Consider the following 72,089-nt stretch of genomic DNA (forward strand, 5'->3'; position numbering starts at 1 on the left):
GATGAGATTGCTATAATTACTGGCTTAAATTAGGAACTTATCTATATCTACTAATCAACTGAAACAGTAAAATTATTTAAACATGTTTTTTTATTTAGTAGATAGCACCTTAATTTGGTAGCCTTACATGCTGTTATTGCAAAAAGTGTATTGCCTCTGTAATTTCAAAAATATCATCAGCTGGAATGTAATAAAGGTCTAAGTGTTCTAAGTATGCGTTCATGAATATGACCTGTCTATGTGGCTTTATTTACCTTAACTACGTTTAATTGTTTTACCACATTATCCTGTTACATCCACACTACTTTTCAAGATCTTTAGTCAAGAACACACCAATGTCATATTTACTAGAGCGTCCTGTGACGCTAGTCAACATCACTGGAGTAGGAAGATGGAAACTTTATGTACGTCCCCAGATTACTCTTATGATTTAGTCACCCTGTGCCCATTTAGAGGTGCAGGGTGTGTAAAATGCAATGTTTGTTAAATGTTTTGCATTCTCTCCTGTCCTGCTGATGCTTCCAACCAACTAGGTGGATTTGGCTGTGGAGCCTGCACAGCACCATATGTTGGATGTGAGGGTCTTGAAACAGCTATATGCATTACCTGAATAGCAAGGCTTGTTATTTTGCAAAACTCGTTAATTGTGCATATTATTATTTCTGCAGGGTAAATATTTTGTTAGTTATTGTTTTCCCCACCCCTTTATGAATATGTTATTGTATTATTAGCAGTTCCTGTGTGTTTTCCAATATGCTTTTGTTGTTTGTATTAGACTGAGTTTATCGCAGAAAGTTTAATGTAATGTGCATATTGGGTAGTACTGAGTAAAAAATAAAGCTCAGTGAGTTTGTTCCTTTGGAACTGGGTTTCCTGGTTGTTTTATTTGGGGATCCCAGTAACATACTCTTCGGATCCCTGGATCCTGGGAAAAGTAAAACAGAGATAAGCCTGAGAGTCACAAGTGCCTTTGTAAAGGCAGTAGCTGGTCACGATGTAGGCAGAGGTGTGGCTGAAGAGGCAAAGGCAGAGTGAACAATATTTGCCAGCAAGGAGAGAGCTGCAGCCTGGTCCAGGGTGGAAGAAGTTCTCAATGACCCCAGTAAAGCTTCAGTGTCTGGGGCTGAAGCTTTCCAGGATTCCTGATTGCTGCAAGGGAGCGGCCTGGTCTGAGGTACTCAGTTGGAGTACAGGAGCTTTATCACATGTCCCTTCTACTATGCCACATTGGTTCTAATTTGCTTCGTTTGATTTATTTCTGCTTTTGTGCAGTTCATATGGTTTTGAGCTGGTCTCAAATTACACATGTTATGGATGACATTTTCTCAAGTGCTATTTTACTTGAATGTTTGAGAAAAACATTTTAGTTAATACCAGATGCAGACAAAACATTATTCTAATTGGTACTTTTACTAACTGAGAAGAAAAAGTAAGTTGATAGGTTAAAAGGCTGATTTATATCAGCTTAAATAGCAGTCCCTATATCCCAGTATAGGTAATTCAAATCTCCAATGAGTTCAGCTTTTTTTTGTCTACTATAGTAGCTTATCTTCCTCATAAGTATTGTTTCTCACTATCAAAGTATCGGTTCTCTAATTTCCCATGCAATTTTCAATGCTCAAGGGTCCACACTATCATCTACGTTTTACTATTTGTTTAATACGATCAATTCCTGTTTGACATAGAAACATACCTCTTTCACTTTACTATTTTTTTCTATACTTCCGAAACAATGTATATCAATCTATATTAATTTCTCAGTTGTGTTTAATTTTAACACCTTTTGTTGATATCAGTTATTTCACACTACCATACGCCAAAAACTGTAGCACAAGATTATTGTATTTGTAAGCAGATGTTTAAAGTCATTTTTAGACTATTTACCTATTTAAACCATCTGTTTTCCCCCTTTTTTTCTGGTAGTTTAAAGTTTCCTCCATCCGTCATCTTCTCTACCCAACCACAGCAAATGCCTTTCCACTGAGGTACAATCCAGCACAGCTACAAGAAGTGTACCCAACCATCAAATCAGCCTAAACGCCCGGAATCCAAATGTTCCATCCTAAATGTATTTCACTTCAAAACTTCAACCATGCATTACACTATATGATCTCTCACTGTCCTTGTATGGTAGCTCCATATTTGAAAAGTAGTACCGTGTAGGTACTTTTCTTAATCAATCCATCAATAAGTGCAGTGCCCAACCCAAAACAAGAGGGAAACTGCAAATTGCTGTATTGTTGCAATTAGGGCACCAGATGACTTGTCAAGGTCAGTGAGGTAATACTCTAATTTATATAGATTGACAGGAAGTCACTCTGGTGACATTTAACTATTGCTCTCTTAATTACCTCAAGCACAAAGAGGATGAAGGGGAAAAAAATTGAAATCTTTTTCAATAACAATATCTTATACCAGTTATCTTAAAATCTCAACCGCAAATCAAAAACAAGTTGAAAAAAAACCAACTATTCAAGATATCTTTCTTAACAATAGCAGATAAATATCCCAGTGAGCATGTGAGGACTTATTAAAACACTGCTCTACAAAAACACTTTGTTAAGCTGTATTGTTAAAGAGACATTTATGCTTGAATGAGTGCAAAGACATGCTTCATAAAAGCCTCAGGACACCTGGTGTGACTGCTCATTCAAAACCAGAGTATCTGTCTGGATTTCTGTGAGCTTGTTTCGAATACTTTTTCCGCCTAGTGAAGAGGCTTTTAGTTTTAAAGTTAGAAGTTTTAGTTTTTTGTAAGAAACTGTTATTTAAAACACTGCAGTTTTTTTTAACACCATAAGTCTTTGCGCCATTTCTCCTTTTAATTTCCATTAAAGACTGTAACGGATCGCCTGGCACCCCGACTTGGTACCTCCGTTAATGGATGCTCTTAGTGCTTCCTGAGGACTCCAAGCACTCTAGCAGACACCACAATCACCGAATCCGAGAAACCTTTTAAATTCTCCCAAGCATATGAATGCTGTAGACCTGTCAGGATCGGGACAGGGATCCAACACGCAGAGTACAAACAGTAGCCAGATACGTATACCGGACCTTAGAATGGCCGGACTAACGTAAGTAGTACAGTATAGAATGGTCAAAGACAAGCCGAGGTCGAGGGTAACAGAAGACAGGTAAGCGAGAGACAAGCCGAATCAAGGGTAACAGAGATAAGCAGAGTAAGGTAAACAAGCCGGGTCAAAACCAAAAGGGATAATAGAATACACAAGCACTGAGTGACTAGAACAAGCTAGAACCACGACAGGGCAATGAGCTAATGAAAGAAGCTCTGTTAAATACCCTGTTCAGAGCAGTAACCACGCCTCCGAGGCGTCCTGATTGGTCCTGCAGCAATTGACTGACAGGTCGTTCTGGGGGAGTGTCCTGATGACTACTTCCTGCCTAGATGCTGTAAAAGGCAGTCACTCCCTCGCGGCCGGCCTAGCATGACCGGATAGACCGCGGGGAAGGGAGCCATCAGACCGTCTGGATGGAGGAACAGCTAAGTCTCTACCTCTTTCGGAGGTAGAGACCACAGGTACCCTGACAGTACCACCCTCTCAGATACGCCCACCGGGCGGAATGAACCGGGACGAGATGGGAAGCGAGAGTGATACGCCCTGCGGAGACGGGGAGCATGAACATCCTCCTGAGGTACCCAAGTCCTCTCCTCAGGACCATATCCCTTCCAATCAACCAGATATTGTACTCTCCCCCTGGAGATTCGAGAATCAATAATAGAGTTAACCTCATACTCCTCCTGACCCTCCACCTGAACGGAGCGAGGAGGGGCTATTGTGGAGGAAAATCTGTTACATATGAGTGGTTTCAGCAATGAAACGTGAAACGAGTTCGGGATGCGTAAGGTATTAGGAAGAGCTAAACGATACGCAACTGGATTGATACGGGTCAGCACCCTGTAGGGTCCAATATAACGAGGAGCGAACTTCATGGAGGGCACTTTTAAACGGATGTTCCTCGTGCTCAGCCATACCCTATCACCTGGAACAAAGACCGGAGCCGCCCTTCTACGTTTATCAGCGTGTTTCTTGACCAACATAGAGTTGTGCACAAGGATTTGTCGAGTTTGATCCCACAACTTCCTCAAATTGGCACCATGAACATCAACCGACGGCACCCCCTGGGAAGGAGAATCCGAAGGAAGAATAGACGGATGAAAACCATAATTCATGAAGAAGGGGCTTGAATGAGTAGAATCACAAACGAGATTGTTGTGTGCAAACTCCGCCCAAGGAATCAAACCGACCCAATCATCCTGGTGTTCAGAAACAAAGCATCGTAAATATTGTTCAATTTTCTGGTTGGTACGTTCAGCAGCTCCGTTAGACTGAGGATGATAGGCATAAGAAAAGTTTAATTTAATACCAAGTTGAGAGCAGAAGGACCTCCAAAAGCGGGAAACAAATTGGGAGCCTCTGTCCGATACAATTTGAGAGGGTATCCCATGTAGGCGAAAAATCTCCTTAGCGAATATCTCTGCCAATTCGGGAGAAGACGGGAGTTTAGGCAGGGGAATGAAGTGTGCCATCTTAGTAAACCTGTCAACCACGGTGAGGATAACAGTCTGTCTTTTAGAGATAGGTAGATCGACAATAAAGTCCATGGCCAAACAGGACCATGGTTTTTCTGGAACCTCCAAGGGTTGCAGGAATCCACATGGAAGCGTATGGGGTTGTTTGGTTTTAGTACAAACTTCACATGCAGCGATGAACTCCTCAATATCCCTCCGTAAAGCAGGCCACCAGAAGTCCTTAGAGATCAACGCGTAAGTTTTGCGAATACCAGGATGTCCCGCCATCTTGCTATTATGTAAACACTGTAAAAGTTCCAGTTGAAGAGCAGGAGGAACGAAATGACGGCCCGCAGGAGTCTGTTTAGGTGCTAGATGTTGCAACTTAATGATCTCGGCCAGTAATGGAGAATGAATCCTGAGATTCGTATTAGCAATGATATTGCATTTCGGAACTATAGAAGAAAGAACTGGTTCAGGTACAGTAGAAGGTTCATATTGGCGAGATAATGCATCGGCTTTAGAGTTTTTAGAACCAGGTCTGTAAGTCAGTACATAATTGAAGTGAGTCAGGAATAAGGACCAACGAGCTTGTCTAGAGGATAAGCCCTTTGCCTCCCCAATATAGGACAAGTTTTTGTGGTCCGTCAAAATCGTAATAGGGTGTAGGGTCCCCTCCAACAAATGTCTCCACTCCTTTAAGGCTTTAATGACTGCTAACAGTTCCCTTTCCCCGATGTCATATCTGCTCTCAGGCCCAGAAAATTTCTTAGAGAAGAAACCACAAGGGTGTAACGGTTTATCCACCCCTAACCTTTGAGACAGAACAGCCCCAACTGCTGTCTCAGAGGCATCGACCTCGAGCAAAAAAGGCAGAGTCGTATCAGGATGGACTAGAATGGGAGCCGAGGCAAAAAGTTCCTTGAGAGTCTTGAAAGCACCAAGAGCTTCCTTAGACCAGAACTTAGTATCAGCCCCTTGTTTGGTCATATTGGTAATAGGCGCAATGATAGAGGAGTATCCTTTAATGAAGCGTCTATAGTAGTTGGAAAAACCAATAAACCTTTGGATAGCCTTGAGTCCTTTGGGCAAGGGCCAGTCTAAAATAGATTGGAGTTTTACAGGATCCATTTTAAAACACTCCCCAGAAATCACGTATCCAAGAAAGTCTACCTGAGACTGATCAAAACTGCACTTCTCCAATTTGCAATATAGACCATGTTGCAGCAGCTTGTGTAATACCTTTCTGACCTGTCTATGGTGAGTCGCAATCTCCTTAGAGTGTATTAGTATGTCGTCCAGGTAAACAATAACACAATCATGCTGAAACTCCCTAAGTACCTCATTAATCAAATCTTGAAATACTGCAGGAGCATTGCATAGTCCAAATGGCATAACAGTGTATTCGTAATGGCCATACCGGATATTGAATGCCGTCATCCACTCGTGACCTTGCTGGATTCTCACCAAATTGTAAGCCCCTATGAGATCTAACTTGGTGAAGATTTTGGAGCCCTTAAGACGATCAAATAACTCGGTAATCAGTGGGATAGGATAGGCATTTCTGACAGTTATTTTATTCAAGCCTCGGTAATCGATACAAGGTCTCAGCGTGCCATCCCTCTTCTTAATGAAAAAGAACCCAGCCCCGGCCGGAGAAGAAGACCTCCTGATGAATCCCTTTTCTAAATTCTCCCGAATATACTCCTCTAGAACCGAGTTTTCCTGAACAGACAAAGGATATACATGGCCCCTCGGAGGCATAGTGCCGGGTAGAAGCTTAATCTTACAGTCAAATGACCTGTGTGGAGGCAAAGAATCGGCATTCCTCTTGTCAAATACTGCCCTTAAGTCTAGGTAAAGGTCTGGTATTTGTCTTTCTGTGGACTGAGTAGGATTCTCCGGTATGTTAATATTAGCTAATGGAGAAACCTTGCACAAACACCGATCCTGGCAGCCCTGGCCCCACGAGAGTATCTCTCCTAACTCCCAATCGATAATAGGGTTATGTTTTTTCAACCATGGGTACCCCAGAACTATGGGAACGGAAGGAGACGAAATGAGCATAAGAGATAATTTCTCCACGTGTAGGATACCAACATTTAAATCAATGGGTATGGTCTCACGAAAGATAACAGGGTCTAGTAGTGGTCTACCATCTATGGCCTCAACGGCCAAAGGTGTCTCCCTTAGCTGGGATGGGAAATTGTTCTTACTAGCAAAGGCTTGGTCGATAAAATTCTCTGCAGCACCGGAATCTATCAATGCCATAGCCCTTACTACTTCCTTCCCCCAAGTTAAGGAAACTGGTAGCAGAAGCCTGTGATCTTTATAATCAGGAGTAGAGGACAAAATAGAAACACCCAAGGCCTGTCCTCTAGAGAGACTTAGGTGCGAGCGTTTCCCGGGCGGTTAGAACAGTTCGAGAGTAAATGACCCTTGGCTCCACAATACATACACAAACCCTCTCTTCTCCTGTGCTGTCTTTCCTCCTCAGAGAGGCGGGTATACCCTATCTGCATAGGTTCAGTAAGCAAAGATATCGTGGAGTCAGGACTTGGAACAGCGGGAGCTAACCTAAAAGAAGGTCTCTGGTTCCTCTCTCGAGTGTTCTGTCTCTCTCTTAGACGTTCATCTATACGAGAGATGAACGAAATTAAATCCTCTAAATTCTCAGGGAGTTCTCTGGTAGCAACCTCATCAAGGATTACATCAGATAGGCCATTCAAAAATACATCCATATACGCCTGCTCATTCCACTTGATTTCTGCCGCCAGAGACCTGAACTCTAGTGCATAATCCACCAGTGTTTGGTTCTCCTGTCTCAGGCGCAACAGTAATCTGGCTGCATTAACCTTTCTACCTGGAGGGTCAAATGTTCTTCTAAAAGCAGCTACAAATGCGTTATAGTTATAAACTAATGGGTTATCGTTCTCCCATAGTGGGTTGGCCCATCTCAGAGCTTTCTCAATGAGTAGGGTGATAATAAATCCTACTTTTGCCCTATCTGTAGGATAAGAGCGAGGTTGCAATTCAAAGTGGATACTAATTTGGTTTAAAAAACCACGACACTTCTCAGGAGCCCCACCATAGCGTACTGGGGGGGTAATGCGAGAAGAAGCACCCACTGTGGCTACCTCTAGACCTGAACCGACAGGAGAAACAGGGGTATTACGTATCTCCTCTGGTGGGTTATTGGCACAAGCTAATAGAGCCTGTAGCGCAAGCGCCATCTGATCCATTCTGTGATCCATGGCTTCAAACCTAGGATCAGGAGCAGCCAGCTGACTGTTTGTACTTGCAGGATCCATTGACCCTGTCGTAATGTCAGGATCGGGACAGGGATCCAACACGCAGAGTACAAACAGTAGCCAGATACGTATACCGGACCTTAGAATGGCCGGACTAACGTAAGTAGTACAGTATAGAATGGTCAAAGACAAGCCGAGGTCGAGGGTAACAGAAGACAGGTAAGCGAGAGACAAGCCGAATCAAGGGTAACAGAGATAAGCAGAGTAAGGTAAACAAGCCGGGTCAAAACCAAAAGGGATAATAGAATACACAAGCACTGAGTGACTAGAACAAGCTAGAACCACGACAGGGCAATGAGCTAATGAAAGAAGCTCTGTTAAATACCCTGTTCAGAGCAGTAACCACGCCTCCGAGGCGTCCTGATTGGTCCTGCAGCAATTGACTGACAGGTCGTTCCGGGGGAGTGTCCTGATGACTACTTCCTGCCTAGATGCTGTAAAAGGCAGTCACTCCCTCGCGGCCGGCCTAGCATGACCGGATAGACCGCGGGGAAGGGAGCCATCAGACCGTCTGGATGGAGGAACAGCTAAGTCTCTACCTCTTTCGGAGGTAGAGACCACAGGTACCCTGACAAGACCATTGAATAGGAACCATACGAATAGGCTTGTACTCCTAGCAGTCAACTGGAACAGCATGCAATAAATCCTTCCCCCCAATAATGAGACGACACATCACTTTGAGGGTAAAACAGGAACTCTGGACTGGCTCATCCAGCCTGGCTTTTATTTCCAACTCACACATACAGGCCACACCCAGGGGGAGGCATAAAAGAACCAATGACATAGATGTTACCTCCCACACATCCCCTCCCCTTAGTGTGACACATAATCCCATTATGCATACAGTGTAAAATATACTTTTACACAACTTTCATAACTTTAAAAACATACATCACATTCACATAAAAATACATATCCACAATCAATCCATTCAGGGGAACAACATATTAAAAAATGGCATGAATCCGACCAGGGGTTCAAAAGTTACTAAAAGTATCTTTTGTTCCTTTCTGGCTGGCAGAAAAACATCCCCACAATGCACCCTGGTTTCCTCCCTTCTGCCCTGGAGTTAATTGGAGAAGTAATCCAATTACCCAGGACTAAAGGCAGACTCCATTAACCACATGGTTGCAAAACAACATAAAACACTTTAAAATACATAAAGTCACATTTACACATAACACACAGACATTTCACCTATCCCCAGATAGCTGGGATCTGCACGCACAAAACTACCGAATAGCGCGCAGATCCTACTCACACAGTACAATTGCCATGGAGCTAAAGTCTTTCCCATAGTCTTTCATTATATGAATAGGCTCCATGGTATGGCTATCTGGGGTATCACATTCCCATAAAGTCTGGTCCATAGTCCAAAGGCAAGAGGCGGGCAATCAGCCCCCTCCAAGGACACGTGGCGAGGTCGGTTTCGCCACAAAGACCTAAATCACATTTCACTGACCAACAATGAACTGACTGAACTTTAGAGATTACTATGCACCACATATTGTTGGTATCAGAGTAATTAAAAACTAAAATATTTCTATACACCAGTCTCCTAACAACCATGTTTCAAGGTATAAAATGAACTGCTGACAGCAAATGTAAAGCATGCTGTGACACGGATGGCCTTCTCTGGAGTAGTCATGTATAATGCTTGTTTTTTCAGGAGAAGTGGACTGTGTGACATCACCGGTGCTCTTTATTTTATCCAATGGATATTGCACATGCAGCTAATACATTTTATCAGGTGCGGCCAGGAAGGGTAGAGTATCCCAAACCCCATCAATCATGAACAAACTCCTGTTCACTCTGAATAGAGTTAGTAAGCAGAATTTTATTATAGCAATGTTTTGGCTCAACAATAGTTTATCGAGCTTATCAATTTTTTTTAATGTTATTTTTTTTTCTCTTGTAGATATTTTCAACAAGTTGCCTCTTTGATTCATTTCCCTAATGAGCATTAAATGCTAATTTATATCTTATATGCCCGGATTGTTATATATTTGCAAAGTTTTCAACTTTATATGGAATTCATTTATTGCCAGCAAACAACACCATGTATTTAGCATCTCATTAGGTACAATTACTCTTTCGACTGTGGAGTTCTTATTTTTTATAATATAAATATTTTTTATATTATTTTTATAACATTATCTTCACTTAAATGTCAGCAAGGGGATAACACATCATATCAAATTAAGTGGACATCAAATAACTGCACATTTTCTTTTTTGCAAATCAAAGACAAGAAGCACGCAATGCCAGACAAAGAACATAAAAGAAAAGACAAAAAATAAGAAAGTCATATGCACTGAGAGTGAGAAGTATTAAATGACTGTGGCTTTCTAGTAACTGCTCGAAGGTCCCCCAGATAGGTCATAAAACAAATAAAACAGGATACCCATATTATAGGTGGTGACAGATGGTGTAATGCTGGGACAAAATAAGAAAAAGCTGGTCTCAGCCGATGCTTGACTGTGTGGAGTTTATATCAGTGATTAAGACAAGACACTTAGAGTTTTTATGTTTAATAACAATGGTCTTATTAGACTTTTCAAATATTGATGATGAAAGTCATTTTTAATAATTTTTTCCACATTTATTATCTAATAATAAACTATTTCCTTTGTTCTTTCCAGTGGATGTGTTTCTGTAGACAAAAAATAGCATCCTTCTCAATCCCAGAGTCAGATTTGTTCTTGGATCAAGAAGCTGTTAACCCGTTTATTAAATATTATATTCCTGAATATTATAAATATATTTCCAGACAGAAGAAACAGATTGAGTACAGCTCACTCTGGTATACTGAAGGAGAAGGGGGGTAACCCCTAGTGGAATCAAAGAGGGAAGTTAGAGAGTAGTATACCAGTGTAGGGGTATAAGAAGCACATAAAAATTGATATAGGTAATAGTACCAATGGGAGGCTAAAGATGCAACAAAAACAAAAAAGAATTTATTGAAAAAAAATGTATATGCTAAAAATTGCTAGAAACTTGGCAATCACCCAAAGTGTAACACACAAATTAAATAAAGTGGAAAAGCCTGAAGTAAATAATTAAATGAAAAATGTGGTATGGTAACCAAAAATTAAAAAATCCTAAAGTTGCACTCTAATTATTCTCAGTTGGAGCACATGTCTGTGCTTCACACAAATAATGATAGACTTAAAGTCTAAAAAGGGGGGGGGGGGAGGATGAAGGTACCCTGTGGTATGGAGGATATATATCCTGAGTAAGTATATAAAAATATAGCAAAATAGCTGCCTAAGTAGCTGTATATTAGGCTGGCAGTGAACCTCTGTGTGAGTACAGAGCCGTTTGAAACTGTCACATTAACCTATCAGGTTAGATATAAGTTAATAAAATTAAATTGTAAACCTGAATGTTATCTTGTCTTGTAGAAATAAATATAGCAAAAATAGCTGCCTAAGTAAAAAGTACCTTGATACAGAATATAACAATAACAGGCTCAGTAAATAGACATAGGTGGTAAAAAGTAACAAACCTTCAGTAATTGTTGCTAATATAGTTGCATTATAAATAAGCTGTATATCAGGCTGGCAATGAACCTCTGTGTGAATACAGAGCTGTTTGAAACTGTCACATTAACCTATAAGGTTAGATATAGGTGAATAGAATTCAATTGTAGACCTTAATGATGTATTATCTTGTAGAAATTAATAAAGGTTCAAATGAATAACCAAGGTAGGAGATGTAAGCTTAGATAGATGCTAGCAAAACACTAAAATTATGAGAACGCACTATAATGCTATGCTCACAGGGTTAAAAGGGGAGAAAAAGGAAAAGTATTGATAATCAACCATAAAGAGAGCGATAACTCTACATAAACTATCTGTGGATAGCCTCCCCGTGCCTTCAAGGGCACCTAAATCCAACCCCCCTTAGTACGATCTATAGAAGGAGTAGAGTGCAAGCATAAAAAGGAAGGATCAAGTTAGTATAACAAGCTGCATAGTCAATGCCCTTGACGCGCGCGTTTCACCCGACCAGGCTCGTCAGAAGGGAACCGGTCAGTGTGAAACACTCGGTTTAAAAAAGGGGAGCAGATTGCTCGTGATAGGTTGCCAGAAGATGCAACTGATTGGTGAATAGTCCGAAGTCATGAAAATAGATTCACCCATTTAGTGACGACGATAAGGGGGGGAGGGGACATTACACTCATTATACTCTATATGAACTAGGGATATACATATACATGTTCGTTAATCCTCTTCTTTAAGTATTATCCTCATTTCATCTTAAAAAATGTATTTCATATTATTCCATTTCAAATCTGACATTATTCACAACCTTCTCCTCTTAATAACCATTAATATTTTGGTCTTCATTTTTAGATCTATTTCTGTGCAATATTTAACAAAATTTTAGACTTTTTATATCCATCTGCAGTGGCTACTTCAACTGCTCCTATTCAGTTCCTTTCTTTTTGTCACATTTTCATCAGCCTAACATGTACTAAACATTTGGACTTCATATTCCCTTTCAGTGACTACTTCCACTGCTTTATTTCTGTTCCTCTTGGTATTATTTTTTCGTTATCCTCTTTTGTCTGGGACCGTATGGGTTAATATCTTTTCCCCTCCCCCCCCTTATCGACGTCACTAAATGGGCGGATCTATTTTCATGACGTCGGACTATTCACCAATCAGTTGCATCTTCTGGCAACCTATCACGAGCAATCTGCTCCCCTTTTTTAAACTGAGTGTTTCACACTGACCGGTTCCCTTCTGACGAGCCTGGTCGTGTGAAACGCGCGCGTCAAGGGCATTGACTATGCAGCTTATTATACTAACTTGATCCTTCCTTTTTATGCTTGCACTCTACTACTTCTATACATTGTACTAAGGGAGGTTGGATTTAGGTGCCCTTGAAGGCACGGGGAGGCTATCCACGGATAGTTTATGTAGAGTTATCGCTCTCTTTATGGTTGATTATCAATACTTTTCCTTTTTCTCCCCTTTTAACCCTGTGAGCATAGCATTATAGTGCGTTCTCATAATTTTAGTGTTTTGCTAGCATCTATCTAAGCTTACATCTCCTACCTTGGTTATTCATTTGAACCTTTATTCATTTCTACAAGATAATACATCATTATGGTCTACAATTGAATTCTATTCACCTATATCTAACCTTATAGGTTAATGTGACAGTTTCAAACAGCTCTGTATTCACACAGAGGTTCATTGCCAGCCTGATATACAGCTTATTTATAATGCAACTATATTAGCAACAATTACTGAAGGTTTGTTACTTTTTACCACCTATGTCTATTTACTGAGCCTGTTATTGTTATATTCTATATCAAGGTACTTTTTACTTAGGCAGCTATTTTTGCTATATGTATTTCTACAAGACAATATAACATTCAGGTTTACAATTGAATTTTATTAACTTATATCTAACCTTATAGGTTAATGTGACAGTTTCAAACAGCTCTGTACTCACACAGAGGTTCACTGCCAACCTAATATACAGCTACTTAGGCAGCTATTTTGCTATATTTTTATATACTTACTCAGGATTTATATCCTCCATACCACTGCGTACCTTCATCCTTCCCCCCTCCCCCCCTTTTTAGACTTTAAGTCTATCATTATTCATGTGAAGCACAGACGTGTGCTCCAACTGAGAATAATTTGAGTGCAACTTTAGGATTTTTTAATTTTTGGTTACCATACCACGTTTTTAATTTAATTATTTACTTCAGGTTTTTCCACTTTATTTAATTTGTGTGTTACACGTTGGGTGATTGCCAAGTTTCTAGCAATTTTTAGCATATACATTTTTTTCAATAAATTCTTTTTTGTTTTTGTTGCATCTTTAGCCTCCCATTGGTACTATTACCTATAGCACTTTTTATGTGCTTCTAATACCCCTACACTGGTATACTACTTTCTAACTTCCCTCTTTTATTTCCAGACAGAAAATAGGAACTCCACAGTCAAAAGTCTTTGCCAAAAATATATTTGTAAAATGTTATCAAGGGCCCTGTGAGCCGATGTTGTTAAACTGAACAGATTTAATTTGGTTAGCCTTTCTTCATAGCTAAAATCTTCCATTCCCCTTATTAATTTTGTAGCCTGCCTCTGCACTGTTTCTAGTGCTGTAATATCATCCTTTAGAATATGTGCTGCAAATTGCATGGCATATTCAAGGTGTGGTCTTACCATTGACTTATGAAGAGTAAAAATTATATTTTCCTTAGCATCTACTGATTGACAGTGGACATCGTTGCCTAGCTTGTTGTCTCTTGCCAAATTATGAAATTCGTCTCATGTGTTGCTTTCCCTAACTCACTACCAATTAGTTGCTTGTGCATTCTTCACTCAAATGTGCATTACTTTGCATGTATCTACATTAAATACCATCTGCCATTTTGATCAGCAAATTCCTGTTTTCTTATGATTCTTTCCTATGCACAGCATGATCCATTTTTGAGAAATTGAGTTCTATCAATTTAGGTCATGAACAAGGACATGTAAATATGTTTATGTGATCAAATGAGGAACAGAAGATGAAAAACTATTTTCAAAATAAGACCTTTGTAAGTCTGTCCTGAGATTCACAAAATTGAAGCTCCTTATCATCTAGTTTTCATCATCCAGTAACCATTTTCTAGGTGGTTTTGGTACAAGAAAATCATTTTTGGGGGAACAGTTTTGGAATTGGTATTAATTAATTTGTATTAATTACTAAAGTATCTGTTAAGCAATAATTAAGCAATCATAGCATTGAGATTAATTATTAGAAACATCACTATAATGTAAATGACAAAAAAAGGTGAACTCACGATTCAACTTATAAACAAAAAATCCATCAGTCATTATTAAAAAAAAAATTGTAAAACCAGGTCACACAGGTTAAAAGTATGACACTCAAGCTAGACAGGAGAGGAGAGCTTTTGCGGCTGCTCCACATGCCTTGTTAAAATATGCACTGACAGGTCTCGGCATAACCTGTCCTGCTTAAAACAAAAGCGGGTTCAATCCAATGTGTTAGAATGTGAACATTTCAAATGTTACACGTCACAGCGGGATCAATCCAATGTGTTAGAATGTGAACATTTCAAATGTTACACGTCATGGAAAAAATCTGAACTAATTTAGTAACAAGTAATTCAAGATGCACCTCTTGCATTCAGTGACAAAGGGTAATCCAGAAAATTAGTTAATTCCAAGGTTAGAGCCATAGGTGACCTAGAAATTATCAAGTCTAATCACACAAACAGGAACAATGTGCAACATAATAAAACAATCCCGAGGGTTACAATACCACAATACAATTAAAATTAAATTAAAATTAGAATTAAAAGAAGCTTGTTCAAAGTTCAAGCACAGCAGATTTGTCCTGTGCTGTTTACATAGCCTGGGTATTGTGGAAGAAAGAGTTGAATTGTATGATGTTTCATAGTTGGTGGGCGTGTTTCTGGAACAATACTTGGAGCACATTTGAGAAGTATTGTATAGACATTCCAGTTTTGTTTGTTACAAGTATCAGTATGGCTTGAAGACAGAGAGTCAGCAGAAGGATCATTTGTAGATGTAAGGGTAATGGAATTTTATTCGAAAGGATATAAGATGTGTGTGCAAAATGGGAATCAGAAATTGTAGTTTGTTTCCAAGATTTAGAGAAGAGATTTAGGGTATTTGCAAGGTTTTGCTTGTGAGGTATATTGTATTCTCTTTCATCTATCCTCTGTGGTTATGATGCAGTTGTCGGTAAAGCATGGGCATATGAGTTGAACTGATCTGAGTTTTCATGGTTTGCTGATAGATTTATGATTTACTGTATGAACACCCTCCTTGTTCAATACTACTTTCTGCTACTTGATACACCTTCACACAGCTATGTAGGAGACTCAGGTGGCATGGACATTTGCAAAGAAAATTTGTTTTTGTTATATGTAGACATCTGCTGTATATGGACAGGAATAGACATCCTGGCAATCAGTCTTTTCTAATGTGCGTATTATCATATTGTCTAGGTTTTATATCTCACCAGGTAATACAATTACTGTAAAACATTTCTATAATAGAGAGTTCAATATTGCAATGAGAAATAATGTAATTCATAAAATAGAACATATCTTCTCTGGAAATTACCCATTAAATAAAATATGGGACATATCCTATAAATGTTCTTACCTTTTTTTGCATATACTGCTCTATTTTATTTTAATTATATGTAATTTTGTATTTCCAGATTTATTAAATGATAGAAAAAGGACAGCACATATGACAATTCTTAAAGGGATACTAGTGCTAAGAATACAAAGTTGTATTCCTAGCACTAAAACTCCCTGGAGCACACCCCCTCCCCCCAGCATAGTAAAGATTAAAATACAGATTCCAGCGATTTTGTTCCCTGGCGCTGGGTCAATGCTCCATCCCTCCGACTTTACCCAATGAGGTGGGCTAATGTGCATCTCTGTAAACTCCACAAGAGCATAAGGCCCTCCCTATAGGAAAGCATTGCTGCATTGCTGCTAGGAAATTGACTGATATGCAGAGCGTGAGGACGTCCAGCGTCAGGCGACCATAATTTGCCTAACCACTCTGAAGTGCCTCTAGTGGCTGTCTATTATTATTATTATTATTATTATCACCATTTATACAGATTCCATAGCGCTTTACAATATTATGAGAGGGGTGATTTAACTATAAATAGGACAGTTACAAGAAAACTTACAGGAACGGTAGGCTGAAGAGGACCCTGCTCAAACAAGCTTACAGTCTATAGGAGGCGGGGTGTAAAATACAATAGGACAGGAAATAGCAATCAAATAAAGTGCGAGTGAAGCAGAGCTGGAGGAGAGAGTAGAGTGCTGCCCTTAAGGAGAGAGCAAGTATGTAAGGTAGAGGTTACTCTGGGAGGCCATAAGCTTTTCTAAAGAGATGGGTTGTAAGGCACATCTAAAAGGATTGAAGACTAGGGAAGAGTCTGATGGCAGTAGGCAGGCTATTCCATAGGAAGGGAGCTTCCCGCAAGAAGTCCTGCAAGCGTGAGTTCGCCGTACGGGTGTGAACAACGGACAGGAGAAGGTCATGGGCAGAGCGGAGAGACCGAGAAGGGGCATGCCTATTGATCTGTGAAAAGATATAAGAGGGGCTAGAATTGTTCCGTGCTTTATAGGTGTGAGTTAGTACCTTGAATTTACTCCTATATGAGTTAAGGACTGACAGAAGGGTGAGGTGTAAGAGTACTGACTAGAGAGGAAAATCAGTCTGGCAGCAGCATTTATTACAGACTGTAGCGGTGCAATACGGCTTTTGGGAAGACCAATCAGGAGAGGGTTGCAATAATGCATGCAGGAAATTATTAGAGCATGGACAAGCTCCTTGGTAGCACCTTGCGTAAGAAAGGGCGGATGCGGGCTATGTTTTTAAGATGGAATCTACAGGATTTGGCAACATACTGGATGTGAGGCTAAAAGGTGAGGCTAGAATTAAGTATGACGCCAAGACAGCGAGCTTGCAAGGATGGACTTATGTGGATATCACTAACATGAAGTGAGAGTGGAAGAGGAGGATCAGTATTAGGAGGAGGAAAGACAAGTAGCTCAGTTTTAGAGAGATTGAGTTTCAGAAAGCGGGAGGACATCCAGTCAGAGATGGAAGAAAGGCAAGCAGTGAGACGTTGCAGGACGGCAGGAGAGAGGTCCGGGGAGGAGAGAATTATCTGGGTTTCATCAGCGTACAGGTGGTAGTGGAATCCAAAAGAGGTAATAAATTTGCCAAGAGAGGCAGCATAAAGAGAAAATAGAAGTTAACCAAGGACAGAGCCTTGGGGGATTCCAACTGAGACAGGATGAGGGGAGGAGGTATCATTAGAAAAGGAGACACTAAATGAGCGTTGGGAGAGATAAGAGGAAAACCACTAGAGGACAGAGTTACAGAGACCGAGTGTTTGAAGAGTTTAAAAAAGGAGAGCATGATCAACAGTGTCAAAGGCAGCAGAGAGGTCAAGAAGAATTAGTATGGAGTTGTGGCCTTTGGATTTAGCTGCGATTAGGTCATAAGTAGCTTTGATAAGCTCAGTCTCAGTAGAGTGGAGAGGGCGAATGCCGGATTTAAGAGGGTCAAGGAGAGAGTTGGAATTGAGGAACTGAGACACACGGGTAAAGAGTCTTTCCAGAAGCTTTGAGGAAAAGGGAGCAGGGATATAGGACGATAGTTAAATGGGAGGATGAGAAAAAAGGGGGGGTGGAAGCTAAAGGGAAACACTAATAGTGGGGTGTAAACTACCAAAGTAGTAAAAAACAACCAAAGAAATCCTGAGTGCCCTAAGAGAATATAATATAACTTTTAATAATAAGATTAAAATCCGAATATAGTAGCTGAGTGAAAAGTACACAGAGATTGTCAGCGTACATAGAATAAGGGCTATCTAGTAGTAAAACATGCTGTGCATACTACTATACCAATAAAATGATACGTTTAACCCAAAAACAAATAAATAAGTCAAAGGGCTACTATCAGAAAGAGAGCCCATAATATAAGGCTGTGAGCTGAATGCTACAATCAGGGTGGTGTGAATAGATGGTCATCGAATTGTAACACTCCCTATGATGATATAGATAGAGAAAGCAGAGGACCTGTTCAAAAGTTTTCAGTGTACCTCTGATCAGTCTTGGCTGCAACAAAAAAAATTTGCAGTTTGTGGCTGAACTGTAAATGAGTTGTGTGTGAAACGCGCGCGTCAGGGGCCATCGGTGATTCACTGTAACAGCTTTTTGTGTGGATTTCTGACTGGTTAAGACCACACTCCCCTCCGAATCCCAAGCTGTCTTCCTGTTTAAACTGGGTGGGCTTTGACTGCTAGTTTTCTTTTCAACTAAACAGCAGGCAGGAGGTAATGATTTATTTACCGTCAGCTATACTCCATATATATTGGTTATCCCTTTCTAGCCCCCTATTAGTCATTTCCCAGTGTATCCAACAGGTCAGAGACCTATTGTCAGCTGAATCAGGCACCTTGACAATATCTTATTTTACAGTCATATTGGCTTCTTTAGCACCAACAATTCCCTGTATATATTACAGTAGCACTGCACGTATTATTGTCATTACAGATGCAGACTCAGGTGCAGTGTTCTTCAGTACCATGACTGCTGAACATAGTTCAGAAATGTATCTTCAGATCGAGCTAGATCATTTGTGTGAGTTAGTATTTGCTACAGTTCAGCCACAAACTGCAACATTGTTTTGTTGCAGCCAAGACTGATCAGAGGTACACTGAAAACTTTTGAACAGGTCCTCTGCTTTCTCTATCTATATCATCATAGGGAGTGTTACAATTCGATGACCCTGATCGTAGCATTCAGCTCACAGCCTTATATTGTGGGCTCTCTTTCTGATAGTAGCCCTTTGACTTATTTATTCATTTTTGGGTTAAACTTTTTATTTTATTGGTATAGTAGTATGCACAGCATGTTTTACTACTAGATAGCCCTTTTTCTATGTACGCTGACAATCTCTGTGTACTTTTCACTCAGCTACTATATTCGGATTTTAATCTTATTATTAAAAGTTATATTTTATTCTCTTAGGGCACTCAGGATTTTAAAGGGGAGGACGGATCAAGAGATGTTTTTTTTCAGGACAGATACTGCAGTGGCATGTTTAAGATCAGCAGGGACAATGCCAGAAGAGAGAGCAGTTGAGCATGTGTGTTAAGGAAGGCACAAGGCAAGGGGAGATCTGATAAGGTGAGGCGGGACAGGATCGAGCAGGCAAGTGGTGGGGCGAGAAGAAAGGAGAAGCGCAGACACCTCTTGTTCTGTAGCCGGGGAGAAAGTCTGAAGGGTAGCAAAGGCATGATCTATGTGTGGTTGAGAAAGAGAATGGCAAGGAGGGGAGAATTATTTCCTTAGCTGTTCAATTTTGTTGGTTAAGTAACATGCAAAGCTATCGGCAGTAAGGTTAGTTTGGGGGGTGGCCACAGCAGGGCGAAAAAGAGAATTAAAGGTATCAAAGAGATGCCTGGGATTGTGGGAGCATGAACTAATGAGAGAGGAAAAGTATAACTGTTTGGCAAGGGCAAGGGCTGTATGAACACAGTATGAATCTATAATGGAGAAAGTCTGACTGGGTGCGAGATTTCCTCCAAGAGCGTTCAGCACAGCGGGAGCAGCTTTGCAGTTAGCGTGTTGATTTAGTATGCCACGGTCGGGGGCGTGTCCTCCTTGAGGCGCTTGTTTGGAGCAGGGCTACAGCGTTCAAGGCTAGAGTCAGTATGATTGACAGCCGCTAGAGGCAGTCTCAACTCTGCAAGGTAATTATTGTGGTTTCTCATAAATTGCAATAATTACTATTTCAAGGTTAAGAGGAGAGGAAGGTTAACTGAAGTGGCCTAGATGCCTATAGTGTCCCTTTAACAAAGAGTCTAGATAGAGGTAAATACATCAGTGCACATTTTTTACATTTCATTTTGATTTTTAGATCAGGCAAGTATGTTTGTTAAATATATAGGATAAACAAATATAACAGAAATCCTTGGAATTGGTGGTTCGCCTTTAAACGTCTTTGTAAAATAATCAGTTAAGAAATATGCCTACTACTTTTAAAACACCATTATGATAAAAAAATATTATTCTCGCTAAAATGAACATTTTATGTGATTCATTGATATTTTGCAAATTCGAATTTATCTATAACCTATCCAAGTCTATATCATACTATCAGTTCAAAATGTAACCAAGTTCTTGACTCACTGCACATCTTCCATTATAAAAAGTAAATGTCACAATTAAGATATAGTCCACAATATTTAATATAAATCTGAACATTCTAAACTACTTCTGCTTCTTTATAATGAAAAGTTGACATTTTATTTTGTGGCTTTTGAGCAACTGACTAAATATGCTCTGATAAATTATAAACAAAGGAAATAATTCAAGATTTACTCTCAAACAAGTCTGACTCTGAAGCTAACAAGTAAAATGAATAGTAGAGAAAAAACATAAACACTTACTGATAAAGCTGGCATGTAAAAAAACTTATCTGTAAAGAACAACATTCTTGCAACATTAAAAAAATCGAAGATTAATAGATGCATACACAAATTTTGATACAAATATTTTGAACTTTTGTAGTTTATTGTTAAATGACGAAATGAGAAGTTCTATGCATTGCCTTTAAAACATTCTTTCTATGCAAAAGGGCATGTGCTTACTAGTAAACTTTATAACCAGGTATATGCTGTGTATATTCACTGGTGCTAAAATAAGCATTCTTCATTAAAAATGAACAAAAACAAAGTTTATTTCAATAAAACATTCCTATTATTTCAATATGCATATTTATTTTCAAGCAAATCAAGATTAATCAGATTTTTTTGCGATTTGTTGATTCGTACAAATAAAGAATAAACGTTGCAACAACAAAATGAATGAAAAATTAATGATGACTTGAATGAATACATTTCTAATTTGTACATTTATTCTGTTAGTTTCAGGCTGCTAAAAGAGGAGGGAAGGAGGTTATTTCACCTTGTCTAATCAGCTTCTTAATTTCCAATGGTGTGAGGGAGATCGGTCCATTGATGTATCCAGGATCCTCTATACAATCCTGACTCAGTATAGCCTAAAAGGAACACTCCATTAGACTGTTTGTTTGTTGTTGTTTTTTAACAATCTAGTAGCTATACCCCAATGATTATTTAATTGGTGGTAAATCTAAAATAGCTTGCAAATGCTTCAAATCTGTTGTCTGTAGCCTTTACAAGCCCTCCCCTTTTCCCACAGAACAGACTTTAAGTTCTCGTTGAGAAGTCACTTATTTTGAGGCGCAAGCTTGTGCAGCTTTACAACTCATAGACTTCTCACTGAGCTGTAGTACAGGAGATGTACACAGGACAGATGACAGCCAAATGGGGTATGTGGAGCTAATAGAATCCACACGAAAACTTCCCCGGCTCTCTGAGTGACAGTTGTTTCTGAAATTATTTATTAAAGTGCCAATTTCAAATAGAAAGTACTTTTATAAGTTGCAATTCAGATAAGATGCTCCTGACACATAAAGAACTTTTGCAAAAATATGAAAAATAAGTAAAAATGGATAAAGTTCCTTTTAACATACACACTTCAGTGATAGAGTATCCACTGTTAGCACTGAAATATAACTCCAAAATCTATATCCAAATACAAATATTCAAAATGGAATGTGGAATCAACCAGTTTATAAAGATATTATGTACACTTTTAAACATACTGGTATCTTAAAAAGGAAGATATACCAAATATATACAATGGAGCCTCGGAACTCGAACGTAATCCGTTCCAGAAGGTTATTTGAGTTCCGATTTGTTCGAGAACCGAATCAACATTTCCCATAAGAATTAATCTAAAATTGATTAATCTGTTCCAGATCCCCAAAATTACAGCATTTTACATTTATATGTATGCATTAAAAATAATTCTCAAATTATATTACGTGCAATTTTCCTCTTCCTCTTGTTCTCCTCTCTGCTCTCCCTTGCTGGGACCCTGAGAGTCATAGTCAGTACAGCTCCCCTCGGTTGAAGTCTTGGGGTCCCCCTCAGACAGGGTCTCTGAGCCGGAAGAGGAAGGTGATGAGGATGATGAAGCGGAGGAGGTACCTAGGTCCATGTCCTTGGAAAGTTTGTCTTTCATGGTGACCTCACTGTGAGCACACTCAAGCAATCCAAGTGAGGGTGGAGTGTGCACTCATGGGCTCCCAGCTGGTCAGCTCCAACCTGGTGAGATTGGGGGGGATGTGGTGACAGCTGGCTGGAGGGGTCACCTGGCCCCGATGAATAGCTATTTGATGTTCCGCTACCGAAGATCATTTGCGTACCAAGAAATTGTTTACTCTAAATTTGTGTTTGCCTTACAAATTTTTGAGAACGGGACAGCTCGATTTCCGAGGTTCCACTGTTCTTGCATACAATGAATAATATCTTCAATCCAAGAAAAGTTTTAAACACATCAAAATGATTTTTCATTGTGTGGAAGAATACATTGAAACCTTAGAGGTTTAAAACTTGTATATACACTGTGATTCAGCACCATATTTTCAATATATACACATTGTAATCATGGATTATATTAGAAGACATCCACTAACAGGTTTATCCACTAAAGTAGGAATTGCAGAGAATTTAAAGGAATTCAAAGTGAATTTCAAATTTAAGTAGGAAATAGCCAAAATGAACACAGACAATAATTTTTTCTATTCACTTTGATTTCACTTCAAACTCCTTGCAAGTCATACTTTACCGATTAACTCTTTAATGCTCATTTTGTTACACAGGCTTATCTATTCACTAAAGTTCCAGTTGGGCTATTTTGACCTTACATTTTAATTCACTTTAATCCATTACTTCACTGGATGACCCTTAGGATGTTTTTCAAACACTTTTCCTGTTTTGTATTGATTTTAATACATTTGTACTTAGCTATTCCAATATTGCTGAAAATTGTTAATACAGAAAGCGAGTTATAGTTTAGTACTAATGTCAGAGTCAGTCCATACAGTTAGCTGTCATAGTTATGTCATTTTAGAAATCTTTTACATTTAATTTAGTAAGGCAGAAAACATGACTTTGTTTTACAGTGATTTTTCTTGAATCACATCCAGTTTATCAAAAGATTTCTTTGTAAAGCCTAATTATGATTTCTTATTTCTTAGTTAAATTCCCTAGATTCAGTAAGTGAACTGTTTGATAGATTAATTTATTTTTACACAACAATCAGTGAGATCAACCGGTTGTCTGAATTGTATAAACATATATGAGCCTTAAGTCCCTATAGGCTGGATAAGTCCCTTAATTGTTCTCCTTGCATTTTCCCTTTTATATTTAGCCATGTGCATGTAAATACAAAAAAAGAGGAAAGTTGGGAACATATCATGGGGTGATATTGTTTAAAACTGATAACATGTATTAAAATATATACAGTGTAAAAAACAAGTTGGACTCATATTTTGTTAGGATATTACCGACATAGCAGTCCCTGAGGGAGCTCCCAATAGTATATGAAAATATATTCAGCTAAGGTGGGCTGCACCTGCAGGTCAACCCTTACTGAATTAGATCACCAGAGAGACCCTCCAGTAATGTCTTGGGGCTTAACCCCTATATTGAATATAGAAACGAAAAATTCAAAAAGCTCTCACGCAAAATAGTTTTTGAGCGTGAGCATTTAGCTGGAGAAATAGTTAACAATTAAAAAACAGAGATACAAGATGGCACTAAAAGTTAATTATGGTGTATTAAAATATCATATATAAAACCAGTGCAGCAAACACAGATAACCACCCAAGTGTATAGTCACTGTATAACACTTACATACAAGAATAAAACGAAAGAGGACGGTGGTTGCGCACACAATGAATGAAATCCTTAGTCTTAAGTGAAATCCCTAGGTTCTGTGAACATAAAAAAACATCATAGGGCAATACATCTCAGACTAAATAAAGTATAAGAAAAACTTGGAAAACTGACAATATTTAGAGCCTTTCTGAGTTGGCTCTAAACTTTTAAAGCAGATTTGTCAATCTAGTGCAGGTAATGCAATATAGGTCCCTTGGAAAATGTCAAAAGTCTTCTTTGTATAAAAATCATGAACCAGGGTCACCAGATGAGTAAAAGGTAAATACTTTAATTAGAACATAAAAAAAAATATAAAGCACAACGTGTTTCGACCTAGTACAATAGGTCTTCCTCAGGTGCATAACATAAGACAGACCAAGAGGTTGCATCTTATACACTCAGTCGTTCTTTTTCTATTAATATCGGAATCGGGTTTCGATGGTAACCCGTGTGTTACTGTATTTGTTCTTATGTCCTAAATTTCATGAGACACTCTTGCTATGGTATAATCTAACAGTGATTAGCGATATCCAGAATAATAAAGATAAGTAAATGAAAATGAAAGGGAGCTTTTTTTCATATATTGCTATCTTGCAGGTTGCCCTAGTAACTCCCTACCTTTTATTAGGGTCTATGTTATGCTGCTATATTATATTTCAAACACCATTTAACTTATTTATAGACTCTTCAAGGAGAAAAGTTTTTTATTGTTTTAGTGTGCTCCAAAAACTATTTGCTCCGCAGTATAATCACTCGGTGATTTGGAATTCCACAATTCCATATTGTTACAATGTATAACAAGTCACCCAATGATGAGACAGTGAAACACAGCCATTGAATCAGTAATTAAAATATGGGAACAGATGAAAATACACATTTCTTTCTAAAGGTTTAATTCTATTCTTCCTAAGGTAGTGTAGTTGGTAAATCCACGACATGTTCCTCATTTCCAAATTTTTTTTTACATGATCACTTCCTCTCCAATGTGTTGGGACTTGGAGAATCACTCTGAATTACAAGAACTAGTGTCTGCATTATGTACTTCTAGAAAGTGAGCTGAGATGTATGTTGTAGAAATCTCTTGGAGATATTTCTCATATGTTCTCATACAGATAATTTCCTCGTTCCTATTTAAAGTTTTTTTTTTTCTGGCTGTCAGGGATTTTTACTAGGTGGGCCCTATGACTTTTTATCATTTTCTGTTGCTTTTTGGTGCTCCTCTGAAGACAATATTGGTAATAGATTCTAAGAGTCTTTGACTTTTTTTTAATATTTTTACTCATTGTCTTTGTAATTCTCTTTGTTGCAATCCAAGACTATGATAAGAACATTTTCTTTATGCTATTTGTATGTCCCATGTTTTTCTTTTATTATTGAGTTACATAGTTCTATGTATTTCTCAGACTTCTTTGTGTATCATTGATAGTTCGTTCTTGTGGTAATGTTTCTCTAAAAACGTTTTCTTTGTCTGAATTGTATTGAATTTAAAAAAAAAATGTAATTTTTTTTTTAAAGGAAAAATTAGGCGAACCCACTACCAGCAGAGAAACATAGAATGTGATGGCAGATAAGAACCCAGATTCGGCCCATATGGTCTGCCCAATTTTCTAAATACTTTCATTGGTCCCTGGCCTTATCTTATAGTTAGGATGGCCTTATGCATATCCCACACATGCTTAAACTCCTTTACTGTGTTAACCTCTACCACTTCAGCTGCAAGGCTGTTCCATGCATCCATTACCCTCTCAGTAAAGTAATACTTCCTGATATTATTTTTAAACCTTTGTCCCTCTAATTTAAGACTATGTCCTCTTGTTGTGGTAGTTTTTCTTCTTTTAAATATAGTCTCCTCCTTTACTGTGTTGATTCCCTTTATGTATTTAAATGTTTCTATCATATCCCCCCTGTCTCGTCTTTCCTCCAAGCTATACATGTTAAGATCCTTCAACCTTTCCTGGTAAGTTTTATCCTGCAATCCATGAACCAGTTTAGTAGCCCTTTTATCTGTACTTGCACTAGTTAGCTATGTGTAATATAACATTTTTAATTCTATTCTGATAACTGTGTTTTAATTGATAAAAAGAAAGGTGCGTATATTAGCTTAAAATACAATACATTAGAGTGCTGTAATCACCTGTGGGGTCACTCCACCACACATACAATCAGTGAAAATAAAATAAAATAAATGGTGAGAGCACACACAAATAGTAAATTTATTTACCCTTGTATTCAATTAAAATCCTGTAAACATAAAATCAGGAGAAAAACATAGGGTAATAACGTCCAGATGAATTTTAGAATAGTGAATATATTTACAAACTCACATATTACTGAGCCACTTAGAAACTCAGAGATTAATATTGATTAAGATTAATTTCCACTCATATGAATATTTACTAAAGGTGGAATTCACTTTGAATCCTCACTTCAGAGAAAAACCCTGTTAGCTTAAACTGTATTTTTTAAAAAGAAACATAAAAAAAACTTGTTGTGGATGTTCAAGGTGTACTGTGAATAAAGAAAGATTGTACTTGTGTATTTGATTACACAGTTACAAAAAATTGTGAAAGAAAATCATCTGCCTTTTCTGTCTTTGAGTTCAACCAACATCAATACTTTGTTTTTCTTTTTTGTATGTGTAATAATTATATATAGTTTTTAACACATATCAATTTGTAATCTCCAATACCTAGCCTTTTGGCTAGGCATCTAGTGGTAAAAGAGCAATTTGAATTATTTTCATTTTTTTTTTTAATTTTATAAACCTCCTTTTTAAGTAACCAATTGTCAAGATAACATATGCCCCAACACACAGAATTAAGCACAATGAAGGAATAAATGTAAAAACTAAATAAATGTATTTAACATAAAAGAGGATGGTCAGGAACAAGCCAAGGTCAAGGATACAGAAAGAGACAAGAGAAGACAATCCAAAAGGTCAAGGATGCCACAATAAGGGATAGTCAAGAACAAGCCAAAGTCAAAATACCAATAGCAAAGCAAGATGAACATGCTCTCTGGTAACCAACAAGTGGAAACCATGACAGGGCACTGAAGAATTGGTGAAAGAAGTTTAAATAGCCCGGACTTTAATGTGATTGGCTATTGCAGGTCATGTGACCTCGGAACATGCGTGAGCAACTTAACCAAGGCGACGCACGTTTGCATCATCGATCTGGCCTGCAACAGCAGAGCCTTTAAATAGCTCTGGCATGCAGCGACTGGCGTCACGCATCATGTTGGCTGCGAGCTCACCCAGAGCTGCATGAGGACCTTGCAGACACCCTACCCACAGCCCGTGTCCCTATGTATCCCTTCAAATTAAAAGTCTGAGATGCTATGGGCCATCATATCATAAGAATCTTATGGGGAGTGGAAGAAGTAGGTTAGGGAGGGTATTACGTTTTTCTGTTGTAGAGCAGAATAGAATGTGCAAAGATAATAGGTGAGGGAATAAGGGCTAGGTTTGGCGGCATGTAGCACAAGGGAGCAAAAGGGCAAGACATTTTGTATATAAAAGGAGCTGTCAGGAAGTGTAAGGTGCAGTTGATTGTCATGTCAAGAAGGTGTGACAGCAAGAGAGCTATATAATTGGTAGCAGAGCAGAGAAAAAGCAAAAGCATTTTCTGAAGCAGATTGCAGAGAGGGAGCACAATCTGAAGTAAATATGGACTGGCTACATGTTTGCCTCTGGGTTGTTCCACCAATAGGCGTCTGAGGAGGAGCTTCACTGGATGAAAATGGTGTATGTATGTACCTGAAACTATAGGTCTGGCAGTCATTTGTATACCTGTGATTATGGTATCTGTATTGTAAGGGCCCGAAGAAGTGTAATGCCATGGTTGGAGACAATTAAGTCCAAATTGGTCCAATTGTAGTCCCAAACACCTGGAGTGCTGAAGTTTGCCTACCCTCCTATAAACCATAACTCATAGAAACTATTGAAACCAAATCAATAAATTATCAAGTCAGGAAGTGAAGTGCATTAATATAAATTGAGTTGTATGCAAAAGCTGCATTAGATACAAAATAGGTCAAATGAACATAAAAACTGTTTCTTTTATTTGTACTTTTTTACTTTTCTATTTTCATACATACTGTGCTTTTTTCTGTGTTCTGTTGCTCAATGTCCAATATAAAAACAAACAAGAATAATGTCTCATTCTTATACTACAAAGAGGTAATCAATTGTTTGTCTAATCAGCAAAGATCAAACCCAATGATCGATAGGGTAAGAATACTCATGTCACATCACACATTTTTGCAGATTACTACTCTACGGTTGAAAATCTGATTACTTTATTAAAGTGAGAAGATGATTCACTGTCTTCCAGCGGTAACCGACCTCACTTTTCAAATTCTAAGCATACACCACAACTTCAACTGTATCAATAGATGGTCAAATTAAAACTTCAAGGTGACAATGGCTATACATCTTTATGCATTAAAAGTAGAGACAATCTAATTGTTGTAAATGCATGAGGCATATGACTGATCAATGTGTATCACAAATAGTAGTTGTAACGAGAATATACCCCAACACGTAGGATTTAGCTAAACAGAAGACAACACAGAGGGGAGATACATCTACCGGACCTTAGAGTGGCCGGACTAGACATATATAGGAACGATCCGAGGTCAAGGGCACAAAGAGACATCGTAAACTAGGACTAGCCAGGGTCTGGTACACAGTAAACAGCAAGCCAGCAAACAGAACAGATAAGAATAAAGAGATAACGTAGTCAGAAAACAAAGCCAAGGTCAAGTACGAAGGAACACAACAGAACACAACAAGCGCTAAAGGGAACTGAAACAGAAACCACGATAGGGCAAGGAACCAAGGGAAAAAGGTGAGTATAAATAACTAAACATCTATTTTGATTGGTCCCTATCATCTCCACGCCCCCAAAAGGTACGTGTATGGGGAGTGTGGCATGACAGGGACCAATGGGAGGCTTTTTCCAAATTAGGCTCCCACTGTCCCTTTAAGAGCGCGCCCGAGACCCGCGGCACGCTCTTAGAGTCAGGCGGGACACGTGACCGCTTCTCGCGGTCACTGCCCGCCTTCCTGTTCCTGCCTTCGGATGAGCCGCGCGCGGCTCGTGCAGCAGCAGGACCGCGCGCGGCTCGAACAGAGGACCCCGGCCGGCCCCTGGAAAGGGTAAGTACCGACACAGTAGTAAACAGATGGATTGTGAGTTGTTTTTAAGTTTTTACAGTCAAGTGGATTCCCAGTGAAAGCATTGATGATTAAAGACACACATATCGAGAGAGATTAAGTGGTTTGCGGAGTGCAATAATTGCTGTGTATCCTATGATCAAAGACACATTGTGTTATAAAGCAGACATCTGAAAACATGATCCTGTACAAAATTCAATATCAGCAAGCCATCCATGAAGCAACGTTGTGAGGCAATACATTGTGTATTGTAATAATGATCATGAGACAAAATTAGATTTTTACATCAAGCAATGCAAAGTTTTCAGGAAACAAAAGACAAGAGGTGTGGACATTTGAATGAGTATACTAACACTTGTAATTTAATATAAACACTACACCATGCAATGAAATACCCAAGTGTTATACCTGCACAAGCCAACATGGGAAGCATAACCCAGAATGTGCATGTGGCGAAATTAACATCGCCACTTGTGCCTGGAGAGGACTACTTGCCAGCCTCTTGCCATGTGATTATGGTCCCTGGGAGGTTTGGCCCTTTAAATACAAGATTTGGGCATAATGGATTTGTGTTGTGCTGCTGCTGGCCCTTTAAGAACCATCTGGGGACATACTGTGACTTTTGGGAACAATGCCCCTTTAAGACTATGGCCCCTGGAAGATATTGCCTGTTAAAGACTATTTTAGCAGATTGGATTTTAAAAGACTTGCTGCCCCCTTAAATTGTATTGGAGCAGTTCTGCACCTTTAAATTGGCACTTCGGATGCAGCCGAAGTGCCGAAGAAGTCGAAGTGGCCGCCATTCGAATAAACGAACACGTGTCGGTGGCCATCTTTGTTCATTCGAACGAGGTCAGCGGTATGTGTAGCCAAATCCATGGAACTGAAATCGGCTACACATTTCAACGAACACCGCTGACCCTTACCTTCTCCTACACTCTGTTTTCAGCTGCAGAGACTAAGTCCTGTTCGGCAGTTTGAACTCACTGCTATACTAAGCTAAATGCACGAACGGCCCGGTTCGTGCATTCGAATGGGACTTAGTCATTTTTCCGTGTAAAATAGACCGTGTAAATTAGAAAAAAAAAAATAGAAATGTGCTTGCGGTCGGTCATAAAGGACTCCCAGCTACCTTTATGTACTGGGGGGATTTGTATGATTTTGGTTATGTTTATATTTAAAGTATGCTGATTCTGAATATGTATGTTTTATGTGAATATGATGCATATTTTTAAAGTTACAGTGTATGTATAAAAAGTGTATTTTTCCTGCCTGTGATAAATTACATTAACCCATTGTGTTCAGTAATTATATCACAGGCAGAGGGGAGGGATTGTATGTTGGTGCTGGGTGTGTTTTACGGTTTTCCTGTAAATGATTGGTTGTACTGTGTCCCACCCTGTGGGATGTCCCCTTGCATGGGACTTGCATAAAAGCAAGTGTGTGGTCATTAAAATCAGATCATCTTGTACCTTTCTTGAAGCCTTGGCTCATGTTTGGGGGGATTGGAGAACTACACTCTGGGGATTGCTATAATCACTATACTCCCCAGGGTATGATCACTAAGCTCTGCTAAGAGCTTGTTTATGTTTCTGCTCTCTGGGGAAAGAGAGGTTCACCCACTGGAAGCTGGACCCTGGCCTTGGGTCCAGGGTGGGTGGAGACGCTGAGACCCCGGCGCAGCTGCATGCTGGAAGTGGGGTTTGCAGTGCTGATGGTGTCAGTTGGAGTGCTTGGAGTCCTCAGCGAACACTTGGTGCATCGATTGGCGGAGGTACTCAGTCGGAGTACCAGCGGTCCATCACAGTGCAATACTTTATACATTTGTTACTGAATATTCCATTAGGTTAAACAAAATAAAACAAACAAAACCAGAACATGCAATAAAGCATGCATTTTAAGTATTTCACCATTACCCAAAATCAAAATATACGTTTACAAATATAGGAACTTGATCACATCATATTACCATTGTCATCCAGCTGTGACAAAATACCTTGATACAAAAATGTTTTAACCTACCCTCAAACATGGAGTTTATTGGCTAGTTTACATCACTTATGGTAAACCTTAGTCCTTACTCTGTTACCTACTCCCCAAAACTCTGCTATAAGTTATAGGATTCTCAAGATTTGTTTTGTGAGGCACTTTTTGAGTGGACAGCTAAATGAAGCTAGAACATTCTGATTCTTTCAGATTGTAGAAAAAAATCTGCATCATTTCATATAAGTAATGATGCAATAGGCCCTGGGGAGATAGCGCAGCTAAGCGGACAAGGGCACATGTAGGAGTGTGGGGATAGATGCATAGCATTGGTTGGGAAAGAGTCTGTGGGTGGGATTATGTTCTGTGTAAGACAGTGTGGGGGAGGTCTTACCTCAGTGCCACTTGGGATTCGGGCCAGCAAACAGCTTCCCTCCCGCCCACCCTATAGTACATTTCGTCACAGCTAGCCGGGGGTATGTCCTTGCCAATTGAGTTTGAGGTTACGTTTAAGTAGATGGAATGAGATGAACAAGTTTTTTAAGGTCTCAAACCTCCCCTGCTCTAAAGGTTAAACTTTAGGTTGCCTGAGGTCTCGTGCCCATCGAGCGTGGATAAGGTCGGCTGATGGCAGGCACTGGAAACATATGATTTTTATGACGAGGGGGGAGGTGAGAGGGAGTGGTGATTAGGAACCACTCCAGGTTTTATTGGCAAGGACGGTTGGGTCACTGTATAACACTATGGGTGGAGTTATATATGTATATATGTTAATTTATGCTTATTTATGTCTAATGTTTTGGTTACAGAAAAGAAGAGATTTAATAAATAAAGTTATGGATGTGTTATGCAGTAATTTAGTTTGTCATAATAAATGCTGTGGACTGTTTCATCCATACTAAGTGGTCTGTCGTTACTGGGGGGTTTAACCCCTTCCCGACTGCGGACGTATCAGGTACGTCTGGCAGAAAACAGTCCATAATGACCTTGGACGTACCTGGTACGTCTGCACCTATTTTGAGCTCTGGAAGCTCTGATAGTATAGCAGTGATGTACTGCATGTGATGAGTGCCTTGAGGGGTCCTGGCACTCCGTGCATATAAAATAATATATATAAAAAAATAAATATAAAATAAAGAAAATGATCAATATTAACTCCCCCCCCCCTTTTTTTTTCGAAAGGCAGTGAATCATAGGGCTTCTGGGGGCGTCCCTAGCATGCCGCATCATAAGGGGCAGGCTGGAGTCATACAATCACAGCTTGCCCCATTAGCAATTTCATCCCAAGTGTGTTCCCCATTTCTCTGATTAGTGTGGATCTGCCTCCCTCTCTTCACTTGTGTTTTAGTGTGAGAGAGAGAGAGAGAGAGAGAGATCTGTGGTTTAGCTAGAGAGATTTAGGTATTTATAGGTAGGGATTTGTAAAATCTTGAGACCCAAAGGCTCTTTTCAGAGCCATTAACCCCTGTCTTGCCAGTGATCACTATAATCACTGGCTCTTGCACAGCAGATCTTTTCTGCTGTTTGTGCCTTTTTTTTTTTTTTAGGGGTTCATTTTTTTTGTGATCTTTTTTGAGACCCAAAAGCTCTTTTCAGAACGATTAACCCCTGCCCTGCCAGTGATTACTATACAGATGACAGGCTCTTGCACAGCATCACTTATTTTGCTGTCTGTTCATTTTTTCAGGGGTTATTTTTTATTTTTTTTTGTGACAGGTCACTAAGTAAAGCAATTGTGATCATGGCACACGGGTCACGCAAGACAACCCGCGCTGAGCAGTCATATGCCACCCTTGCGCTAGAGTCTGACGCGTCTATGTCAGACTCTGACCCTGATTTTGACCCTGCCAGGTGCTCAGATACATCATCACTCGATACAGTGTCTACTGCTAGTGATGTATCTGGTGATGTTGTATCTGTGCCTGCTAGTCCCCCTGCCAGAAGGAGACGTGCTGCTCCAGCTGGCAGAACTGCTGAGGAGTGGGTAGTGCCTCATAACCAGAGGCCAGACATCCCATCCTTTACTGCAAATCCTGGCATTAATTTGGATGTCACAGGATTTAGCCCTCAGCAGTTTATGGAGGTGTTTCTGGGCGATGATGTATTGGGGAACATTGTCGCCCAAACTAATTTATATGCCCATCAATTCCGAGCTACAAAACCGGACTCTTTTTTGGCAAAGCAGCAATGGGCCCCCATCGATGTGCCAGAATTTAAAAGATTCTGGGCATTGACTATGCTGATGGGCATCATAAAGAAGCCCTCCATCCGCTCCTACTGGAGCAGTAGCCCCATCTGCTCTACCCCCATTTACTCCCAATGTATGTCGAGGAAGAGGTATGAAATGATTCTGCATTTCATGCACTTCAGCGACAACAGCCTGTGTCCCCCTAGGGAGCATCCCCAGTTTGACAGGCTGTATAAAATCCGCCCCCTGATTACCCACTTTGCTGCCAGGTTTGCAGAGGCTTATACACCTGGAAGGAATATATGCGTGGATGAATCCCTGATGAAGTATAAGGGAAGGCTGGGATTCAAGCAGTATGTTCCTTCCAAGCGCTCTAGGTATGGTGTAAAGATGTATAAGCTCTGTGATAGCGAGACTGGGTATACACAGGCCTTCCAGGTGTACGAGGGAAAGGATAGCCACCTTGACCCTCCAGGTTGCCCAGAACATATGGGAACCAGTGGCAAGATTGTCTGGGACCTGATATTCCCCCTGATGAACAAAGGGTACCACTTGTATACTGACAATTTTTATACAAGTGTCCCTTTGTTCAAGCTACTGTACTGTTTTGATACAGTAGCTTGCGGCACAATTAAAAAGAACAGCACAGGTTTCCCAGGACAACTTGCACGCACCCGGCTACGGAGGGGGGAGACCTCAGCTCTGCGCCAAGAGGAGCTGTTGGCAGTTAAGTACAGAGACAAGAAGGATGTGTACCTTCTTACCACCATCCACACTGAGGGGACTGTGGAGGTCCATGTACGTGGCAGAGCTGAGAGAACGAGGAAGCCAGTGTGCATCAAGGCCTATAACCGTCATATGGGTGGGGTTGATCTGGCAGATCAGCTGCTGCAGCCCTACCTAGTTATACGAAAGACAAGGGCCTGGTACAAAAAGGTTGCAATCTACCTAATGCAGATTGCAACCCACAACGCTTTCTTGTTGTTCAAAAAAGCAAACCCCGGGATGCAACTGAGATTTTTACAGTTTCAGCTCCAGATCATTTCGGGGATTTTGTACCGTGATGCACCTGCTCCCCGGGCGGTGATGGGAGAGAGCAGAGTTGGGGCTACACATTTTATTTTTAAAATTCCCCCTACTGCGGCAAAACAGAATCCCCAAAAAAGATGCAGGGTCTGTTCTAAGAGGGGGCAGAGAAAAGACAGTGTATATTACTGTCCTGATTGCCCTGGGCAGCCTGGACTCTGCATTGGAGACTGTTTCAAACGATACCACACGCTGGCCCATTTTTAATTTATATTTTGCCGTTCAGTTTTTTTTTTTTGGTGTCTTTTTCTTTGGGGGGGGGGGGGTTGTTACATTTACCCCGTGCATGGGGGGCATGGGTGTCCTTAGGAGGCCTTGCAGAAAACAACCCTGTCAGGGGTCCGCGGGTGGCTAGTAGGGGAGGTTGCTCGCAACTCGCAGCACTCACCCTCAGTCCATCGCCGCCCGCGGTCTCCCCTCCTCCTACCTGTCGGCGAGCGGCGTCTCCTCTCCGCCGCTCGCATCCGTCACGCCTCCCAGCGGCAGCATGTATAACGCTGCACGCTGGAAGGTCGTTGATTTATGCAAACGCCGGGGTCACGTGAGTGACCCGGCGTTAAAGCAACAGTACCACAATCACAGTGGGAGGCTTAGATATCTCCCACATGTGATTGTTAATTCTGATTGGAAGTTATCCAATCAGAATTTAACCTAGGGAATTTATACTCACCTTTCCTGTTCCTCCCTGCCCTGTTGTGGTCTTTGCTGTATAGTATTGATTCTGAACTTGTGATTTGTGGTTACGTACTCTCTGGCTTGTTAAACTGACTTTGTGACTTTCTCCTACCCTTTGACCTCGGCTTGTTTCTCGTTATTCTGTTTTCTGGTTCCCCTGACTCGGCTTGTCTCCTGACTATTCTGTGTGTGCTTAGCCCGGCCACTCTAAGGTCCGGTACGGCACCTTTTCTGTGTGTGTGTGTGTCTGTTAGCGTGTTAGGTTCCCGGAATCGTGATAAACCCGGGGTGTGTTCCACAGTCAAAAAGCGGTGTGCGTGTCTACGTTTCAAGTATGTACCCTTTTGTGGCGATATATAAAACTGGGGTATGTGATAAGCCACAAGCTAAAGATAGGCCTATCAGAAGACATACTCTCAATTTCAACTCAAATGGCAAGTCATTCAATTGTTACCGTACCTTCCCCAGATCCTGGCAGACCTATGCATGGGGGGGCATGGGTGTCCTTAGGAGGCCTCGCAGAAAACAACCCGGGGTGTGTTCTTGCAATAACCAACAGCGGGCTCTCCTAAATCACAGTCAAATAGCGGTGTGCGTGTGTAAAATTGAGGATTGAACAGTTACCTCCACACACGTTCTTCATCTTGTTTTATCTTTTTTCTGGCTAAAAAAAAGTTGCATCAAAGCACTCCACATACATGCAATACCTCGGGGTGTCTACGTTTCAAGTATGTACCCTTTTGTGTCGATATATAAAACTGGGGTATGTGATAAGCCCCAAGCTAAAGATGGGCCTATCAGAAGACATACTCTCAATTTCAACTCAAATGGCAAGTCATTCAATTGTTACCGTACCTTCCCCAGATCCTGGCAGACCTATGCATGGGGGGGCATGGGTGTCCTTAGGAGGCCTCGCAGAAAACAACCCGGGGTGTGTTCTTGCAATAACCAACAGCGGGCTCTCCTAAATCACAGTCAAATAGCGGTGTGCGTGTGTAAAATTGAGGATTGAACAGTTACCTCCACACACGTTCTTCATCTTGTTTTATCTTTTTTCTGGCTAAAAAAAAGTTGCATCAAAGCACTCCACATACATGCAATACCTCGGGGTGTCTACGTTTCAAGTATGTACCCTTTTGTGGCGATATATAAAACTGGGGTATGTGATAAGCCCCAAGCTAAAGATAGGCCTATCAGAAGACATACTCTCAATTTCAACTCAAATGGCAAGTCATTCAATTGTTACCGTACCTTCCCCAGATCCTGGCAGACCTATGCATGGGGGGGCATGGGTGTCCTTAGGAGGCCTCGCAGAAAACAACCCGGGGTGTGTTCTTGCAATAACCAACAGCGGGCTCTCCTAAATCACAGTCAAATAGCGGTGTGCGTGTGTAAAATTGAGGATTGAACAGTTACATCCACACACGTTCTTCATCTTGTTTTATCTTTTTTCTGGCTAAAAAAAAGTTGCATCAAAGCACTCCACATACATGCAATACCTCGGGGTGTCTACGTTTCAAGTATGTACCCTTTTGTGGCGATATATAAAACTGGGGTATGTGATAAGCCCCAAGCTAAAGATGGGCCTATCAGAAGACATACTCTCAATTTCAACTCAAATGGCAAGTCATTCAATTGTTACCGTACCTTCCCCAGATCCTGGCAGACCTATGCATGGGGGGGCATGGGTGTCCTTAGGAGGCCTCGCAGAAAACAACCCGGGGTGTGTTCTTGCAATAACCAACAGCGGGCTCTCCTAAATCACAGTCAAATAGCGGTGTGCGTGTGTAAAATTGAGGATTGAACAGTTACCTCCACACACGTTCTTCATCTTGTTTTATCTTTTTTCTGGCTAAAAAAAAGTTGCATCAAAGCACTCCACATACATGCAATACCTCGGGGTGTCTACGTTTCAAGTATGTACCCTTTTGTGGCGATATATAAAACTGGGGTATGTGATAAGCCCCAAGCTAAAGATAGGCCTATCAGAAGACATACTCTCAATTTCAACTCAAATGGCAAGTCATTCAATTGTTACCGTACCTTCCCCAGATCCTGGCAGACCTATGCATGGGGGGGCATGGGTGTCCTTAGGAGGCCTCGCAGAAAACAACCCGGGGTGTGTTCTTGCAATAACCAACAGCGGGCTCTCCTAAATCACAGTCAAATAGCGGTGTGCGTGTGTAAAATTGAGGATTGAACAGTTACCTCCACACACGTTCTTCAACTACTGTGGGGTGTAAACTTTTCAAATATATGCACGCTCATGGCAAGAAAATACATTGGGATATCTGATAAGGCCCTCAAAAGCAAGATAGGCAAACAAGATATATAAAATTTGAAAAACGCATATCAGACATTTCGCTTTGCACCCCCCCAGTGAACCCGACAAACGTATGCATGAGTGTTATCGCTGTACTCGGGAGATGATGCCAAGTACATATTGTGGTGTCCTTTGGCAGTAACACCTAACAGGAGCTTAGAATCTATGCACAAAGTAGAATGTGTGAGTGAAAAATAACACCACAAAAACGTTTGACAGAGACTGGTGGTAGAATTAGTGCATGTAAAGTGTTCAAATGCCACCATGTGAAATGCCCTAGGGTGTGTACTTTTCAAAAACATACAGTTTGACGGAGGTGAATTACATTGGTCGGCTTCAGACATGTTCCAACTGGGACATGGGTGCATGATGGCCAGCTGTGTTTTTTTTTTTTGTTTGTTTTTTTATCATATTTTACTTTTTTATTCTAGTAAATTATATGATATGATGAAAATGATGGTATCTTTAGAATGAACATTTAATAGCGAGAAAAATGGTATATAATATGTATGGTTACAGTAAATGTGTAAGAGGCAAATTACATCTAAACACAACCACTGCAGAAATGTAAAAAGAGCCCTGGTCCTTAACGGTAATACAATTGAAAAATGGCCTGGTCACTAAGGGGTTAATGGGGTTAGATTTTGTTCTAGGCTGCATCGCGAATCCCCACTACGTACATACAAGAGAATGCCACCATCAGACTGCAGCCCATTTATTTGTCTTTACTGACTTTTTTAGGCCGAGGCCACATTCCCTTTCTCACTACACACACCGATCATTTGGGCATCACCTCTCTCCAGCCATATTTCCTCTCATACTACATGTATACACGTCTATTCTTGAATATTGTGTATGTATGTGTGTGTGTATGTATGTATGTCAGTATGTATGTGTGTATAACAATATACAGAGTGGGGGGTGCAGACAAAGAAAAAAATAATAATAAAAAAAAAATACTTATATTCAATATTCGTAAATCTTGTAGATAATCTGAAAAATACAATCATATACACATAGCATAATACTGTATATATGTAAAGATGATATTATAATAAAGGTAATGGGTCACTCACGATATATAGAGCCTAAATTAGTAGGCTCTAGCTGTGATCACTGGTGAAAAATCAGCTTTTTCGGGCTATACACACGGTATTCTTGTAGTGGCAGATGTCCTCTCCCCAGTAATAAAGGATAGATACCAGACCGGGATGAATGAGGTACAATGAACTTTACTTCAATAAAAGCAAATACCGTATATACTCGAGTATAAGCCGAGTTTTTCAGCACATTTTTTGTGCTGAAAAACCCCAACTCGGCTTATACTCGAGTCAATAGTCTGTATTATGGCAATTTGCATTGCCATAATACAGACTGGGGCTGCAGAGATGTTACTTACCTCTCCTGCAGCTCCTGTCAGCTCTCTCCTCCTCCGCGCCGTCTGTTCAGCACCTCGGTCAGCTCCCAGTGTAAGTCTCGCGAGAGCCGCGGCTCTCGCGAGATTTACAGTGTGAGCTGACAGAAGAGCTGACCGGACGGCGCGGAGGAGGAGAGAGCTGACAGGAGCTGCAGAAGAGGTAAGTAACATCTCTGACAGCCCCCTCTCCCCCCCACTGAACTGCCAATGCTGGACCACCAGGGAAGGAGTGCCCCCCTCCCTGCCATGTATCAAGCAGGGAGGGGGGACGAAAAAAAATATATAATAATAATAAAAAAAAATAATAATTAAATTTAATAATAAAAAAAATATAAAAAATATTAAAATAATTAAAAATAAAAATAAAATTCCCCATCCCCCACCAAGGCTCTGCAACACACACACATACACACACACACACACACATACTGCACTCATACACACACACACTGCACTCATAAACACACACTGCACTCATACACACACTGCACTCATATACACACACTGCATTCATACACACACACTGCATTCATACACACACACTGCACTCATATACACACATGCTGCACTCATATACACACATGCTGCACTCATACACACACACTGCATTCACACGCACACTGCATTCACACGCACACGCTGCACTCATACACACACGCTGCACTCATACACACACGCTGCACTCATACACACATGCTGCATTCATACACACACACTGCATTCATACACACACACTGCAAAATAAATATTCAATTAATATATTTTTTTAGGATCTAATTTTATTTAGAAATTTACCAGTAGCTGCTGCATTTCCCACCCTAGTCTTATACTCGAGTCAATAAGTTTTCCCAGTTTTTTGGGGTAAAATTAGGGGCCTCGGCTTATATTCGGGTCGGCTTATACTCGAGTATATACGGTATACAATAAAAAATCAGCTGTAAAAATAAGAATTAATGTATGTATGTCACTATGTATGTATGTTATTTTGTATTATTTTTATTATTATTATTATTATCATTTATTTAGCACCAACAATTTCTCAACAATTATTATTTTGCCAATAATAGCGCTTGTATCGGTATGCTTATATGTGGGTCTGTATGTATGTCAGTATGTATGTATGTATGTCTGACTGTATGTCCTTATGCATGTGTGTGTGTGAGTCTCTATGTATGTTAGTATGTGTATGTGTGTCAGTCAGTATGTGTGTGTGTGTGTCTGTATGTATGTTACTATATGTTTGTGTGTCAGTATGTATGCCTGTATGTGTGTGCATGTCTGTTTCAGTATGTGTCTCTTTTAGTATCTATGTGTGTTTGTCAGTATTTCTCTGTATGTGTGTATCTTTTTGTGTGTCTATCTGTGTCCTTTTGTATAAGTGTGTGTATCTGTGTTTGTGTCTGTGTGTGTATTATGTGTCAATGTTTGAGTGTCTGTGCATCTGTGTGTGTGTCTGTGTATCAGTGTGTGTGGAGTGTAAACACCACACACAAATGCACACCTGCATTCAAACACCAACATTTACACACATACTCTATACAAAAACATGCTTACATTCAAACACAAATTGTGTGTGTATATATATATATATATATATATATATATATATATACACACACAATTACACAATATACACACAGGGCATCCACTACACATGCATTAATACATACTGCACGTTACACAAACTACAGCCAATACACAAACACACACTGCATCCACAAAACACACACCCTGCATCCACTCTACAAACACTAATTGCTTGTGGGCGGATTTGTAGGTGGGTCCTGTGGGCCTTAAGGGTGGGCTTGGAGGCGGGCCCCCAGGGAGCCCAGATCTTGGGCCAAAATTTCTGATGGCGGCCCTGAGAAGAAGAACCTGGTATGTCTTCTTCTGATGAAATACACCCCTCTCTGCAGCTTTGTGTGGTTCAGCATTACTGAATAAATCAGGGCTTAATTGTCAGTGAAAGTCATATTATGACTGATTTGTGTGTACAGAAGATACTGGATATTTTAACTCCCCTGTAAGTTCATGACTCTAAGCAGCGAGGTCTGGAACAGAGTTTTGTTATTGAATACTATGGTCGGATAAGTCATAAACAGGAGACACTTGCCAGATACGACCTCAGTGAATTACATAATATTAAAAATAATAATGAAAAAAATATTTATAAAGTATTTTTGTTTTTAAGTACATCCTAAAGTCCAATGTTCTCAATTCCAGTTTGTTTGTACATTGTTGGATATATATATATTTTTTTTAATTCTTTATTTTTGTTGAGGCATGTGATTATAGGGGTACAGAAAAAAGAGAGGGAGACGTTCAAGAGTTGCACAGGATAAGGTCGTCATAACATATGGACAGTCTCCTATGATTATCAACCTCATTTTATATATAATAACATGCTATGGCTAAATACTGTTATCTCTCGCTTTAATACTGTTATCTCTCGCTTTAATACTGTTATCTCTCGCTTTAATACTGTTTTCTCTCGCTTTAATACTGTTTTCTCTCGCTTTAATACTGTTTTCTCTCGCTTTAATATTGTTTTCTCTCGCTTTAATATTGTTATCTCTCGCTTTAATATTGTTATCTCTCGCTTTAATACGGTTATCTCTCGCTTTAATACGGTTATCTCTCGCTTTGATACGGTTGTCTCTCGCTTTGATACTGTTGTCTCTCGCTTTGATACTGTTGTCTCTCGCTTTGATACTGTTGTCTCTCGCTTTGATACTGTTGTCTCTCGCTTTGATACTGTTGTCTCTCGCTTTGATACTGTTGTCTCTCGCTTTGATACTGTTGTCTCTCGCTTTGATACTGTTGTCTCTCGCTTTGATACTGTTGTCTCTCGCTTTGATACTGTTGTATCTTGCTTTAATACTGTTGTATCTTGCTTTAATACTGTTATCACTCGCTTTAATACAGGTAGCGCTAAATCTAAAAATACCAGTGCAATACGTGAAACTAGTTATGGTTAGTAAGCTGTACATAAAATCACATCATGGGACTAAGGTCTGAGAGGCTTAGTAATCTAGTGTACATCACTAACTAGGTAAAACAGCATGAGTTAGTTACATGTTGGGAGATAATAAAAATAGAAATAAAAATAATAATAAAATAGGTAGACTGTTATCTAAACATTTCTGCTTCATGTAAACGTTGCTTTGTAATATTTTGTTATACATAGGAGGAAGAAATATGAATAAAAAGGAAAATAGCAGATTAGTCAAACTTTTTACGCTTGTTATAGATTGAGGCTTAAAACAGTAGCAGTGAGAGCACATTAGCAGTACAAGTATGCATATAGCCGAGTATTGTAAAATAATATGACCTGCTAAGGTGAGCATGCATAGAACCATTGGGTCTGCCTGTTAATGGAGTGTAACAACTGACATAACTGGGCGATAAGTAATTACGTGATAAGCATAGTTCAGACAGCTACAAAAAGAGAAGTCCTGCGCTAAAGCAGCAAGGACTACAACACACATCAGCCCCAATATGTAGTAAAAACCAAAGAAAAGAAAATGTTACTTGCGCTTTTTCCTTACTCCCTATGTATATTTAGACAAATGGAGGTCATTTAGTTGCTCCAATGGCCATTGGAGGGATGCCCGCCTGCCAACGTCAAGGCAGACCCCCCCTAAGCGGGTCCTAACACTGACCCTTCAGCCTGCTTCCTTGAGCTTCTGGCAAAGATATCTCTAATGAGACAGAAAGGGGTATTTTTTATATACACCCCTTTACTTATTAACCCTTAATAGGGAACACATGGGATGGGTAGCAGCATTGTAACCAGGCTGTGTGATACAAAGTAAATACAAATACAAAAAGAGAAGTCCTGCGCTAAAGCAGCAAGGACTACAACACACATCAGCCCCAATATGTAGTAAAAACCAAAGAAAAGAAAATGTAGTTCAGACAGCAACTGCTGATGATAGCGGGCCTCCAGGATAATAGGGTGGTATGTCCACTGGGAGTTAAGGTAGCGGGTGCTTTAGCCGATGCCCAGGACAGGGAAGACTCTCTCATAGTTGCGGTGTGTCTGTTCGATGGTGCCCCTGTGTTGGGGGTCAGCTCCAGCGTTGACCTGTAGTATGTGCAGCTGCACTGCTACCAGGTGAGCAGCGTTGATCGTAGACGGTAGGGTCATGCTTCGTTGCCTGCCGATTTTAGGGTAGAGTGGGGTGTTTGCGTATGGTGCTTGTTTGGCGGTCCAGCACCTGTGCTGTTGTGAGTGGGAGCGTGTGCCCGAATAATATGGCGCCACTTCCCGCCTTGAGGATCGTTGATGCCTGCTTTTCCTGATGGCCGCTCTGGAGGCTTGAGGTGGGTGCCTGTAGTGACGACGTCGTGTTGCCGGGCGAATCCATGCAGCCACGTTTTTTATCGCCAGGTGATAAGCCATTCCGCGGCTATACAGTATGTCCCAGAATCTTGTACAGAGCCAGTCAAAAGATCCCAGTGGGTGTGTGGGTGGCTGAGTGTTAGTGCACAGCGTTTTGGGCCTGTGCTGGGTGGCCATCTTGTCTGCGCCGCGTTGATTTGGTGCCCCTGTGTGCTGTGTAGTCGGTGAGTCTGCCCTCCTGCCTTAGCCTTATCAATGAGTCCAGTGAGGACCGGGATATCCCCCACCGGTCCAAAGGGGGGGGGTGCAGGATAGTACGAGGTAGCTTGAGGGCTCTGGCTTCAGGGAGAGCGGCCGCCTCTCCCGAGCTCTTACCCCAGTAGGCCGCACGTGGATTCCTGCTTCCCTAGCTCCGACGGGCTCCGGGGTGGTATCAGTCGGTTCAGTGGTGCACCCCCGACATGGACGGTGCACCCCCGAGGGTCATTGGGCTATGTAGCCGCTGCTTTTTGCCCCAGTTTCTGCCCGCTGTGCAGGAGCTCGTGCTACACACGTCTGCACGGTTCGGTCGTCAGCCTCCGCCCCTATATTCACACTTCTGACAAACGTATTACTTTGGGAATGCTGGGAGTGGGGGGGTTCTCCAATTCCCTGGTGGTCAAGTGGCTGCAGGACGGCACTGGCGGGCAGGCTGGGCGGCCGGCGAGGGAGCTCTTCCCCTGAGCTCTCTGCTCAGCTCCCTCGCTCGCCGCCCGCAGAGAGCCATTGTTGGATACATTGTTTGCTTTAATATACTTGTTCTTAGATCTCCGGAACAAACTGAAGTCTAATTTAGAAGATTTGTGCAGGTTTACTTATATGAATATAGACAGAAATAGCACACTTACATAAATTAAAAAGTAAAAGGCTTTGACACCGTCTGAATAGATTCACTTTTGTATCTTAGAGTTTTTTGTTTTTTTTATAACTAATAAACACATTTTCTTTGCGTTTCATATTGGCATTAATGCATTCCGTGTAGTACAGTATAAGTCTCCTGAACATCACTTTTTAGTGCTCTAAGTGTCTGAAACTAGCGATGTCCTCACATAACAATTATAAAGGCACTTTCTAAATTAAGCTACTTGTAGCAAAGGGCAAAACATTATCCAAGAGAACACTCATAAAAGAGAATTGCAGAAGGTGAAATGTTTAGTTTATTAAATGAAGAATATACATATATATTCCTTTGTACTAAAAAATATCTGACACATTTTAATAGTGAAGCATTTCTTGGCTCCTTATTGTTTTAGCTTATTGAAGTTTAATATTATTTGTTCTGTTTGCCAGTTTATGGCTGTAAATACAATTGCAATCTGTTTTAAAACCTAATTAAATGAGTCCATATAAATTATATATAACATATATATATATATGGTAACAAAAATAAATAAAAATGAGACAGCGCTAGGTAACTAAAAAGCAGCAACCTATTAAAAGGGGATCCCTCAAACCCTTTAGAGCTAGATAAGTAAAAAATAATAAAAAGGCTGCGCTTACGATAAAAACAGACACAGTGTAAAGTCCAAAGGGAGGAAAAGTCCAACTGGTGTGTCCTTACAGGAGGTCTTTGCTGGTGGTGTTTTCTACCAATGTAGTAGTTCCTCTCATATGAAAGACAAAAGGGAAGAGATGGACAACCAATAGTGTAGTTTGCACAATACTGATGTGGATGGAAATAATAATAATAGTTGAGAACTCACATTTACCAGAGCTACTGTCCTAGCTCTGGAATAAAGCGCATACAGCGGTATAATCCCCGCTTATGGGATTTAAATGGGTTCCTCTCTGTGTTCTTGGTGTCCAATTCTCAAAAAGATAAAAAGAAACATCCGATAGTGCTCACTGTTTGGCAAAGTGGATAAAATAATAAAAGGGTATACTCACAAACCAAGAGCAGACCGACTGCTCTGTGTAGACAGCTTTGGTGGATTGATCCCCACCTAGGATTTCTTTAAAATGCAGGAAACTTCCAGGGTTTTTTTCAAGGTGTAATAAAACCAATAAAGATTAAAAAGCCAGGGTAAAATAATTAAGTTTCTATAAAAAAAGATATTTTGGCACAAACAAATGTCCAAAAAATACTTTAATATATTATAAAAACACAAATATAAATATCCATAACGCGTTTCGTCAGAGACTTTTTCAAATGGATTAACAGAAATTACCTGGCTAATAGGTATTATATAGGAGCATAACTGGTTTAAATTTGGCGCCAAAAATCGGTCTGACCAATCAGAAATAAGAACATATTAAAAAGCTTTAAAACGTGTGTTTAAAATAATCATATGTAGTTTATAATAGTATAATTTATTCCTGATATTTCTGAAGAAAAACGAGGGCAGGAAAGTATAGATTTAATCCTTTAAAGATAGTCATGTGACAAGGTACTTCCGCATTTTCGGAAGTTTTAGCCGCAATGTCTTATGGGAGTTGTAGTTTAATTTTGCTGCGACCTGTGGCCGCATAAAAACACCTCAAATAGTATATTTATAATTAGTAGCAGTGGCTCACTTGTCAATTTAAGGGTTAAAGTAAAAAAACGAGGGTTTAAAATAGTTGAATCTAAGGATTGAAAATAGGACATGTGACAGATCGGTACTTCTGCAAAACGGAAGTTAAACCGAACTGACTCATGGGAAATGTAGTTATAATCCCAGAGTCAGTAAAAACTGGCCAATAATAATTGCTTTAAGGGAGTTAAACACTGCAGTTAAAAACTGGATGAATGATAAGAGATCTTAAAGGAAATAGGGACTAAAATAATTAATTGGATAAAAACAAATAGTTTTTAAAATAAGAGCAAATTATTTTGCAGTAAAATGGAAGTTTGGAAACAGCTTATAATTATAAGTCTATATGGAAAACATTAAGAACATATACATTTAAAGGTACAGGCATAGTTAAACATACAAAATCATAAAAAGTTGTGTAAATCAAAATCTGCATTAAGACCATGGGGTATAAGAGTCTGAAGATTATACACCCATTCCATCTCTGTTTTTCCAAGCAGCTTTTTTATATCACCTCCACGCCAGGAGGTGGAACATTTTTTTATACCAATGCATTTTAGTAGGCGTGGGTCTTTATTGTGCATAATGAAATGTTTGGATACTGTATGATTTAAGTATCCGTTTTTTATACTCCTGCAATGTTCGCTCAGTCTTATCTTCAGGCACCTTGTGGTCATCCCCACATATTGGAGGCCACATGGCCACTCAAGCAGGTAAATCACATTTTTTGTGTTGCAGCAAATAAAATCATAAATACTATACACTTTTTTTGTCCGATTCGACATAAAATTTGTGACTTTGGATGGAATAAAATTATCTGTAGTTTTACACACAATGCATTGTTTACATTTATAGAAACCTTTCGTCTGGGGAAAAAAGGATAGATTTCTGGGAGGAGATTTTTTAGTAAAATTTGTAGTTAAAATAGATTTAAAATTAGGTGCTCCTCTGAAAACAATATTTGGATGATTGGGTATGATGGGATTAAGTATTTCATCGTGTTTCAGTATATGCCAGTGTTTTCTTATTATTTTTTTGACATCATTATTTTTGTTATTAAAATTAAAAATAATTGGGAGTGCTATTGGTTCGATATTTTCTTTATTTTTGTACATCAGAAGTTATTTTCGTTCTTTTTGTTTAACTGTATTAATTGTAGTATTTAGATCTGACTCTAAATATTTTTTTTCCATAAATTTACTTTTTTAAAAATCTGCTTGCTCATTAAAATCAGTGAGTTCAGAACAGTTTCTACGAAGGCGTAAAAACTGACTTTTAGGGGCACTCTCGAGCCAAGGCTTATAATGGCAGCTTGATCTGTCTATAGCCGTATTTACACATACTTTTTTGAAGAACGTTTTTGTTTGAAGTTGTCCCTTGTTAATAAAAATATTGAGATCTAAAAAATTGATGGATTTATTGCTAAATTCATGTGTAAGAATAATACCCCTATCGTTATTGTTTAAATGATTAATAAAATCAATAAGATGGTGCTCTGGTCCATCCCAAATAAAAAAGAGGTCGTCTATGTATCTGAAGTAAGAGACTAGGTTTGCCCGCCATTGGTGGTTGCCCCAAATGGCTACAGATTCCCAGTCAGCCATAAACAAATTGGCATAACTGGGGGCAAACCTAGTCCCCATAGCAGTACCTCTTGCAGAAGTACCGATCTGTCACATGTCCTATTTTCAATCCTTAGATTCAACTATTTTAAACCCTCGTTTTTTTACTTTAACCCTTAAATTGACAAGTGAGCCACTGCTACTAATTATAAATATACTATTTGAGGTGTTTTTATGCGGCCACAGGTCGCAGCAAAATTAAACTACAACTCCCATAAGACATTGCGGCTAAAACTTCCGAAAATGCGGAAGTACCTTGTCACATGACTATCTTTAAAGGATTAAATCTATACTTTCCTGCCCTCGTTTTTCTTCAGAAATATCAGGAATAAATTATACTATTATAAACTACATATGATTATTTTAAACACACGTTTTAAAGCTTTTTAATATGTTCTTATTTCTGATTGATCAGACCGATTTTTGGCGCCAAATTTAAACCAGTTATGCTCCTATATAATACCTATTAGCCAGGTAATTTCTGTTAATCCATTTGAAAAAGTCTCTGACGAAACGCGTTATGGATATTTATATTTGTGTTTTTATAATATATTAAAGTATTTTTTGGACATTTGTTTGTGCCAAAATATCTTTTTTTATAGAAACTTAATTATTTTACCCTGGCTTTTTAATCTTTATTGGTTTTATTACACCTTGAAAAAAACCCTGGAAGTTTCCTGCATTTTAAAGAAATCCTAGGTGGGGATCAATCCACCAAAGCTGTCTACACAGAGCAGTCGGTCTGCTCTTGGTTTGTGAGTATACCCTTTTATTATTTTATCCACTTTGCCAAACAGTGAGCACTATCGGATGTTTCTTTTTATCTTTTTGAGAATTGGACACCAAGAACACAGAGAGGAACCCATTTAAATCCCATAAGCGGGGATTATACCGCTGTATGCGCTTTATTCCAGAGCTAGGACAGTAGCTCTGGTAAATGTGAGTTCTCAACTATTATTATTATTTCTATCCACATCAGTATTGTGCAAACTACACTATTGGTTGTCCATCTCTTCCCTTTTGTCTTTCATATGAGAGGAACTACTACATTGGTAGAAAACACCACCAGCAAAGACCTCCTGTAAGGACACACCAGTTGGACTTTTCCTCCCTTTGGACTTTACACTGTGTCTGTTTTTATCGTAAGCGCAGCCTTTTTATTATTGTTTACATATCTATATATATATATATATATATATCTATATATATATATATCTATATATATATATATATCTATCTATCTATCTATCTATCTATCTATCTATCTATCTATCTATCTATCTATCTATCTATCTATCTATCTATCTATCTATCTATCTATCTATATATATATATATATATATATATATATATATATATATATATATATAAATGGGCAAAAATATGTTTACCACATCATTTCATTATTATGACTGTCTGTACTAATACTATGGTTATTTTATATGAAGGCAAATTTCCATACTTCAAAGGTGCAGGGATATTTGTCTAGGTCCAACCTACAAAGCACTTAAAGGGACACTCCACTGCCAAAATATAAAAATAAAAAAGTAATTGTTTAGTATGTATACCGCCAATGAAAATATGCATGCATTTAAATATGCATTTTTTTTTAATTTGGGTATTTCTAGAAGGGGCTTGTTAAAGTTGAAGATCTAACCCAGCTCAGACTTTCAGTGGCCGCCCAATCAACAAGGTTGCAACAAGGTTAAAGGGGCACTCCAGACCCCTAAAGCACTCTTGCTTGACGAAAAGTTTTATGTGTGAATAGAGTGTCCTATTTTTTTCTTTTAGGAAAAAGTGCATATTTTAATAGAAATTGACACTTTTGTAAATTATACTGGTTGCAACCCCTGGCTTTTCAAGCAGGCAACAGGTACTGTTACTTCCTTATTTGGTTAGATTAGTTGCTTTGAACTCAAGAGGCAGCAATTGCCCAGAGCACCTGCCTAACAAAGACTTCTTATTGAGCTGCACTGGAAAGGCTGTAATACTTTTAAATGTTCTTGATATATTGATATATTTTTTTTTTTAAGTAAAATATATATTTTTTGTTATAATCTTTTGAAAAAAAAATTATTTAGAAAGTTTATACAATAATATTAAATAATTTGACAAGCTTATCCATATTACATGGAAGCCTATATTTATTGTAAATATAACTTGTAGACTTGTGCACAGTAAGAAATTCAGTTTAGCCGAATCAATTAATTAAAAAAAAAAAAAAAAACTTTGTTTGGTTGGGTTGCAATTTATCCATGTGGTGCTACGGTGCAGTTAAATTTCAACCATGCATTGTTTGGGGAAAAAAACTATTTAGACAAACCAAAATATACATAATACTGGTTCACAGATCAAGTAAAAAGAAGTAACACATTGTAAACAAATCTTTATTTATGTATCACATATTTTTTTATATATATATATACAGCCTAAAGTACAAGATAGCACTCCAGGGACTTCCAAGTCGAATGAATAAAACTTAGCTTTTATTAGCTCAAAATAAAAATCAACGTTTCCGTCTGTATCACAGACTTTCATCAGGATCAGTATCAGTGATACAGACTGAAACGTAGATTTTTATTTTGAGCTAATAAAAGCTAAGTTTTATTCATTCGACTTGGAAGTCCCTGGAGTGCTATCTTGTACTTTTGGCTGTATCTGTTTGCTGATAAGCACCGGGCAAGTACATCAAGGAAGGTGGAGTGCATTACTAATTTTGTTTATATATATATATATATATATATATATATATATATATATATATATATATATATATATATATATATATATATATATATATATATATATATATATATATATATATATATATATATATATATATATATATATACATATATACATATATACATATATATATATATATATATATATATATATATATATATATAAAATTATATAGAAACTGGCTTGCACTCACGGTTTCTTTGAAGTTAAAATGATTTATTTATTGCAAATTCATAAAAACTCTGATCGACACTTCAGCCCCCCCCCCTCCCCCCGCCCCCGTGCTCTCCCCCCCCCCCCCCGGATCATACAATAATCTTTATTTATGTATCACATATGTTTTTTTAATATATATATATATATATATATATATATATATATATGTGTGTGTGTGCGTGTTTCCATTGCTCCTCCTTCATATACATGTATGTGCCTTTTTTTTTTCTAAATGGGTAGCTACTGATTGGCTTAGTGTCAACTGACTACTCTAGGAAATTAGCGGCCCTGCCCAGTGGCACTAGTAAAAACTCAATTGTAGAAGCTGGATGCTGCTGGGCAAAGGGATATACCGGTAATAGGGTGCAAAGAACAGTTAATTATAATGCCCTTCTAGTGAGACTTTATAAAAGTGCTTACACAGTTTTATTGTGTGACTTTTTCATTTTGCATATAGTATCTCTCAAAAAACAGTATCAGCCTATATTTATCTCTTTTTTTGTGTGTGGTTGTAAATATTTTATTGAGAAAAGGAAGTGGGTAAAAACAATATCATTCAAAAATAAGTAAATAAAAAAATGCATATATTTTGTCAATAATTATAAGAAATATACAGGAAAGTTCTAGAAGCAAACTACATGTAATCATTTTTTTAGGTACACATAAGGGTTAAGTCTGATTCATGAACTTACTGGAAAGTTCCATTTGATGGTAATAAAAAGGAATGGTATCCCAATTATTGGTTGGGATATGTTATAAACCACCAAATGTAAATATTAACGAAGAAGAACAGCTGTTAGAGCAAATTGGAAAAGCTGCAAATCGGGATAACACGTTAATTATTGGAGATTTTAATTACCTGGACATAAATTGGGACAGGGGGACTAGTACTTCAGCAAGGGGAATCAGGTTTTTGAATGTGTTAAAGGACACCTTTATGTCACAATTGGTACAAGCACCAACTAGAAAGGATGCTTGTCTGGATCTCGTTATAACTAACAATGTTGATTTTTTTAACCAACATACAAGTAGGGGAGCATTTGGGAAATAGTGATCACAATATGGTAATTTTTTAAATAAGCTCAAAAAAGCAAAAGCACGTGGGGTATACTAAAACGTATAATTTTTAAAAAGTCAATTTCAATAAGATTAGGGCTGCTCTACAACATATCAACTGGCATAAACTCCTTAGTGATAAATCTGTGATGGAATCTATGCAAACAAATACTAGAAAACTACATTTCTCAGTATGTACAATTGGGTTTTAAATATAAAATAAACAAATTAAAACCAATGTGGCTTAGTAGAGAAGTAAAACAAGAGATTAAAAATAAGAAAAGGGCATTTAAAGCATTTAAATCGGACAAATCAGAGGCATCCTATTTAAGATATAAGGAAGCCAATAATGCTTGCAAAAAGGCAATTAAAGTGGCTAAACTAGAAAATGAGAAATTGATAGCCAAAGAATGCAAAACCAAACCCAAAAAGTTTTTCAAGTACATCAATTCTAAAAAAAATAAAAAAAAAAATTAAAGTGTAGGTACACTGGAAACAGAGATGGGTTTGCTAGCAAATGAAGACCAGGAAAAAGCAGAAATTTTAAATAACTATTTTTCTTCAGTATATATTAATGAGGATCCTATGGCAAGAGATATTCAAATGATTGCTGTAAGAAACTTGCAGATAACTTGTGATTGGATAACTCGAGACAAGGTGCTACAGCTAAGAAAATTAATGTAAATAAAGCTCCGGGGCCTGACGGTTTTCACCCACGAGTACTTAAGGAGCTAAGTGGGGAAATAAGTGAACCTCTGTATTTAATTTTTCAAGATTCTTTTGTTACAGGTATTGTACCAGATTTTGCCAAGGCATTTGATACAGTTCCTTACAATAGGTTAGTCTTCAAACTAAAAGAAATTGGTCTAGATGAATATTCTTGTTCTTGGGTAGAACATTGGCTTAAGGATAGAGTACAACGAGTTGTCATTAAAGGTAAATTTTCTGGTTGGACAAAAGTGGCAAGTGGTGTCCCTCAGGGTTCTGTTTTGGGACCGCTTCTATTTAACATATTTATAAATGATCTTGAAATAGGCATTGAAAGTCATGTATCAGTGTTTGCAGATGACACAAAACTTTGTAAAGTAATAAAATGTGATCAGGATATTGCTTTGCTGCAGAGGGATTTAGATAGATTGGGGACTGGGTACTAAAATGGAAGATGAAATTTAACGTAGAGAAATGCAAAGTTATGCACTTTGGGGTTAAGAATGCACAAGCAATTTACACCCTAAATGTTAGTGAACTAGGGATAACCACACACAAGAAGGATTTTGGAATTGTTATAGACAACAAATTAGGCAGCAATGTGCAATGTCAATCTGCAGTTGCTAAGGCCAGTAAGATGTTGTCATGTATAAATAGGGGCATAAATTATCGGGATGAAAATATAATTTTGCCTCTTTATAAATCGCTGGTAAGACCACACCTTGAATATGCTGTGCAATTTTGGGCACCTGTTCTAAAGAAAGATATCATGGCACTAGAAAAGTGCAGAGATGACCTACAAAATTGATAAAAGGAATGGAGCATTTTAGTTACGAAGAAAGGCACAACAAACCTGCCAAGAGACGGCCGCCCACAAAAACTCACGGATCGGGCATGGAGGGCATTAATCAGAGAGGCAGCACAGAGACCTAAGGTAACCCTGGAGGAGCTGCAGTGTTCCACAGCAGAGACTGGAGTATCTGTACATAGGACGACAATAAGACGTACACTCCACAGAGTTGGGCTTTATGGCAGAGTGGCCAGAAGAAAGCCATTACATTCAGCAAAAAACAAAAGGGCACGTTTTGAGTTTGTGAAAAGACATGTTTGTGAAAAGACTCCCAAATTGTATGGAGGAAGGTGTTCTGGTTTGATGAGAATAAAATTAAACTTTTCGGCCATCAAAGAAAAACGCTATGTCTGGCGCAAACCCAACACATCACATAACCCAAAGAACACCATGTTTTTCAGCAGCGGGACTGGGAAACTGGTCTATATATCATTTGTATATTGTATTTTTGTAATATATATATACACACATATACATATACACACATATATATATATATATATATATATATATATATATATATATATATATATATATATACATATATATATATATATATACATACACACATATATACATACACACATATTTACATTTAATACATAACAGGTAATAAATATATTTAACCATGACAGGTGCATTCTGTGCTGAGGTATATTGCCATAGATCTCTTAAAAGATTTTAGATTGAATGAAGATTTGACTGTGTCCCTGAGGTTATTCCATAATTGTGGTGCTCTGTAGGAAAAGGAGGATCGAGCCACTTTATTTTTTTTGTATTGTGGTATGCTAAATATCATGCTACTACTGGATCAGAGGTTATAGGAGGTGGGAGCAGCTGGGGAGAGCATTCTACTCAGGAGAGGTGAGAGCTTCCCAGAAACGCTCTTATGCGCAAGGCTGGAAAGATGAAGAGTGAGTCGGGATTCCAGCGATAGCCAATTTAGCTATTTTAACATGTCACAGTAGTGGGTAAGGTAACTACATTCTAGTACAAAGCGGCAGAATTAATTATATAACATAGAAACATAGAAACATAGAAACATAGAAACATAGAATGTGACGGCAGATAAGAACCAGTCGGCCCATCTAGTCTGCCCAGTTTTCTAAATACTTTCATTAGTCCCTGGCCTTCTCTTATAGTTAGGATAGCCTTATGCCTATCCCACGCATGCTTAAACTCCTTTACTGTGTTAACCTCTACCACTTCAGCTGGAAGGCTATTCCATGCATCCACTACCCTCTCAGTAAAGTAATACTTCCTGATATTATTTTTAAACCTTTGTCCCTCTAATTTAAGACTATGTCCTCTTGTTGTGGTAGTTTTTCTTCTTTTAAATATAGTCTCCTCCTTTACTGTGTTGATTCCCTTTATGTATTTAAATGTTTCTATCATATCCCCCCTGTCTCGTCTTTCCTCCAAGCTATACATGTTAAGATCCTTCAACCTTTCCTGGTAAGTTTTATCCTGCAATCCATGAACCAGTTTAGTAGCCCTTCTTTGAACTCTCTCTAAGGTATCAATATCCTTCTGAAGATAGGGTCTCCAGTACTGCGTACAATACTCCAAGTGAGGTCTCACCAGTGTTCTGTACAATGGCATGAGCACTTCCCTCTTTCTACTGCTAATACCTCTCCCTATACAACCAAGCATTCTGCTAGCATTTCCTGCTGCTCTATTACATTGTCTGCCTACCTTTAAGTCATCAGAAATAATCACCCCTAAATCCCTTTCCTCAGATGTTGAGGTTAGGACTCTATCAAATATTTTGTACTCTACACTTGGGTTTTTACGTCCAAGATGCATTATCTTGCACTTATCCACATTAAATGTCAGTTGCCACAACTCTGACCATTTTTCTAGTTTACCTAAATCATTTTCCATTTGGCTTATCCCTCCTGGAACATCAACCCTGTTACATATCTTAGTATCATCCGCAAAAAGACACACCTTACCATCAAGACCTTCTGCAATATCACTAATAAAAATATTAAAGAGAATGGGTCCAAGTACAGATCCCTGAGGTACCCCACTGGTGACAAGCCCAAGCTTCGAATATACTCCATTGACTACAACCCTCTGTTGCCTGTCACTCAGCCACTGCCTTACCCATTCAACAATATTGGAATCCAAACTCAAAGATTGTAGTTTATTGATAAGCCTTCTATGTGCAACAGTGTCAAAAGCCTTACTGAAATCTAGGTAAGCAATGTCTACTGCACCACCCTGATCTATAATTTTAGTTACCCAATCAAAAAAATCAATAAGATTAGTTTGGCATGATCTCCCTGAAGTAAACCCATGTTGTCTCTGGTCTTGAAATCCATGTGTTTTTAGATGTTCAACAATCCTATCCTTTAACATGGTTTCCATCACTTTCCCCACTACTGAAGTAAGGCTTACTGGCCTATAGTTGCCCGACTCCTCCCTATTACCTTTCTTGTGAATGGGCACAACATTTGCTAACTTCCAATCTTCTGGGACTACTCCTGTTATCAATGATTGGTTAAATAAATCTGTTAATGGTTTTGCTAGTACACCACTAAGCTCTTTTAATAGCTTTGGGTGTATTCCATCAGGTCCCATTGACTTATTTGTCTTTACTTTTGACAGTTGAAATAGAACCTCTTCCTCTGTAAACTCACGTGTAATAAATGACTCATTTATCCTTTTTCTTAACTGAGGTCCCTTTCCTTCATTTTCATCTGTAAATACCGAACAAAAATATTCATTGAGGCAGTCAGCTAGACCTTTATCCTCATCTACATACCTTCCTTCTTTTGTTTTTAATCTAACTAATCCTTGTTTTACTTTTCTTTTCTCATTTATGTATCTAAAAAAAGTTTTGTCCCCCTTTTTTACTGACTGTGCTATTTTCTCTTCTGTGTGGGATTTGGAAGCTCTTATAACTTGCTTAGCCTCTTTCTGCCTAATCTTATAGGTCATTCTGTCTTCCTCACTCTGGGTTTTTTTATAATTACTAAATGCTAACTTTTTGTTTTTTACTATTTTGGCCACATCTGCGGAGTACCACAGTGGTTTCTTGAATTTTTTGCTTTTACTGACAAGCCTAATGCAATTTTCTGTTGCCTTCAGTAGTGCAACTTTTAAATAATCCCATTTCTTTTGGACTCCATATAAATTGCTCCAGTCTGATAATGACTCCTTTACACATATTCTAATTTTAGAAAAGTCTGTTTTTCTAAAGTCTAAAACTTTTGTTTTTGTGTGGTGTGACTCAGTCACTGTTCTTATATTAAACCACACTGACTGATGATCACTGGATCCTAAACTTTCACCTACAGTAATATCTGATACCAAATCTCCATTTGTTAACACTAAATCTAGTATGGCCTCTTTACGAGTTGGCTCCTCAACGACTTGTTTTAGAGACAATCCCAGTAGGGAGTTTAGAATATGTGTGCTCCTGGCACAAGTAGCTATTTTTGTTTTCCAATTCACATCAGGAAGATTAAAGTCACCCATGATGATAACTTCCCCCTTCATTGTCATTTTAGCTATTTCTTCAACTAGTAGATTATCTAACTCTTCAATTTGTCCTGGGGGCCTATAAATCACACCTACACGAGTTACTGTGTGATTACCAAATTCTAACGTAACCCAAACGGACTCTATGTTCGCCTCACTAACCTTTATTAGGCTAGATTTTATGCTATCCTTTACATACAGGGCCACCCCTCCCCCTTTCTTGCCTTCCCTGTCTTTTCTATATAAAGAGTACCCTGGTATTGCTATGTCCCAGTCATTTTTCTCATTATACCATGTCTCAGTAACAGCGACTAAATCTACACTATCAGTTGCCATTATTGCCACAAGTTCATGGATCTTATTCCCTAAACTGCGAGCATTTGTAGACATGACTCTAAGCTTATCATTTTTTAACACACTTGCTACAGGCACCTTCTGTCCTTGTTTTGGGGGACAATTGGATTGATGTTTTATCACCCTTTTGCCCCCCCCTCCTAGTTTAAAAACATCCTAGCAAAACCTCTGAACTGCTCACTGAGAAAATTTGTTCCCTTTTGAGAAAGATGCAAACCATCTTTTTTGTACAGTTTATTTCCATTCCAAACAGAGCTACCATGAGCAATAAAGCCAAATCCTTGCTCCCGACACCATTCACCAAGCCACAAGTTAAAGTCCCTAATACGCATCTGCCTGTCGTTCTGAGTGTTATGCACAGGCAGAACTTCAGAGAATGACAGTGTGGAAGCAACCTGCCGTATATCATTGGCAAAAACACTAAAATATTAAGTTTATTAAGGTGGGTTTGTGGTGAGGGTGCATACACTACATCTCCATAATCAATGACCAACATTAGCATTTGTTGCATTATCTATTTTCTTACTATAGGGCTTAGGCAGGATTTGTTTCTGTACAGGGCTCCTATTTTTGGGTAACGTTTTGAAGAGAATTTTGCAATGTGAAGGCCAAAGGATAGATTGGATATGGTCTAGCAACATACCTATATATTTAAAAGAGCAGACTGCTGTCAGTGTGAATCTGTTCTGATACACAGTTGTTGATTTTGTAGTTTACATAATTTAGGTACAGTTCCAAAGATCAATGTAACAGTTTTTTCCAGTGTTTAGGAAGAGTTTGTTATCTGCTATCCACTTTTCTACCTCTGTGAATTGGTTTTGGAGCACAGCCTTATGCTGCGGTAGCTTGGGTTCTCTAGCGTAGATTACAGTGTCTGCATACATGTGTACAGTTGAAGATTTGCAGATGTTAGGCAGATCATTTATAAATAATGTGAAAAGCAGGGGGCTGTGTATGGAGCCTTGGGGAACACCATACGTGACTGGAAGAGGGAGGGAAGTGCTATCAGAAATGGCAACATATTGCAATCGTAACCAGGTTAGCGGACGATCACCAATGCCTGAGTTTAGGTACAACTTTTGCACTATTCCAAAGTTTAAGTATGTATACTGAAACCAGGGATTCATTCATAAGGGTAGTGACAGGTTTAGCAACTGCTGTCACACAGAGCTTCAGCAACATTTCTGGGATTTAATCTGGTCCACACTGGTTTTTCATTTTTAAATGATTAAGATATTTAATTAGGACACTAACAGGCACAGTTATTAATGAGGAGTTTGAAGATTTGGCAAGGCCTGAACTTTATTTGCGGTCTGAAAATGAGTGTCATTTTTTATCTTAGCAACCAGGGTGGTAGCACATCCAACAAAATAATTATTAAAGGCATTTGCTACATATAGAGGGTGTTGCAGTGTTTGGTTGTCAATTTTGAAAGTGGAGGGTTGGGAGTGGATTGTGGGGGATTGTATGCTATTTATGATTTTCCATAAGTTTCTTGGGTTTGATAGGTTGTTGTTCAAATTTTCACAGAAATATTGGACCTTTGCCATTTGTGTTTGTTTTGTGCATGCATTTCACCATTGTCTGTAAGTACAGTGATCGTTCATGGAGCCAGTACATTGTAACTTTGACCACAGTGAATCTCTAAATTGGTACATTTGAATGAGGTCAGCTGTAACCGAGGGCAGGTGTGTCCCTTTTAGTTGCACTTTACGCAGAGGGGCATGCAAATTCCAAACACACAAGAGCTCAGACTGAAAAAATGCAATTGCAGAGTCTAGATCTGGTATTAGACCTAATCTGTGCCATGGTATCTTCTTTAGATCCCTTAAAAAGGATTCAGAATTCAAATTTTTTGAAAGACCTGGTGATTATAATCTTGGGAGGGAATTTAGTGGCCTTTATTTTGCTTATGCAGTACACTAGACAGTGGTCCTTGAAACTTTTAGGGAAAACGCCCAACAGTTCATTTTTTTGGTTTTGAGCTACAGCTTCACTTAGTAGTTGGGCTATGTCAGAAAGCGAGTGCACTGGAGAGCTAGGTGGGCGGTAGATTTCAGCAATAATGATAGTTTTACTGAAAGGGATCTCAATTGTGCCAGAAAAGAAATCAAAGGCAGGAGGGGAGTTATAGTTCTTTAAAGGAGTAAATTTAATGGACTTGTCAACATAAATAACAATGCCTCCAGAAATCTCCAGAAGGCTTCCTGTTGCAAAGGGCAATGGAACAGCTCATGGAGCTCTGGGTGCTTTGCTGGGCTGGGTAAGTTTTAAAGTCAGGCTGAGGAAAAGAGATATATTAGGGTCAGATGGGCTAACAGATGGGTGAGATGCATCTATGGACATTTGATTCAGGGGCGGACTGAGAACCCTCAGGGCCCCCGGGCAAAATAAATCCAGGGCCCCCTTACAGGCCCCACCCATACTCCGCAGCAAGCACCACCCATGTCCCGCCTCCATGCACCGCCTCCAGCCACACCCAACACAATCTTTAGACACAAGGAACAAAAGTGCAATAATCCCTTCAAGGCCCCAGTAGAGACTACAATTGAGGGATAATGAGCCATGAAGGGGGGTCTTTCTAGCAGAGGCTATCTCAGTGTCCTTTAGAGAGTGTGTTAGAAAGAATACCCTCCAGGTCCCATTAGAGACTACAATGGAGTCTAATGGGGCCTGGAGGGGGGTCTCTCCAACACTCTGGTTCCTATTCACAATATAGCAACACAACATATCGCTGATACCTAGGCCAAGTTGGCTCCTCTTACCTTAATTACTGTTGCTGGCTGGCAGTCTGTGGGCTTGCTGGAAGGCTGTGGGCTTACTGGCTGCGGCTGGCAGGCTGTGGGCTTGCTGGCAGGCTGTGGGCAGGCTGTGGCTTGCTGGCTGTGGCTTGCTGGCAGGCTGTGGCTTGCTGGCTTTAAGCCTAACTGGTGGCCTGTGGGCTGGCTGGCTGGCTACTGGCCAGCCTGTGGGCTGGTTGGCTGGCTGGCGGCCTGTGGGCTTGCTGGCTTGCTGGCTACTGGGGCACTCGTAGATTATTTAAAGAAATAATCCATGCACAATAACCACTACTGCTCTGTGTAGTCGTTATGGTGCCAGGAGGGCCGGGCCCCCCTCCTAGAGTAAGTAGTCAAACCGTTTAAGAACAGTTTGACAACTTACCTGGGGTCTGCTGGGATATGAGGCTGTAGTAGGGTATAGAAGCAGTGGTGCAATGTGTAAGGGGTGCAGTGTGTGTGTGAAAGGTTCAGTGTGTGTGAGGGGGTGTAGTGTGTGAATGTGTAGGGTGTGTGGGGCAATGTGTGTACGAGGGGGCTGTGTATGTGTGTGGCAATGTTAGTATGGGGGGCTGTGTGTGTATGGGTGGGCAGTGTATGTGTGTGAGGCAATGTGTGTAAATGTGTATGGTCTGTGTGGTGGCAGTGTGTGTGTGTGTGTGTGTGTGTGTATAGGGGGCAGTGTGTGAATGTGTATGGTGTGTGGGGGCAGTGTGTTTATTGGGCTAGAGTTCACTCTCACCACTGCAACCACCAGGAATACCTGGTGGTCACAGTGTTGAGAGTGAACTCTAGCCCGTAGCTCCAGGGCTAGAGTTTACTCTCGCAAGAGCCGTAACGTTGCCGTGGTAACTGCGGCAATGATCTGTGCTCGCGCAAGAAGGACCCAGAGGAGCTGCAGGCTGAGCTCCCGGGTCCTCTCTTCCTCCCTCCCCTGCCGGCTGCCCGCACGGTGCCTGCGGACAGGGAAGGGGGCAATTGCCCTCCTCTTACTCCCCCCTCCCCCTCTTTTTACCCCCCCTCCCACTCTTCTTACCTCCCTCCCTCTCTTCTTACCCCCCTCCCTCTCTTCTTACCCCCCTCCCTCTCTTCTTACCCCCCTCTCTTTTAACCCCTCTCTCTTTTAACCCCCCTCTCTTTTAACCCCCCTCTCTTTTAACCCCCCTCTCTTTTAACCCCCCTCTCTTTTAACCCCCCTCTCTTTTAACCCCCCTCTCTTTTAACCCCCCTCTCTTTTAACCCCCCTCTCTTTTAACCCCCCTCCCTCTCTCTTTTTAACCCCCCTCTCTCTTTTAACCCCCCCTCTCTCTTTTAACCCCCACCTTCCCTCTCTCTTTTAACCCCCACCTCCCTCTCTCTTTTAACCCCCCCTCTCTCTTTTAACCCCCACCTTCCCTCTCTCTTTTAACCCCCACCCTCCCTCTCTCTTTTAACCCCCCTCTCTCTTTTAACCCCCCTCTCCCTTTTAACCCCCCTCCCTCTCTCTTTTAACCCCCACCTTCCCTCTCTTTTAACCCCCCTCCCTCTTTTAACCCCTCTCCCTCTCTCTTTTAACCCCCCCTCTCTCAACATAGTTGCATAGCTGAAAAGAGACTTACGCCCATCAAGTTCAGCCTTTCTCACATATGTTTTTGCTTTTGATCCAAAAGAAGGCAAAAAACCCAGTCTGAAGTACTTCCAATTTTGCAACAAACTAGGAAAAAAAAAAAAAAACATTCTTGACCCCAAAATGGCAGTCAGATGTCTCCTTGGATCAAGAAGCTATTACCCCACTAATTAGAAATTATATCCCTGTATGTTACGTTTTTGCAAGTATTTATCTAATTGCTGTTTAAACATCTGTAAGGACTCTGATAAAACCACCACTTCAGGGACAGAATTCCACTTCCTTATAATTCTTACTGCAAAAAATAACTTTTCTTTACCTTAGACTAAATCTCCTTTCTTCCAGCCTAAATGTGTGACCTCATGCCCTATGTATAGCCCTGTTTAAGAATCAATTTCCAGATAATGGTTTATATTGTCCCAGAATATATTTGTATAATGTTATCATATTCACAGGTGCTATTTTTCCAAACTAAAGAGATTTACATTTTTTAACCTTTCTTTATAACTAAAATACTCCATTACTTTTATCAATTTTGTAGCCCGTCTCTGCTCGTTTTTTAGTGCCATGATATCCTTCTTTAGAACAGGTGCCCAAAAGTGCACAGCATATTCAAGGTGTGGTCTTACAAGCGATTTATAAAGAGGCAAAATTATATTTTCATCCTGAGAATGTATGCCCCTATTTATACTTGACAAAACCTTACTGGTTTTAGCAACTGCCGATTGACATTGCATATTGCTGCCCAATTTGTTGTCTATAATAATTATCCCTAATTCACTACCATTTAGGGTGTAAGTTGTTTGTGCATTCTTTACCCCAAAGAGTATAACTTTGCATTTTTCTACATTAAATTTCATCTGCCATTATAGTGCTTAGTCCCCCAATCCACCTAAATCCCTCTACAGCAAAGCAATATCCTGCTCATATTGTATTACTTTACAAAGTTCTGTATCATCTGCAAAAACTAAAACTAAAACACTAAAACTAAGGCCCTCAACTGATGGCCATGGGTAAGGGCAGGGGTGAGGTTAGGTCCTCCCCAATTATCAGTATTAGAGCCAACACCCACCTCCCTCGTGTGGGGGTGAGAGGACATTAGGTCTCCCAGTTTACTAATTAGAGCCCCAATCTGCAGACTATGGGTAGAGACGGGGAGGACACTAAGCCCCCCATTTATTTAAATTATAGACCTTACCACACGATGTACACTAAATTATTATTTAATTAGAGCCCCACCATGGGGGGATGGGAGAGACACTATGCCCCCCCACTTTATTATTTTATTTAGAATTACACTCTGTATTAGCCCTCTATGCATTTCATAATATTTTAATTACCCAACTCATTTGTAAAAATGTTATCAACCTCGATAGAATGTTTGTTAACATTTTAGTTTTTGAGTGATGTACTATGTTTAGCCTTATGCTAAAAAAATAATAATAAAATATTAAAAATAATAATTTTAAAAATAACAATATAACAAAACAAATTTCAATAATAATTAATAAAATAAATAATAATAGAACAAAAAATGATTAAAATAATTATTAATAAAATAACAATAATCAAAATGCCCACCCCCCACCAACATATACACAAACACACACTGCATCACACACACTCACACTTCATTCATATACACACACTGCATTCATATACACACACTGCACTCATATACACACACTGCACTCATATACACACACTGCACTCATACACACACACTGCACTCATACACACACACTGCACTCATACACACACACTGCACTCATACACACACACTGCACTCATACACACACACTGCACTCATACACACACACTGCACTCATACACACACACTGCACTCATACACACACTGCACTCACACGGACGATATTATTGCTGCAATACTTTTTACTGTTTTGAAACACAAATATTTGTGTTCAGCAAAGTCTCCCGAGTACAACAGTACCCCTCATGTACAGGTTTTATGGTATTTTCAAAAGTTACAGCATCAAATATAAGGCTTGTGTTTCATTTCTTTCACATTAAAATTTGCCAGATTGGGTACGTTGCCTTTGAGGCCCTATGGTAGCCCAAGAATGAAAATTACCCATATGATGGCATACCATTTGCAATAGTAGACAACCCAAGGTATTGCAAACGGGGTATGTCCAGTCTTTATAGTAGCCACTTAGTCACAAACACTAGCCAAAATTGGCGTTTTTTGCATTTTTCACACACAAACAAATACTAACGCTAACTTTAGCCAGTGTTTGTGACCAAATGGCTACTAAAAAAGACTGGACATACCCCATTTGCAATACCTTGGGTTGTCTTCTATTGCAAATTGTATGCCATTATGGGTGTAAATGTATTTCCTGGGCTACTATACAGTCTCAAAGGCAACGTAACCAATCTGGCGAATTTCAATTTCAAATGGAACACGCTATATTTCACCCTGTAACTTCCCAAAACACAATAAGACCTGTACATAGGGGGTACTGTTTACACGTGAGACTTTGCTGAATACAAATATGTGTATTTTATTGCAGTAAAAGTAAATAGTATTATGACATTGACAGTTAAAATGTCATGTAGAACTAAAAAAATAAAAAAAATCTTATTTTCTCCCATTTTTTTATATTTTTTTTCATATTAAATTATGTTGCATAGTTAAATATTTGATATTAAATGAAAGCCCTGTTTCCTCTGAATAAAATGATATAGCACTTACATAGATAGATATATACGTAAACAAAACCTGGCATTTGCGCTATATGTCTGTCCAACCGTAATTCACCTCTTTCATATTAAATGCACCCACCCTTATTATATATCATTTTATTCAGGGGAAACAGGGCTTTCATTTAATATCAAATATTTAGCTATGAAACATAATTTAATATGAAAAAAAATGGGAGAAAAAGAGAAATGTTGTTATTTTTTTAGTTCTACATGACATTTTAACTGTCAATGTCATAATACTGTTTGCTTTTACTGCAATAAAATACACATATTTGTATTCAGCAAATTCTCACGTGTAAAACAGTACCCCCTATGTACAGGTTTTATGGTGTTTTGGGAAGTTACAGGGTCAAATATAGCACATTACATTTGAAATTGAAATTTGCCAGATTGGTTACGTTGCCTTTGGGCAAAATTTACACCCATAATGGCATACCATTTGCAATAGTAGACAACCTAAGGTATTGCAAATTGGGTATGTCCAGTCTTTTTTATTAGCCATTTGGTCACAAACACTGGCCAAAGTTAGCGTTAGTATTTGTTTGTGTGTGAAAAATGCCAAAAATGCCAATTTTGGCCAGTGTTTGTGACTAAGTGGCTACTAAAAAAAGACTGGACATACCCCGTTTGCAATACCTTGGGTTGTCTACTATTACAAATGGCATGCCATCATAGGGGTAATTTTCATTCTTGGGCTACCATAGGGTCTCAAAGGCAACGTAACCAATCTGGCGAATTTTAATGTGAAAAAAATGACACACAAGCCTTATATTTGACGCTGTAACTTTTGAAAACACAATAACACCTGTACATGAGGGGTACTGTTGTACTCGGGAGACTTCGCTGAACACAAATATTTGTGTTTCAAAACAGTAAAAAGTATCGCAGCAATAATATCGTCCATGTAAGTGCTGTTTGTGCGTGAAATGGGAGAGACACTATACCCCCCACCTTATTATTTTGTGGTGATATCATCGTTGTACAGTAACAGTAAATACATTTTACTGTTTTGAAACACTAATATTTGTGTTCAGCGAAGTCTCCCAAGTAGAACAGTACCCCCATGTACATGTTTTATGGTGTCTTGGAAAGTTATAGGGATAAATATAGTGCTAGCAAATTAAATTACCTTTTACCTTTACTTTCGGCATGGGTTGTCAGGCAGGTCCCGCTAATTGTAATTAATTAAGATACCTAATTATGTAAAAACATTACATAAATATATGTGTAGAATTAATATATTTATATATATATATACGTATGTGTATATATATGTATATATATATATATATAATTTTTTTAAATATTTTTTTATATATAGGTATATATATAGTGATATATACGTATGTATTTATGTATATAGATATATATATTATTTTGTTCTACGTGTATTTTGATATAAATATATATATATATATATATATATATATATATATATATATATATTAATATCACAATACAGTTAGAACGAAATAACACACATCTATATATTTTTTAATTATTTATTTTTCATTATTTTTTAATTTAATTTTTTAACGTATTTACCGTATTTTTCGCTCCATAAGACGCACTTTTTTTCCCCTCAAAAGTGAGGGGAAATGTCTGTGCGTCTTATGGAGCGAATATAAAGCTTTACTTACCTGTCTTGCAGCGTTGGCCGGCAGCACAGGGCGCACCGCGGTAGTGGAACTTGAATTTCATGTTCCGGTTTCTGGCGGGACTGAAAGGAAGTGTGCACAAGCTGAGTGCGCACTTCCTTTCAGTCCCGCCGGAAACCGGAACATGAAATTCAAGTTCCACTACCGCGGTGCGCCCTGTGCTGCCGGCCAACGCTGCAAGACAGGTAAGTAATTATGGGACAAGGGGAGGGGGACAGTATGGGAGAGAATAATATGGGGAGGGGGATGAAGTCTATGGGGAGGGGGGGTGAAGTCTATGGGGAGGGGGGGTGAAGTCTATGGGGAGGGGGGGAGATGAAGTCTATGGGGAGGGGGGAGATGAAGTCTATGGGGAGGGGGGGCAGATGAAGTCTATGGGGAGGGGGGAGATGAAGTCTATGGGGAGGGGGGAGATGAAGTCTATGGGGAGGGGGGAGATGAAGTCTATGGGGAGGGGGGAGATGAAGTCTATGGGGAGGGGGGAGATGAAGTCTATGGGGAGGGGGGAGATGAAGTCTATGGGGAGGGGGGAGATGAAGTCTATGGGGAGGGGGGAGATGAAGTATATGGGGAGGGGGGGAGATGAAGTCTATGGGGGGAGATGAAGTCTATGGGGAGGGGGGGAGATGAAGTCTATGGGGGGAGATGAAGTCTATGGGGAGGGGGGAGATGAAGTCTATGGGGAGGGGGAGATGAAGTCTATGGGGAGGGGGAGATGAAGTCTATGGGGAGGGGGGGAGATGAAGTCTATGGGGAGGGGGGAGATGAAGTCTATGGGGAGGGGGGGAGATGAAGTCTATGGGGAGGGGGGGGGGAGATGAAGTCTATGGGGAGGGGGTGGGTGAAGACTATGGGAGGGGGGGACACTATGGGACAGGGGAGAAAAAAATATTCTGTACAAACTGTCCCATAGTAAGAAACACTATGGGACAGTTTGTTCAGAATATTTTTTTTTCTGGGTTTCTACCTCTAAAAACTAGGTGCGTCTTATGGTGAGGTGCGTCTTATGGAGCGACAAAATACGGTACATATTTATTTAATATGATATATAAATATATATATATATATATATATATATATATATATATATATATATATATATAACAATAATTATATATACATATTTAATCAGTATCAGTCTACGTGTAATTTGATATTAATATATATATATATATATATATATATATATATATATATATATATATATATATATATAATTATATATATATATTAATAGTAAAATACACCTAGACAGTGTATGTATATGTGTGTATATATATATATATATATATATATATATATATACTTAGATCATATATATATAACATATATATGATCTAAGTATATTATTTTTTTTACACTTATTTTAATTAATTTTATTTTATTTCCAGCCAGCAGGGGGACTACCTGTCATTACAGTTAGTCCCCCTGCTGGCAATGCCTGAGCCAGCTAACCTGGCCATGTGATTGTGAGGTTCTCGCAAGGACCTTACTCTCACATGGCCGGGGGACCCCCAGGAGGAAGGACGTGCCACGGGGCTCCCTGGGAGTCCCCCCAACCGCGATCGCCGGCGTGGGATCGCTAGGGACCGTGTAAGTAACAAAAAAACGGAGGGCGTACTGTTACGCCCGACGGCGTTTAGAGCCGCTTAAATAGGGCATAATAGTACGCCCTCCGGTCTTAAAGGGTTAAACAGACATATACGGCCATTGCGTCGTTTGTTTGGTTTGTGATCCGGATACATCTCATCTGGGAGTACAGGAATTTTACCAATTGGTCCAAATTTACACTAATTGCATTTGAGACCAAACTTAATCTCAAAGTCTACTGCTTTCCAGTCATCCTTAAATGCTATTGTTGCCTTACACATTATGTTAACATGATTAGACTTTGGAGCTCAGTTACTAAATGAAGAGCAAAAATCTCTAACATATGTTCGTATTATAAGGATACTACTGAAAAATCAAGACTTCCAGGGTGCATTCCAAGGCCACTATTCTGTCCACCTCTGCTGGCGGCACTTGGTCACAGTCAATTTCATGTCAGTCAGAAGAGGTGGTTCTGACATAAATTTGAGTTTCCACTGTCATTGTACCTTAATGCTAACTTAGTGGAAGTGACCACATTCTCCTTTGAGCTGATGTCCAAGTCTAATACAAACTAGGGTATAGAAAACCTACTGTATTTTTTAAAACTAGTATGTCTGCTTCCTGTTAATATTTCAGATGGTGTCTGTAATATTAGAAGGTAAAAATTCTGGATAGATACAATAAATAAAAATAAAAATGTTGTAAAGTTTTATAAAGTTTACTTTTTCAAAATAGAATAGCAAAATTGACAAACTTGTTCACATTTCTTAAAGGATCACTATAGTGTCAGGAAAAACAAAAAACAAAGCGATTTTCCTGACACTATAGTGCCCTGAGGGTGCCCCCACCCTCAGGGTCCCCTTCCCGTGGCACTGAAGGTTAAAACCCCTTCAGCAGCTTACCTTATTCCAGCGGTGCTGGTGACCTCTCCTCCCCCGCTGATGTCAGCTCCCTCTGCCGACATCAGCGGAGCCGAATCCGCATGCGCGGCAAGTGCCGCACACGCATTCAAGCTGTCTATAAGAAAGTATTTTTCAATGCTTTCCTATGGATGCTCTGCGCGATGGAGGCAGATGCGTTGCAGATGCACCTCTAGTGGCTGTCAGGAAGACAGCCACTAGAAGCTGGCTTAACCCCAAATGTAAACATCTGAAGGGTTAAAACCTGAGGGACATTGCACCAAGACCACTTCATTGAGCTGAAGTGGTCTGGGTGACTATAGTGTCCTTTTAAGTATATCCAGCATTTTTAATAAAAAAACTAATAATGAAAGGGTTAACTTTTCAAGTCCATTGAGTGAACGACATAATGTTCTGCAGGACAATTCAGCAAAGTTGCCTTGTTGTCTCTCAAATAGTTAATTAAAATGTCCTTATTTTCTGTGACAAAAAGTCTCCAAAGAAAGAATTTTTGATTTCAGCAAATATTGCTCTATAAATTTGTTGACATTTGAAGACAAAATAAACACGCACATGGATTTCTGATACATCTAGCGCTTAACTTTCAGATATATTTGTGGATAAAAGGGCAGCAGTTGTCCAAATCCTTTTCACATTCTGACTTATTATTTTCAATTTGTGCTTCCAATTATTTTTCATTTTTAGTTAGAAATATGTAATGTATAATTTTCATTCACCGTGTACGCTACCCACTTTCATTTACAGTGCCCTATGGTGGGAAATAGTTCATATTTTATTTGTTCCTCTTTTAGTAAGCTCAGTTAGAGTATGAAGCTTGGTTTAATTGCATGTATTTGGATTAGTGATTTAAAAGAATTTACTTGGAGTTCAAAAGCATTCTTTTACATGAAACAAGGTATTTGTCACACTGCAAAGTCTTGTATTTTGTAATGAGCATTTTGCAATCCACAATACACATCATCTTCATGCAGGGGCAAGTTAGTACATACCTACTTTTTATACTTTTAATACTGCATTGTTTGCTATGCCAGCCCATCATCAGATACACTTAACCCCTTCACCTCAGCACATATGTGTATACGACACATATGTGTGCCCCCACTACCTCACATATGTGTGCTGCCTGATTATGCATTCATACCCCGGAATCCTGCATACACAATATACAATATTGCAACTTAAATTCATTTATTGTAAAAAACAAATGGCCATTGGAGTAACTAAATGACCTCCATTTGTTTACATATACATAGGGATTTAGGAGAGAGCGCAGGTAACTTTTTCTTTGGTTTTTACTGTTTATATTGGGGCTGATGTGTACTGCGGTTGTTGCTGCCACCCAGAAGTGATGGGAGTGAGCGCAGGACTTGTTTTTTTGTATTTAAATTCATTTATTGCAAACAAATTTCCTTTGCAAATATACCTATAGTAACTTCTAAAAAATGCATAGTTCAGAGGCATTACAAGCCACCAAGCTGTGAACTTCATAATGCTGAACACAGACTGACTATCTGTTTTCAGCTATCTGTAGCAGCTCTGAGAAGAAGACTTCCTGAATGATGGGAGGCCTCTCTAATCCATTTAAACACTGACATAACATGGCTGTAGCCTGTGCTTCATACCTCCTCTGTTTTTTTTTTTTTTTTTTTAGATAAGGCTGCCGGGGTGAAGGAGAGTGGCAGGGGAGGGCTGCAGCCACTCTATTTCTAATCTGATCTGCACATTAGTCTGCGGTCTTGAGGTGGTGGGGGGACTGGTATTGCTCCTCTGCTTTCTACCTGTATTCAGAGGCAGCAGCTATAACAGAACAGCCAGCCACCAGTCAAGAGAAAAATATAACCGGAAGGTGGATGATGAAGGTGATATGGGCTGCAGAGATGACTGAGGGCAGAGTGATAGTGTGCTGTAACTCATGGCTGCAGGCAGTACACTTTTGCCTCCTCCATTTCCCCATCACAACTCTATCATAGTGGAGTAGTGCAGCAGCATGATGGCTGATGTCAGTAGTGACAACAAACTATCACCTTTAAACCACCAGGGTAACAATGTATGTGAGTTTGTGAATGTAGGAGTGTGTATCTGTCAGCATGTATGTGTGTATGTGTCTGACCATGTGTGTTATTGGCAGTGTGTATAAATGTGTATATATATATATACATACACTAACTGATATTGGAAATCCAGGAGTGCTGGCAATCGTTTATTCCCTATATATATATATATTTGTGTGTGTGTAAATACAACTGCCAGAGAATGCATTCATACATCGCAATTCTGTATGTACAATATACATAATTGCAAATGAAATTCATATATATATATATATATATATATATATATATAAAAATATATATATATATATAATATATCCAATAGAAGTCTGCTGACACTCCACCAACATATATATATATATATATATATATATATATATATATATATATATATATATATATATATATATATATATATATATCACTGGGGTGAAAATATCCCACGTTGAAATATGTAGCATAAAAGGAAAAATAGGATGCACTCCCAGGTCTTAGGTTAAAGGTGACTGGTGTATTTTTGGAAAAAAAATCTATCAATAATTCAAAATTTCTGTGTACAAAATAATCAACGTTTCAACCCTTTAAGGGTCTTGAAAAACAGAATAAGCGACGTTTTGACCCTTTAAGGGTCTTGAAAAACTAAATAAGCGAAGTTTCAACCCTTAAACCCTTAAAGGATTATTTTCAATAAATACACCAGTCACCTTTAACCTAAGACCTGCGAGTGCATCCTATTTTCCATTTAATGCTATATATATATATATTATATAGACAAAATCCAAAGATGCTTGCACTCCTGGTAAAGATACTAATATTGCCGGTGCTGATCCAGCACAATGATGTAGATATTCCAATAAATGGATAGCACGACAGGGTCTTTCAGATGAAAATAAAATTTAACTTTTAATTCATGTTAAAAATAAAAAAAATACATCAACGTTTCGGCTCTTCTCTGGAGCCTTCTTCAGGATACCAGACCTATATATAATTACATAAATAAAATAGATATATATGTATATATATTTAAATTCTAGCTGTATATTTATGTAATCTTTTTACATAATTGTGTGATTTTATCACTTACAATTTGAGTGATCTTCCTGACAACCCAGACAGAAAGCCCAGAGAATTTATTTCGCAAGCCCTATATTTAAAACTTTCAAAAACACCATAAAACCTGTACAAAGGGAGTACTGTTGTACTCAGGAGAATTCACTGAATACAAATATAAGTAAAAATACAAAATAGTAAAATATATCACAACGGTGATATAATTAGTGAAAGTGCAGTGTTTGTGTGAAAAATGCAAAAAATGAATATGAACTCTAAATGTCAGCTTTTGTGACTGTGGCTACTAAAAAAAGACTGGACATGATCCATTTTGAATAACCCTGGGTTATCAAACCCTAGGTTGTCCACTTTTTTAAATGGTATGTCATAATGGGGGTAATTTTAATTTTGGGGCTGCCATATGGTCTCAAAGGCAACATAACAAATCTGACACATTTTTATGTGCAAAAACAGAAATGGGCAAGTCTTATATTTTACCCCGTAATTTTTAGAAACCTGAACATGGAAGATACATTTCTACTTGTGAGACATTACTGAATGCAAATATGAGTATTTTAGAGTGGTAAAATGTATAATACTGATGATATGGTTGGTGAAAGCGCAGTTTATTTCTGTGTAATGCAAAAAAACTGATAGAAACTCTAAATGTGGCCAGCTTTTGTGTCAAAATTCCCATTAAAAAAGACTGGACAAACCCTATTTA

This window comes from Pelobates fuscus, chromosome 4, assembly GCF_036172605.1.
Source record: "Pelobates fuscus isolate aPelFus1 chromosome 4, aPelFus1.pri, whole genome shotgun sequence".
In the NCBI taxonomy this organism is placed as follows: Eukaryota; Metazoa; Chordata; class Amphibia; order Anura; family Pelobatidae; genus Pelobates; species Pelobates fuscus.